The following is a 69,319-nucleotide window of genomic DNA, read 5'->3' as shown; positions in this document are numbered from 1 at the left end:
TTGCGGTCTAGTATAACACCCAGGTCTTTTACTGTAGTGGATAAAGTAACTGGACATCCTTCTTTATTAAAGTTGTATTGTAAGTGAGTTTGTGGGTAGTTTTTTGGACCAAGAAGTAATACCTCCGTTTTATCTGAATTTAGTAGCAGGAAATTACGCGTCATCCAGCATTTTATATCTTTGAGACACTCTGTCAAATTTGATAAGTTAGTGTTTTCATCTGGCCGTGATGAAATATATAATTGAGTGTCATCAGCATAACAGTGGAAATTAATTCCATGTTTTCTTATAATATTACCAAGTGGGAGCATATATATTGAGAATAGCAGAGGGCCTAACACCGATCCTTGCGGCACTCCATAGTCTACTGACGTTATCTTTGATTTTTCCCCATTTAAACAGACAAAATGATAACGGTCTGATAAGTACGATCTAAACCAGCTTAATGCCTGTCCCTGAACACCAGTGTAGTTTTGTAGTCGATCCAGGAGTATTTTATGATCGATAGTGTCGAACGCAGCGCTTAGATCGAGTAGAACTAGTATTGAGATACAGCCTTGGTCAGAAGCTAAAAGTAAATCATTTGTAATTTTAACTAGCGCAGTTTCTGTGCTATGATGCGGTCTGAATCCTGACTGGAATTTTTAATATATCTCATTTTCTTGCAAGAAAGAGCACAATTGAGCGGACACAACTTTTTCTAGTATTTTAGACATAAATGGAAGATTTGAAATGGGTCTGTAATTTGCTAGGTTATTTGGATCTAATTGCTGTTTCTTAATGAGAGGTTTTATTACTCCCAGCTTGAATATTCTTGGAACATGACTTAAAAATAAAGACGAGTTAATAATATTGAGAATAGGCTCTTCCACTACAGGTAAAACTTCTTTCAGTAGTTTAGTGGGTATTGGATCTAATAAACATGTTTTTGGTTTCGATGCAATGATAAGTTTATTTAGCTCTTCCTGTCCTATAGTTGTAAAGCGGTGTAGTTGTTCCAGAGGGGCGATAATTGAGGCTGAATCATAAGACACCATAAAAGAGTGTACATTTACAATTGTGTTACGGATGCTTTCTATTTTCTCATTAAAGTAGTTCATAAAATCATTACTACTATACTGTAACGGAATATTTTGCTCTGGTGATGTCTGTATATTTGTTAGTCTAGCCACGGTGTTAAATAAAAACCTTGGATTATTTTGGTTATTTTCTATTAGTTTGTGGAGATGCTCAGCCCTGGCTGCTTTTAGAGCCTTTTTATAACGTGACATACTGTCTTTCCACGCGATTCTAAAGACCTCTAAATTAGTTTGTTTCCATTTACTCTAAGTAAAACGCTCTAAGTTACGAGTTTCTCTCTTGATAACATGCGTAGCACTGTTGTACCAAGGTGCTTTAGTTTTCTCTCTAACCTTTTTTGATCTAATTGGTGCAACAATATCTAATGTACTAGAGAAAATGGTGCTCAAACTGCTAGTCATTTCCTCTAGTTCATCTGTTTGTTTGGGTTCACTGAGCAGCTGAGATAGATCAGGTAAGCTATTTGAGAATCTATCTATAGTGGTTGGAACGATTGTTCTGCCTGGTCTATAACGTGGCGCGACATGACAAATTTCAGCAGTACGTATTATACAAGTTACCATGTGATGATCAGTGAGATCGTCACTTTGCGGTATAATATCTATATCAGTTGGATTGGTTCCATATGATATAATTAAGTCTAGTGTATGATTTAGACGATGAGTGGGACCACTGACGCTTTGCTTGACCCCAAAAGAGTTTAATAAATCTGTAAACGCAGTCCCTAACGCATCATTTGTGTTATCTACGTGTATGTTAAAATCTCCAACAATTATTGCTTTATTGGTATTGACCAATAGATCTGAGAGAAACTCTGCAAACTCTTTTAGGAAATCAGCATAGGGCCCTGGAGGTCTATATACAGTAGCCAAGGCTAGAGATATTAGGGATTTCTTTCTTACATCTAAGAGCATAATATTTAGTACAAGTACTTCAAACGAATTAAACCTGTGACCTGTTTCCTGAGTAACATTAAGAATATCTCTATAGATTGTTGCAACACCGCCGCCACGACCGATCAGACGGGGCTCATGCTTATAACAGTATCCTGGTGGACTAGACTCATTTAGACCGAAATACTCATTTGGTTTAAGCCAGGTTTCAGTAAGGCAAAGTACATCGAAGCTATTATCTGTGACCATTTCATTTACAATAACCGCCTTAGGTGTGAGCGATCTAATGTTTAGAAGACCTAGTTTTAGAAATTGTTTTTGTTCACTGATATTTAGATTTTCCGGTTTAATTACAATAAGATTTTTCCTAGATCCTACAGTAGATTTATTATATGGCCTCACTAAACGAGGAATAGACACAGTTTCTATATAATGTTCTACACTACTTATTTCAATTAATTTGGCACAGCAAAGACTGTGATTTGGACTTTGATTTTCTAGTCATATGGTGTGTAACGTCTTGGAGATGTTGTCCGACAGAACAGCCGCTCCGATTCTGCTGGGGTGCAGGCCATCAGCACGGTAGAGCCTAGGTCGCTCCCAGAACAGATTCCAATTATTTACAAAGAGCAGTTTCTGTTCATTACACCATGACATTAACCATTCATTTAGTGCAAATAATCTACTGAACCTTTCCTGTCCTTGTCGGTACGTGGGAAGCGGTCCAGACACGATGATCGTTGCCTCAGGCGCTGTGCTGCGTACCGTCTCGATCAGGCTCTTGTAGTCCTTCTTCAGAATCTCCGTCTGCCGCAGCCTGATGTCATTCACTCCCGTATGCAGCACAACAGCTCCGACGCGCTCGTCACCGTTCAGGATCTCAGGAACCTGTGCGGCGACATCAAGAACACGAGCACCAGGAAAGCAGTGAGTGCGCACCGTACCCTTACCTGAGGTAGCGCGGACATGACAGACCATGGAACTGCCGATGATAACGGCGTCGTCGCGTTCCGGCTTGCGAAGGGGGGAGAAGCGGTTCCGGGTGGAGATCTCGAAGACCGGGAGGGGCGGTGAGGTTCTTGCTCTGGTCCTGGCCCGTGTCTTTCGCTGTGGGATCACCCAGGGTCCATGGTGTTGTGTCGGTGCCGGAGTGAATGATGCCAGAGATGATTGCGTCCTCCTGGGCAGAGAAACGCACGGAGTAGACGAAGTCAAAAAGTTACTAACCACTGACTTATGAGCATCGGCGCGTGACGTTTCAAGCGCTGATCGCCGATCCCGCAGCTCGGCTTGTTTCTCCAGCAGACCACGGATCTGTTTCTCCACCGATTCCAGCTCCAATTATACCGAAATCAGCTCGAATGTGTCCTCACCTGCACTCAGAGGTAACGTTAGACACACATCCGCTATGTTCGCCATTAAAACAGATGAACAGTAAATTAGTAGTGATATTACCAATATCACTACTAATTTAGGAGTGAAAGGCTGGATATAACCTGTATCCTTTCAGTGAAACGGGTGTAAAATAAGACGGTCGGTAGGCCCGAGGCCACGCGTGAAATGCTAACGGACTAAAGGCTAGTAGCCGAGATTCGCAAAGTTGGATCTAAGTAGCGATATCAAAGTAATCCGATTGTTTTTTATAAGGAATAGTAGCGAGGATAAGTTCCCATGATATAAAAATAGAAAGTGCTTGTTTATAAATGAGTTGAAAAGAAGAAAATCAAGGATTAATGAATCAATTCGACGGAGCTCCAAACACAAACCGCACGCGCATGCGCATATAACTTCGATAATAGATAAAATCACTACTGTCCAACTACTCCACAATGATGAATCATAAAACAAGCTAAAGCTGCATTGGCATAGCAATACCAGTGTTTGACAGGATTTTTGGTAAATGTGTGGTGGGTGGACCTCTGTTCCTTAAGGGGGGTTCAGGGGTTCACCCTATAGATAGTTTTGGGTAAAGGTCTTGTACCATGTGACTTTTCAGAATAGAATTTTTGCTGCATCAACATTCAAGGTCTTTTTACAGACTTCCAAAGTCACGTACACAGAGGAAATCAATATTAAGTTTATTTTTATGTGCAAGTGTAACTGGTTGTATATGGGCTCTGTTAAATTGCTGCATAAATGGGGAGAGCATCGTCTGTTGGCGTCATTTTCACATTGCGCCGTGGCGCTAAAAATAACGAATTCTGGGTAATCCACAGCAGAACTCTTGATAACTGCTGTGGGCTGTTTATGTCTCTATCTGTGATGTCGACATGCCTATCCTGATTCAGCTTGGTTTCCCCATGTGCAGATACAGCTCCACATACACAACACAGTGAGACTGATCCATAGAGGACCGTTACATTGGTGTCGTGACTGTGTCATTGAGTGAGTGGACGTCTGCTTGCCATTGACGGACCGCTGTAGCTGTGGCTTCGTTTGGACATCGTGGTCTCCTGAAGAGGACATCTCTGTTCTCTCTCTTACCCCTTTTCCACCAAAAAAGAACTGGTTCGGAACTGGTGCTGGTTCAAAGTTGGTTCGGAGTTGGTTCAACTTGCGAACCTTCTCAGAACCGGTTTGTTTTTCCACTGACTATAGCGCCCAGTGAACGACGTCGTTACGTCACTGTGTGCGTCGCCATACATCTTAGCTAGAAACGCTTGCAAACCTATAACATTACTTTTGTATTATCTCTAACTCATGAACCAAAAAGGCTTTAAAAACAATTGAAATATGTAAGTCTTTTAACGATTTCCTTTGATATGTAATCTTTTCTGATTAGTTATGTACCCCGGTCTTGTGTCTTTTTTTCTTTCCATTTATTTGTTGTATATTGTGACTGTTTTCTTCTTTGCTTACATAATGTTTTCAATAATAAAAACTAGAAACGCTTGCGCCAACTTCAAGCATAACAATTACAATGGCGGACTACATCGTGTTTCTGCAAATGTTTCTCCTGGCTTTGCGATCCTATATTATGGTCAGAAAACATGTTTAGAACACATCTCAACCCGCCCCCAGCCCCCAACGTAAGCATGACGTAGTAAAAGAATGGTTCTCTGGTTCTAGTCCAGCAAAGAGTTGGTGCCGCTTTGGAACCAGTTTTCCTGGCCGAGAACCGGTTCTTTGGCTGTCGAAACACAAAGAACTGGTTCGCGCGCAGGCACCGGCTCCGAACCGGCTCTCAAAATGCTTCGGTGGAAAAGGGGTATCTGTTATCCTTTGCATGTTGGAAAGGACTCAAACTCTGCTCTGATTTGTTTTGGTTTTTTGGGTCAGTTTTCTCGTTAGTGGATCTGTTTTTTTCTGCTCCTGTTGTTTTAGAGTGTAGTCATAATGAGCCACACTGAACTCGATTCGCCAGCTCGTACTCCAACTTCTGTTGGTAGGGGAGGGGTGTACTGCAGATACCTGCTTCCTTTCTTGGTAGTCATGTTGTTGGCAGTAACGTTGCATTAGGAGTGAATAGGGTTGGCTTTTCACAGATCCCCCTGACATAACTGATATGCGTAACCCAAACAGGCAACCAGTCACTAGTTCAACACCACACACTGAACATGTTGCCCCTGACTTGTTAGATCAAGTAGGCTCAATTGCTCAAATGATTGGAGAGCAGATAGCCGACAACCCACCTAGCCTGGGGTCAGACACACACAGCAACCTGCATACTGGCAGTACCTCTCTGACTCGACCTTCCAACACTGTAGATATATCCCAGGCGCACTTGGTCACACACAGGAACGTCAAAGAGCCTCCTTGCTTCAGAGGGGATGGCTAAACTTCAGAGGCTAAACAAAGCAGCAGATGTAGCCTCTGAATGCCTGAGGGAGCAAGGCAAATCGTTTGATAATCCAGGAACAGAGATTGCACACATGTTCATCTGCCATTGTCCCAGTAAAGATTTGACTCTGACCTTTCCATTCAAGTCCAATGACAAGTGGTCAGCCCATGAAGTGCAAGCTGTGTTAAATGCCCATAAATCAGAGTCCAGCTTCAAACCTGCTAGCTCGAAATATTGTGGTAGGACTGACAAGGCAAATGTTTGCAAAGTTGATGTTAATGCAGCCTCTGTCGCTTGCCATGACTCTGGATCACATTAGTGTAGATCTACAGACCAGGCTAATCTAGAGAGAGTGATCAACATGCTGGAGAATGTTTTAATGCACAATTCATGGGTACGACAGCCTAACTCAGGTTGACGCAATGGCAGACTCCCAAGAATTGATGGCTTAGATGCCTTACCTTGAGCTATCTGTAACGATGGAGCTCACTCTGCTCTCGTCCACTGCCGTGAGCATCGCCTGCGTTTTCAGTGCCTGCCACCCGGCCATTCCCGACGAAACTGTCCTGTGTCAGGGGCTACTCTACCTCCGTCTAAACAGAGAAACTAACAGATCTGCGTGAGGGGGAGGGCAGTGTAGATCTAATTAGTCAGCCTCCCATTTGTGATACTGAGGATTATGAGTCTGTATATGAGGTACATAAAAGTATTTCCCCTTCTGACAACACTGTTATTTTTTCAATGCCTACAGCACATTCCCATGACTGACAGCCTGTTCTATACCCCTGTGTCTGTCAAAAATGTCCCAATGCTGAAAGCACTGATTGACAGCGGCTCTATGACATGCACCATAAGCGAAGCAGCTGAAGCTAACCTGTTGAAAGCCAATCCTAACTTGATAAAGACTTCAACAGATAATGTCGTTGTTGGATGTGGAGGCCACAGAGTTACCCCCAAAGGGATATATGATGTCACAGTCTCTATTTATGGATGTAAAATGATGATCCCTGTTTTGGTTGTGCCAGGTCAGACAGAAGAACTGATTATTGGCAGCAATGCCATCAAATCACTGTTGACCTTACTGAGGACCACCATTGGCTACTGGAAGTTGATGACCATGCCAAGCGGAGATGGGATGGATGAATCCTTTCAGTTTTCGTCCTTACTCTCTAACACAGAGAGATGAAGAGGGGATATTGTGCCAGACAAAGTGGGTACAGCCAAACTTACAGGCAGTGTAACATTGCAGCCACAGAGTGAATATCTAGTTTGGGGTAAACTCCATAGCAAGGCCATGGTGTCTGTGAGTAGTACTGTAGTCATAGAGCCCACTCAGTCTAACTCCAGGCCTAAACAGATCTTGGTCGGCCGAGTCATCGCACCACTATTTGGTGATGGCTTAGTTCCAGTTAAACTATTTTACCCCACTAATTGCCCTGTGACACTGAGAAGGAATGCAAAAATCACTGATGTATCCCCATGCATTGCATTAGAGGATTTCCCAGAGGTTGAAATTGTCCAGTATAACGTCCAGTGAAGTGCCCAGTCCTGTCACATCCCGAGCAACCTCTACAGTCAGAAGAGGAGTTGACCAACATTCTGAGGGACCTGGGATTGAACGATTTAGACTTAAGTGCATGTGAAGTGTCTCTCGAGTGGAAGAACAAACTCCTCAACATCATCACAGCACATGAGACTATTTTCTCGGGGAACAAGATGGACTGTGGTCTGGCAAAATATTTTGTTCACAGGATCCCATCTAATTGACGACAAGCCATTTCGTCTACCTTATAGCAGGATACCACCAAGTCACTATGAGAAGCTACGGACAGCCCTGAATGACATGGACGAGAGTGGCATAATAAGAAAGTCTAACAGTGAGTATGCATCATCTTTAGTACTTGTGTGGACGAAAAATGGCGAACCCAGGATCTGTAATGATTTCAGATGGCTCAACGCCAGGAGAGTAAAAGCTGCTCATCCTCTCCCACATCAGTCGGATGCACTTGCTGCTCTAGGGGGAAATGCTTTCTTCTCTACCATGGACCTGACATCCGGTTTTACAATGTGCCACTACATGAGGAAGACAAAAAGTATACAGCATTCTCATCTCCATTCAGACTCCACAAATACAATCGCATGCCCCAAGGCCTCACAAACAGTCCCGCTACATTTATGTGGATGATGATGATGTCGATTTTCGGTGACAAGAACTTCACCAGTCTGTTGTGTTACCTTGATGATCTTTTGGTCTTTGCTCCAACAGAGCAGCTTGCACTTGACCAGCTGGAGATGGTGTTTTCCTGGTTGAAGACTCACAGTTTGAAGCTCTCACCAAAGAAATGTAATTTTCTGAGAAGATCTGTGAAATTCCTGGGCCTCATTGTAGGTGAAACCGGAGTCTGTACTGTCCCTGAGAAAGTTCAGGCCATCACTGATGTGCAGGTGTCTGATTTAATGGACTCCGATGCCATCACTCGTCACTCCTTTTCCTAAAAAAATCAGATCATTTTTGGGTATGGTTTTGTATTATCAACATTTTATTGAGAGGTGTTCAGCCAAGGCGAAGCCCCTCTTCAAGCTCATCTCCCAGCCAGACACACAGTGCTTCAAAAAGAGAAGGAGACATCCTAAAAAGAAAGTTGTAAATGTTAAACTCACACAATCAGACTGGACTGAAGAATGCAAATATGTATTTGAGACTTTAAAGCATGACTTGCTTACAAGTGTAACATTAGCTCACCCTGATTTTGAAGACCATTTCATATTGGCAGTGGATGGGTCTTTGGATGGGTTGGGAGCAGTACTCTCACAGATCCCCAGAGGCAGTGACATGGCGAGCTCAGTGGCTTTTGCGAGCAAGACGCTTTCACGCTCCCAGATGAACTACCCCGCGCACAGGCTTGAGTTTTTAGCTAGTATGTGACAAATTCCATTACTGGTTGAAAGGTTGTCATTTTACAGCTTGGACTGACAACAACCCGCTCACATACATACTCACCAAACCAAGACTCGATGCATGTGAACAGCGTTGGGTATAGAAGCTGGCATCCTATAGTTTCGATCTGAAGTATGTGCCAGGAGCTAAGAATGTAGTGGCAGATGCACTCAGCAGGGAGCCTTTTGTCCAGTCTAGTATGAGTCATCACCTTATGACAGAGCAATACTATGCTTTGTTAAATCAACTGAATGGCGTGATGGATGAAACAGTTCAAGATGCTTTCAGATACACAAACAACTGTCAACTTGTGAGCAAAGATGTTGAACCAAGCTCTGACCTCTCCTACCCAGTCTCCCAGGGCAAGTTAACATCTCAGGAAATCTTCTCCCTCTTGGATGCACACTGCTCTGGTTGAACAAGCCGTGTAATGGGGACGGGAGTCATCCCTCATCTGGAGAAAGAGGATTGTGCCACTACTCTGCCTAAAAGCACCCTTCTGACTATGCAGGAGCAGGACAGCACCGTGAGTAGAGTGGTTTACCATGTCCAGAGACACAAGAGACCTGACAAACGTGGTCGTACAAAGGAGCCTCTTAGTGTAATCAAGCTGCTCAAGCACTGGAACAAACTCAAACTGCAAGCTGGAATACTATTTAAAGTGAAAAGAGATCACAACATGAACAACAAGCTCTACCAGTTCATTGTACCAGGTTGCCTGAAACAAAAAGTGCTTCATGGCATACACGATGCCGCAGGTCACGAAGGACGGTCACGCACACTCTCACTGGCCAGACACAGGTTCTTTTGGACAGGCATGGCGCATGATATTGTGCATTATGTCATTATGCCAGCGTTGTATTGTTGGTAAGGCACCGGAGCCTCATGCTCGTGCTCCTCTGGAGAACATTCACACCACAGAGCCCATGGAATTGATTTGGATTAATTTCTGGACAGCAGAGCAGGGAGACAAGTCTGTTGATGTTCTCGTAGCGATGGTTCATTTCACCAAGATGGCCTTTCCTTTTCCTTGTAAGAACCAGTCACTCAAACAAGTGGCTCACCGCTTATGGGATGATATTTTCTGTATATATGTTCAGCAGTTATACAGGTCAGCTGAACAGGCTCGTCATGCCAAGCTTTACGACTGCAAGGTAAAAGGTTATCCATTGACGACAGGGTTTTGTTGGCAAACAGAGGTGAAAGAGGAAAACAGAGAGTCGCAGACAAATGGGAGTCAATTCCTTACAAAGTGTTGTCAGTAAGATTAGCAATCAATGTCTACCGTGTGAAGGACATAGTCACTGGCAAAGAAAAAACAGTTCACCGTAAACTACTACTTCCTGTCAGTTTCCTGTTGAGAGACGATGATGTTGACCTGTTGTCTGATTCCCTGTCAGTTGGTGCTGGAAGTGATCATGATGATGCTCTGCCTCATGACCTACATGACAGTGATGAAAAAAATGGATTTTGCAATCTGGAAAGAATGCTGGACCTGATGAAGTTGTTGTTGACTTTCCCAGTTCATCCAATGCAGTAGAGAAGACCCCTCAGCTGGATGGTGTCCCTGATGATGATGACAGTTCATTCAATGCAGTCGAGAATACTCCTCATGAGGATGATGTTGTCGACTACAATCATGTATGTACTGGCCGGAACAGTGATGTGAGTCAGTCATCATTCCTGGACGATCAGTCTGCCCACAGTCACCCCATACAGCTCCCCACAGAGCTGATGCACACTCACATGTTCCCAGTAGTGTAGACTCAATTGAGCCTGTAATTTGCACCCAGCCAAAGTGAGTATTCCCAGACATGACTAGGACTGGTAGGACCATTAAACCTCCAAAGAGATTAATATGTGAGCTGAATGACCAGGCTGTGGAAGATTCAAGGTCTTCAGTGGGTTCTTTTGTTACTTTTGTGAGAAATGTTTTTGCAGTGTAGCCTGAGACTTTATAATGTACATTTGAGTAATTCTGTTGCTGAGTGTAGACAGATACTGGAGTTTTTGAGCTGTGTCAATTAGGGGAGGTGTAAATGGCATCTCTAGCGTCTCTGTTAAGGTTTAGGTTTTGGTACCAGCCTACCCTTGCATATCTCTGTAGGAGTTTTGTAACTGATTATTACTCAGCAGTGCTCAATGTAATCCATTTTTTCCCCTTCGGTTTTCTGTTTATGGATGCGCTTTCCTGATTTAGCAGAAATTTAGGAGGGTGTATGTAACGGGTTGTATATGGGTTCTGATAAATTGCTGCATAAATGGGTCAGCACCATCTGCTGGCGTCACTTTAACTGCTGTGGACTGTTTATGTCTCTGTCTGTGATGTCGATATGCCTATCCGGATTCAGCTTGGTTTCCTCATGTGCAGATGCAGCTCCACAACACAGTGAGACTGATCCATTTCTATAAAAAAAGGGATGATGTCATGTATTACGTGTACATGTTGTAGTGTAATTATCTGAACGCTATGAGGCGCTATTGTGTCACCATCGATAATAGATAGACACACGAATAAAGCCAGTTCAGTTCAACCACTTGCAGTTTCCGGTCATCAATACATTACACGTTCTCTCAGCGTCTGTTTAACTGCTTCTGCACACACTCGTGCTCTCTCCCCACGGCCGCTCTACCATAGGTCCAGTGTCGCTGGCGAACTTAATCTCAAACACTCCAGCGTTCGACAGTTCCTTTTTCTGACACCATGTTATGTTTTGTCACTGGACAAAGACTCACTGTAACTTTTGATCATTTATTAAATGCACACATCTCTATAAGCTGGTGCCCTAGTAGCACTGTCCAGTCTGCAACAATACCGGAACCACAATTGTTATCAGACATAACAGCACAACTGTGACTGAATTGATGGATTCATTTGTACACACACACACACACACACACACACACACAAACACACAATCTGGAAAAATCTGTTTATTGCATCACATTTACACTGTATCAGGTGGTTGTGTAACTATGTGTGTAAGGATCTGGTAGAGAAATGTGTGAAAGCTCTGAAGTGTCAAGTTACACGACACACAGTCGGTCAGTTGTCGGTCTTGGCAGTCTTCAGGGACACACTCTCCATCAGCTCTCCACTCCTCTTCCTCAGACCCTTCATCTTGTGTGCGTGTATGTGTGTGGTCAGTTGTCGGTCTTGGCAGTCTTCGGGGACACTCTCTGCCGGCTCTCCTCTCCCTCTTCCTCAGACCCTTCATCTTTCGTGTGTGTGTGTGGTCAGTTGTCGGTCTTAGCAGTCTTCGGGGACACACTCTCGGCCGGCTCTCCTCTCCTCTTCCTCTTCCTCAGACCCTTCATCTTGCGTGTCTGCAGTTTGTCCAGGTTCTGCTTCTGCATGTGTAAGCGGCCAAACCTGGTGCCGAAGGCATCATGGGAAATGTTTTTCTTCTTCTTGGGCTGCAGGTGAAATGAAGAAGCACATGACTATCACATGAGCATGATCTGGAGCTTGTACTGTACACAGATCAACACACACATCCCATCAAACCCGTCTCAATAAGTTACATCTCAACTCTTCTGGATTCAGTTTCAATGGGCAAATTACATTATAGTCATCAAAAAACATGTCTAATTAACTGAATCATTAAAATTACACAATTTAACTTCAGATTATTGTAATTCTTGTCATTTATTATTCCTAATAAAATTATGAAAGTGATTAAAACTGAACAATTCCTTATATCTTTCAGCAAGTGCTGCACAACAGAGATTCACTGTTCAAATTAAAATGAGGAAAATGTGATATTATTCAGTAAAAATAATAAAATGAAAACTTTTTTTGAGAAGTACATTCTTCTGTACAATACTAATACATATATTTCGCACAGCCTGACATGTTCTGTGTGTTCACAAGTTGAAGCAGCTCAATAACTGTCCAGGTGAGGTGTGTGTGTAATCTATGGATGTGCACAGGTCTCTGAGAGGGTCTGCAATAGGGGTGTAAATCAGACAGTTCATCACGATACGATACCGATTCTCTCAGCCAGCGATACGATATTTGGCAATACCTTAAATGCATCCAAAAAAATATAACATGAGGGTTGAATTAAACTCTTTGAAAATTGCACACCCTCTCCCAATTGGGACATTTACAAGTTGTTTGTTAAAAGTTACAAGTAAAAAAAACATGATATATGAAAATGAACAAGAACGGAGTTATCTGTTTTTGCAAATGAACTCTATAACAGAAGAGTTCATTTGCAAAAACAGATAACTCCATTCTTGTTCATTTCATATATTGTGTTTTTTATTTTTATTGTGCATTTGAATATATATCAAACTGCAGCTGGGTTGTTTTGATTAAGTAATAATAGCAAAAAAATACAGGTAACTTATAACATTAAAATTCAATGAAAGTATTTTTTTATATAATTTTTTTTTGTGTGTGGCAAAAGCAGATAACTCCACATTTCATGTTTCAGAGTTAAACAAAGTCAAGTAATTGCTATTATACATAATAAAACACTTAATCTTTGTAACGTTAATCTCCTCAGCTGACAAAGACGCCTGTCAAATGTTGTTGTTTTGATTTACGTACATGCAATACAGAGAGATTTTCCCTCACCACTAACGTGCTGTTTTAGCAAGATTCCCTGAAAAAGTTTCAGCTTTTATTTTCCTTTTACGCCCCGAAGAAGATATCACAGGTTCATCAAGTTTGTTGAAATCCATCCTCGATCACTTTTAATCAGCTTTGATGAAACTCCTCTCAGCTGGCGTGTCTTTTCAAAGTGAATAGCTGTCTTGTCACCTGACCTGAACACTGCGCACTGATTCGCTAAAACAGACTTTTCGGATTGTGTTCACAAACAACAAGGGTGCTTGTCGTTTCTACTGTAAACCATTGAACTCGCGATGCCTTGACAGTGGAAAATACCGGCATTTGTGACAAAGGGTTTTAGACAATAGACAAAAATAGACAATCTTGTCAGGTGTCTATTTTAGCTGAGAAAGGTTACGTGAGGATGTGGAGAGTGTCAAAATAAAGGTACCGTATATCGATATTTTGTGGCATGTTAGACCTTTGATCGATGCATCGATCCATATCGATGTATTGTTACACCCCTAATAAACAGTCTTGTTATCATTATTAACTTATTCAAGAAAACACATGAATATCGCGGTTGCTGCAGTTATATCTCTGCGGTTAACCAGTCAGTAGCGCGTTACTACAATATTGCGGTTATCGCGACAGCCCTAATCCAATCACTATAAGTGAGCGAGACACACATGAATGATGAACTCTGCTGAACTGAAGACATCTTAAAAAGCAGGCGATGCCCAGCCCTACAGTTTGGCATCAGAGGTCGGGTTAGGACACAAGACAGAAAAGCAATGCAAGTCTATGAAATGACCTGATGATGAGAGAGAGAGTGTATGAGAGTGTATGTAGCACCTTTACTCCTTTGGGTTTTTTGTGGGCGGTTCTATACAGATCATCTGAGGCCATGTGACTTCTCCTCATGATGAAGTCGAAGGACGGGCCCATGTCCTCCAGCTGGACCCGGGGCGTCCGGCAGCCCGATCTCTTCAGCAGCACCCTGTGAAAACACTGCTGTCAGGAGAGTGTGTGTGTGTGTGTGGTGCTGTCAGGAGTATGTGTGTGTGGTGCTGTCTGGAGAGTGTGTGTGGTGCGGTGTGTGGTGTGTGGTGTGTGTGTGTGTGTGTGTGTGTGTGTGTGTGTGTGTGTGTGTGTGTGTGTGTGTGTGACCTGTAGCTGCGCATGTAAATCCTGCCCTCCAGCGCTGTGAAGTGAAGCACGTGCTCCAGTCCAGCCAGACGCACCGCAGACACTCGAGGACCACAGAAGAAATCTGACACACGCACGCACGCACACACACACACACACACACGCACACACACGCACACACACACGCACACACACACGCACACACACGCACACACACACACACACACACACACACACACACACAGAGAGAGAGATGAGGACGGTTACAGCCTCAACAACACACGTGTCCTGAGGAAACACTCAACCAAATCAACACAGCCTAAATCTTATAATTTAATCGCATGTGAAAAATGTTGCAATTAAACTTTACCTCATGTAAATAAACAGTAATATTTCAATCAAACTGCTGCAATTAAGATTGCAGAAAAATGTGTGGCATTTTTATCTGATCTGGCTTATAATTGACGAGTTAGATGTCTTTTTATGCTTTGTTGTTTACTTGTGTCTTTGTCCGTATTTTATTTAATGGTTTTCATTTTGTACAGAACATTGGTCAACAGCAGTTGTTTTTAATTGTGCTTTATAAATAAAACTAAATTTTTTTGCTGAGTTTCGGTTCATTAAGAACGCCCTCCTGCTTGTTTTCTGTATTTTACAAAAGCTTTAGAGTTTTGAATCATGTCCGTATGCCCACATATGACAGTGTAGCCGAACTCCTGTGATCGCTGTTAACAGAACAAACAGGTCCTTCTCAAAAAATTAGCATATTGTGATAAAGTTCATTATTTTCCATAATGTAATGATAAAAATTAAACTTTCATATATTTTAGATTCATTGCACACCAACTAAAATATTTCAGGTCTTTTATTGTTTTAATACTGATGATTTTGGCATACAGCTCATGAAAACCCAAAATTCCTATCTCAAAAAATTAGCATATCATGAAAAGGTTCTCTAAATGAGCTATTAACCTAATCATCTGAATCAACTAATTAACTCTAAACACCTGCAAAAGATTCCTGAGGCTTTTTAAAACTCCCAGCCTGTTTCATTACTCAAAACCCCAATCATGGGTAAGACTGCCGACCTGACTGCTGTCCAGAAGGCCATCATTGACACCCTCAAGCAAGAGGGTAAGACAAAGAAAGAAACTGTGGCGTGGCATGGAGGCAATCAGCCTGTGGCACTGCTGAGGTGTAATGGAGGCCCAGGATGCTTCGATAGCGTCCTTAAGCTCATCCAGAGTGTTGGGTCTTGCGTCTCTCAACTTTCTCTTCACAATATCCCACAGATTCTCTATGGGGTTCAGGTCAGGAGAGTTGGCAGGCCAATTGAGCACAGTAATACCATGGTCAGTAAACCATTTACCAGTGGTTTTGGCACTGTGAGCAGGTGCCAGGTCGTGCTGAAAAATTAAATCTTCATCTCCATAAAGCTTTTCAGCAGATGGAAGCATGAAGTGCTCCAAAATCTCCTGATAGCTAGCTGCATTGACCCTGCCCTTGATAAAACACAGTGGACCAACACCAGCAGCTGACATGGCACCCCAGACCATCACTGACTGTGGGTACTCCAGTGCTGCTTCTCTGTAGCCCAGGTCAGGCGCTTCTGCCGCTGTTTCTGGTTCAAAAGTGGCTTGACCTGGGGAATGCGGCACCTGTAGCCCATTTCCTGCACACGCCTGTGCACGGTGGCTCTAGATGTTTCTACTCCAGACTCAGTCCACTGCTTCCGCAGGTCCCCCAAGGTCTGGAATCGGTCCTTCTCCACAATCTTCCTCAGGGTCCGGTCACCTCTTCTCGTTGTGCAGTGTTTTTTGCCACACTTTTTCCTTCCCACAGACTTCCCACTGAGGTGCCTTGATACAGCACTCTGGGAACAGCCTATTTGTTCAGAAATTTCTTTCTGTGTCTTACCCTCTTGCTTGAGGGTGTCAATGATGGCCTTCTGGAAAGCAGTCAGGTCGGCAGTCTTACCCATGATTGCGGTTTTGAGTAATGAAACAGGCTGGGAGTTTTTAAAAGCCTCAGGAATCTTTTGCAGGTGTTTAGAGTTAATTAGTTGATTCAGATGATTAGGTTAATAGCTCGTTTAGAGAACCTTTTCACGATATGCTAATTTTTTGAGATAGGAATTTTTTGGTTTTCATGAGCTGTATGCCAAAATCATCAGTATTAAAACAATAAAAGACCTGAAATATTTCAGTTGGTGTGCAATGAATCTAAAATATATGAAAGTTAAATTTTTATCATTACATTATGGAAAATAATGAACTTTATCACAATATGCTAATTTTTTAGAAGGACCTGTATATTAACATCACAGTCTATTATTATATTAACATCACAGCCTGTTCATTATCAAAATAAAATGCAGTCAACCTAACATATAGAAAGTTGCACTACAAAATTTAAATAGTCTATAGTAAATCTGTGCAGTGTGAAGCCTCACTGCTGTTATTTTTATATATATATATATATATATATATATATATATATATATAAGTGTGTGTGTAGGAATGAGGTTTTACGTCGATCATGCGAGGTAAGTACAAAGCCTAGTTCACACAATTCATAATAGTTTAGCATCCAAATACATCGCGAAAATGGAAACATTTGGATTTGTGCCAAAGAGGTAGGCATCAGTTTCACTTTGTAGTAAATCGTTGTGGCTTGACATTTATATATCCTGAGTACTGTTAATTTTAGAGGGTTTGTGAGGGAACTAAAATAGCCTAGTTTTATAGTGTTTGTAATGATTGTAATCATTTTACTTTCTTTACTGGTATTTTACATTATTGCTGTACGCGACTTATCATTTTTACTCTCAAAAACGCAATTTTATACGAGTATGCATTTTTTTTTAACCACAGCAAACATTTTAAAATATATTGAAGAAATACTTTGATTTCTATCTTTAAACTTTCGTTTCGTTGAATAGGCTACATTTGGACAAAATCTTATAATATATGATGTTGTATTGCTATGACTAGATGGAAAACACAAGGAAACGGTAACAGAGAAGAAACCCATGAACAGAATTTTTTTTCCGTTTTTAAGCCCTGGTCTGAACACTGCCTCCTAATTGGCTGATAAAACCATTTACCGCACAGGAATTTGGATTATCGTGATAACGTGCATGAGGGATGAGTCCTACACAAGACTGCACAGATAACACAGTGTGTGTGACACGCACCTGTCAGGACGCTCCTCAGGCGCTGGTGCTCGCGGTCCGTGTCGAACAGCTCTCCGGCGAACACCAGCAGGGGTTTAGTTCCCACGGGACACGTGTCCTTCTGCACACACAGCTCATGTTACACTCCCATCTCTCTCTCACACACACACACAAACACACACTGCTGCTCACCTTCAGGGCCTTCAGAGACACACACCGCTCGACGCCCAGCTCAAACATGTCCAGCACGTGGAAGTCGAACATGCGTCCTGTGGAGGACACCAGCACACATTAACACACACACACACACACACACACACACACACACACACACGTGGAAGTCGAACATGCGTCCTGTGGAGGACACCAGCTCACATTAACACATACACACACACGTGGAAGTTGAACATGCGTCCTGTGGAGGACACCAGCACACATTAACACACACACGCACACACACACACACACACACACACACACACACACGTGGAAGTCAAACATGCGTCCTGTGGAGGACACTGCACACATTAACACACACGTGGAAGTCGAACACGCGACCTGTGGAGGACACCAGCACACATTAATACACACTCACGTGGAAGTCGAACATGCGTCCTGTGGAGGACACCAGCACACATTAACACACACCCACACACATTCACATGGAAGTCGAACATGCGTCCTGTGGAGGACACCAGCACACATTCACACATGGACGCACACACACACGCACCGAATATGAGGTTGTTGGGTCTCTTCTTGTTGTGTGAGCCGAACAGAAACAGGGAACAGTCTGACTTCTTGGAGAAGAACTCCTGAGGGAAGCAAACAGAGCACGGTTACACACAGGCCTCGACACACACACACACACACACACACACACACACACACACACAAGCGTGAAGCATGATCTCACCAGAGCAGTGGAGTCCTCGAAGGGCCGGACCATGTTCTTCCTGTCAGGACAACAACACACATCACCATCACACTAACACAAATTCAGCTACGCTAGTTCAGACGATCTTTCATGCAGTGTAATACAGCTGTTTGTGGATGTAAATGATCTGCAGTTTCACAGATAACTGGAGTGACTGTCTCCTAAAAGAAAAGTGATTCTGAACTGAAATGAATCGTCAGTAATCCAGTCTCACTTCCTGCTCGATTCCTGATTTGTAGGTTTGTAAGTAATTTGCGTAAAGCTGGTCTATTAGGGGTGTAGCGGTACACAAAGCTGATGGTTTTGTACAGCAGGTGTTTCTTTTATTTTTTATTATTATTATTAAACATTTGTTTACTTAACAAATTGTGTCTCTGTCTTTAAATGAATTCAGTTATAATTAAGTTTCTTTACAAAAAGAAATATCTGTGCTAATGCTGTAAACCAGAGGTCTTCAATCCTGCTCCTGGAGGGCCACTGTCCTGCAGAGTTTAGTTACAACCTGCTTCAGCACACCTGCCTTTTGTATATTCAAGCGATCCTGAAGAGCTTGATGAGCTGATTCAGGTGTGTTTGATTAGGGTTGGAACTAAACTCTGCAGGACACCGGCCCTCCAGGAGCAGGATTGAAGACCTCTGCTGTAAACACTATAGGAACTCTTAAGCTGCGTTCACACTACACGCGACCAAGCGACACGATACCATTAATTTTCAATGGTGAGCGGGCCACTTCCGGCGACACGCATGGTCGCGACCGTTGGCGACCGGATGGGGCGTGTCTGGCGACACGACAAAGTTGAGATCTGTTTAACTTGCAAATGCAAATGAAGAGCGACTTTCGGGAGCGACAACCAATAGGAGCGGAGCGCGCATGATCCTCCTCCACATCATTGGATGTCATTCATAAAGGCAACCAGTAGTGGAAACGCCCACTAGCGACCTCATCGCCAGCCACTGGCGACATGCAGCGACAAAGTCGCTTGTAGTGTGAACGGGGCTTTACTTTCACAATACTTTAATATTAAAGGTTAACAACAAAGCACATATTAGCCTAAATTAATTTTTAGATAGAATAATCAACAAATTGTATGCAAACATGTAAACTGCACATAAGGCACTTTTTGCATTAACTACTAAATGTGATTATATGTTTTTACTCCAATTTGTTGTTGAAATATAATCATTTACACAGTGGCTGTCATTTTCATGACAGATATTTTAAATATAAGATATTAAATAATCAAGACATCAGTGGCAGGTTAAGTAAAAAATAATGGATATATAGGCTAATATAGTGCATATATTTAGCGGGAGTTCATTTCTCTGGCTGACTAATGAGCTGTGATGCACCGAATGACTGTCCTGAGGTAACTGATGCTACGTGGGATATTGTTTACAAGCTGTTTTAACACTAACTGAGCGATTACACGAGTCCTGATATGGATTTCAGTAAGTTGTACTGTATCTTTCAACATACCTTTTGATGTTCACTAATGTTTATTATGAAGAGATGATCGCTTTCACTCGCGCTGCTGCTTAAACTGAGCCACCCATACAGCGATCTCTCACGCCACATTAAAGAGCGTCAAAATGCCATTTATTGATTGAATTTAGGGATAAAATGGACAGAATATTTAATATGTTTGTGTGGGAACTTAGATTTGAAGTATCTTCTACTACTGTATTGGTACACGTGCACCGTACCTAAAGTGCTGTACCGAAACGGTTCAGTGTGAATAAGTGTACAGTTACACCCCTGTAGCCTTTGGTCCTGATTGGCTGAGCAGCGTAACTTAGCTCCGCCCTCAAACCCTGTAGTTTATCTGAGACTGGAAGAGTTTGGATTGTGTTGTTCATGTTGAGAAGACGCTATTTTCTGCTGCCAAAGCAAATCCACTTTCATGAGATTTATACGGTAAAACCCACGCCATCGTTACTGTTCGTATCACTGTGTGACAAGAGCTGAGATTCAGATATGATAATGAGCGTTTGCTTTCTGACCAATCACAGCAGAGCAGCTCTCAGAGAGGTGGAGATTAGAGAGACTGAATCTGTATAGGGAATGTGAAGGTACGTCACGCAGTGTTGCATTATTGGACGTGGGCGCCATGTTTACAGGCACGATCTCTGTTTACCTTTTCACCAGGCCTTTGCTATGACATTTAATAGTGTGTGTGTTTGGGTGTGGGTAGGGGTGTAACGATATTCTAACCGAAGAACCGCCATACAGAACCCACGATTCGAATCGCGATACTCTCATGGCGAACCGAACACGCCCCGCCCCCTGCTACCCCGGCCCCGCCCGGCTCATTGGACCTGGAATGTGTACACAACGAATTCAGTTTTGTAGCCTAACCACCATTAACACCAAATAGCAAGCTCCGTGTTTTGTTACTTTCGATAATAAGCAAGGTGTAATCTTCAAATTCGGACTATTTGATCACGAAAAAAATCAAACAATAAATGCCGTTTTGGCGCTCTCTGATGTGGCGTGAGACCACTGTACTAGCTCCTCATTTCAAGCGGCAGCGCGAGTAAACGCGATCATCTCTTCCTCAGTTACAGAATAAGCATGAATGGACACCTGAAGGTATGTTGAAAAATACAGTATACTTACTGAAAGGCATCATAACTCGTGTAATCGCTCAATCAGTGTTTCAGCAGCGTAAAGACATCAATAAAACTGCATAGCTTCTCACTAGCATTATATTTACCTCAGCAGGCAAGTGATTCAGTGTCCACAACTTGTTGGTTCCTAGAGAAATGAACTCTTGCACTAAATAAATGCACTATATTATCCTATATATTATATTTTACTCAACCTGTTAATTATATCTTGATTATATAATGTACGTTTAAAATATCTTTCATGAAAATGACAGCAACTGTGTAAATTATTATATTTCAATAACAAATTAGAGTAAAGTTAATGCAAAAACTGCCTTATGTTCAGTTTACATGTTTTCATATAATGTGTTGGGTGTTGATTATTATATCTAAAAAATAAATAGCATCTTAATTTAGGCTCTGTTGTTAACCTTTAATGTTATAGTAATGTGCGGCTCCCTATATAGTTTACAGCATTAGCAGATTTTTAATCCTTGCAAAACGTTTAATTGTAATTGAATTAATTTAAAGACACCATTTTTTCATTAAACCACTGTTTAAATTTTTTTTTTTAGCTTTCTAAACCGAACCGAACCGAAACCGAGACGTCAAAACCGTGGGAAAACCGAACCGTCAGTTTTGTGTATCGTTACACCCCTAGGTGTGGGTGTGTTAATTACCTAGTTTTTGGATTGAGTGCGTACACTTTGCAGGAGTTTAAGAGCTATAAATCCCTTGAAGCTCTTAAACAGTTTTGCAGTGGCTGGGTAACGTTAAAAGACCTCCTCATTCACAGGCCGGCTAACTGCGAGAGCACAGTCGTACGCAAAGGTAAGATGGAACTTGTGTTTCTGGCCAAGTTATTAAAACAAACTAAAAGCTAAATTTGAAAGATTTTAGCATTATAAAAGTTGTGTTATTTATAGGTAATAGGTAAGTCATAAGGAGTGGGTCTGAGCAGTTGCATTTTCAATGAAAAAAAAGATTTGTTATAATCGTCAACATCGTCTAAAAACCCAGTTTTATTTTGCTTGTGGTGGGCAGGCTTATTTTTGTAACTCGTGGTTATGTTGATTAGAAATTAATGAATACATAATTCACAATCAATAGTTTACTAGGGGTGTCACGATTCGATTAAATTTTCGATTGTAAGGTCACGGTTCGATTCGATTCTCGACTTTTACATTTACTTTTTTAAAGCCGAAACCGGCCAATCAGGATGCTCTCTGTCTTACATGCGCTTCATGAGGCACACACGCAAGGTCTCTCGCTCTCTCCCTCTCTGCCGTGCGCGCGCTATATGGTTTGGAGCATAGTTTTTTCTGTCTCGCATGCGCGTTCTTGCTCGCTCACTCTAAATTCCGGGAGATTTTAACTAATTTGCGTGCATCAGGGAGCCGCTATCAATATGCGGGAGACTCTCGGAACTTCCGCGAGACTTGGGATGTCTGCAAACTGTGGCTTTTTTGAAGCGCAAACATTGTCAACATAACTCACTGGAAATCCAAAAAACGTCCAGACCTGCGACTTCAATGAAAGAGGAGGGGGTTCAAGTTCTGTCGATGGGTCTCCTGCATCTGCAGTTGCCATGCTATCTTTTGAGTGGCTGTAGCTAAGTTAGAGGAGGTTGACCATAGACTCGCAGCACTTCAACACTCGTTTTTTTGACATGGGGGCGTGGCAGCATCGACGATGTGACCTGCTATGGCAGTTCTTGATTAAGCAGCACTGACCAACCATATCGACGTTTATTAAAATCTTGACAGAAAAGCTAAATACAGCCTCCAACACACGAATTCAAATACAGCGGTGTAGAGCACAATCCTGTAAATATGGCGGCGGACCCATATTGCAACACACAGGGTTCCTGCACCCTTTTTAAAGTCAAATTTAAGTCTTTTCAAGAACTTTTTAAGACCTGAAGAAATCAAAATTAATACCATACATTAGGGGTGAGCAATATTGACAAAAATATTCCAGGGGCATTTTTACCTATATATGGACATTTTTTTCTAAACTTATTTAGAGTTATGCATCACCTTTTATGTCAAATACTAACATTCAAATTATTCAAATTAAATTATACAGTAATTATACTTATTTATACAGTAATAATTAATTACACAATTATACAGTACCACCGTTACCAGTCAAATTAAATCATTCAATCAAAATCCATCTTTGCAGTGCAGTCTAGAGGTGACAAGCAGCATCAGAAGTGGCATTAATATTTACTCTCCATGCTATGGTTTATTTTTTTTAAATCAATATTTAAATGATTTCTAATTTTAACGTTTTAATTAAAGGGTACTTTAAATATGAAACTAAACCCGCCAGTAGGCGGCGGCAAGTCACACTGTCTTAAGCGAGTTGAGGGAGTCATTCATTCATTCAACCGATTTGTTCAAACGGCTGATTCATTCGGGAAAGAAACAAGTGATTGTTAATTGAATCGTTAAAATGACTCATTCAAAACGCGGATTTCAGTCAAGAAATCATCGATGTCTGTTGCATTGAGACTCTGCTACTGTTTCACTTTGAAATTCTAGTCGGCAAAATAAAGGGAAAACAAACAATATTGACAATATGGTGTCTAAAAAGTAACTCACAATGTTAATTTATTTTTAATTTAACTATTGTATAACATAAATATCGCACTTGTGCACGGGAAAACGGCACTCACTGATGTGATATTCTAATATAAGAACATAATATGATGTAAATATAAGACAAAACCTAATTTGGGGACATACCTATAACTGCACACATCACGCAGTGAAAGCACGAGAGACAAATGCGATGTCAGCTCACAGTGCCTCATACATCGTTAAAACAATGATTACAATATCATAATAGACAATACACATCGCACACCCCTACGCACATAAAGAATGAACTTACGACTGAACTGACATTTGCCAACTTTCTTTTTTTCTCCTCTCTCGCGTGCAGGAGACAGATGTTATTCTGCCGCTAATGTGATGCGAATTGTCACGTGAACAAGCAAATCCACAAAGATAGAATAATAAAAAATAATACTACGCTAATTAGTTTTAATTTGGAAAACATTTAGATGTCTAAGTCGAAGTGTCATCTAAAATTTAAGACCTTTCATAAGTAAAAATAAGACTTTATAAGACTTTTTATGGCCTTATATTTTAAAAATCTAATTTAAGACTTTTTAAGGATCCGCGGGAACCCTGAACACAGCGTGACGTCACCTTTACATTCCCTATTGAAGCGTTTCAGACACAGAGAAAAGAGCTGATGCTGCTGTGAGTTTGAGAAAATAAAAGTGTTTTTGACTTTATATGCATGTGAACCTGTTGTAGGAGATGCCAAAACAACATTAGGGGCCTTTAAAACAGCGTAAAAGGGGACTTTATTACATCTGAAACTCTACCTGCAGTTGATGTCACACTTACTTCTTGTACAGCACAGCATTGGGTTTCTTCAGCGCGTACTGAAAACACACAGAGCGGATGAGGAACACACACACCCAGCTGATGATAATGATGATGAAGATCATAACTCACCACATCCTTCAGGGCCTGAGAGAGCGTCTCGCTGGTGTTCCCTCCTTTAATGATCATGCAGTTCTTCAGGCTCTCCGTCAGCTTCGGCTCGCGGCTCTGCAGGAACCGCTTAGCGCGCCTCGTCTTCGCCTTACTGGAGGAACACACACACACTGACTGTCATGTGTGTGTGTGTGTGTGTGTGTGTGTGTGCTCTTTACTGGCGGAACACACACACACACACACACACACACTGACTGTTGTGTGTGTGTGTGTGCATTGGCGGAAATCGTCCCATCCCCCATCAGGGTCACTGCCTGCTCCCCTTTAACCTCACCACCGATACACACACACACTGCCTGCTCCCCTTTAACCTCACCACCGACACACACACACACTGCCTGCTCCCCTTTAACCTCACCACCGACACACACACACACTGCCTGCTCCCCTTTAACCTCACCACCGACACACGCACACACTGCCTGCTCCCCTTTAACCTCACCACCGACACACGCACACACTGCCTGCTCCCCTTTAAACTCACCACCGACACACGCACACACTGCCTGCTCCCCTTTAACCTCACCACCGACACACGCACACACTGCCTGCTCCCCTTTAACCTCACCACCGACACACGCACACACTGCCTGCTCCCCTTTAACCTCACCACCGACACACGCACACACTGCCTGCTCCCCTTTAAACTCACCACCGACACACGCACACACTGCCTGCTCCCCTTTAACCTCACCACCGACACACGCACACACTGCCTGCTCCCCTTTAACCTCACCACCGACACACGCACACACTGCCTGCTCCCCTTTAACCTCACCACCGACACACGCACACACTGCCTGCTCCCCTTTAACCTCACCACCGACACACGCACACACTGCCTGCTCCCCTTTAACCTCACCACCGACACACGCAAACACTGCCTGCTCCCCTTTAACCTCACCACCGACACACGCACACACTGCCTGCTCCCCTTTAACCTCACCACCGACACACGCAAACACTGCCTGCTCCCCTTTAACCTCACCACCGACACACGCACACACTGCCTCCTCCCCTTTAAAGGGGTGGTAAAACACAATTTCACTTTTCTAACTTTAGTTAGTGTGTAATGTTACTGTTTGAGCATAAACAACATCTGCAAAGTTACAGCGCTCAAAGTTCAAAGCAAACGGAGATATTTGCTTTTAAAGAAATCAATTTCTAAGGACTACAGCAAACAGCCGGTAGGGACTACACGACATTCCTCCAGGGTTGCTGACGTCAGCAAACCCCAATAAACCCCTCCTCCGAGAATACGAAATAAGGGGGGCGAGGCCATTTTATATTGCTTTGGAGAAGAGTTATTGTGGTATAGGAGTGTTGTTGCCGCCGCAATGTCATCAAAACGCTGTTATTTTCATCAGTGCCCGGATTGCAGGTCCACTTTGTTCAGCCTTCCTAGGGTCGCGGGAGTTAGGGATCAATGGTTAATTATTACCCAATCTCACTCTCTGTGCTGCACATTTTAAGGAGGAAAGCTTCCACAATCTTGGCGATTGAGTTCAATGCAGGATTAGCACAACGGCTTGTGCTGAAAGATGGAGCAGTTCCTGCTTTAAGAACAGAAGCTGTTGTTTACGGGCCACAATCTGTAAGTATGATTTATTTTTCGTCGATGTGTTTTCCTGTAATAGTTTGTATTGTTGATTGTACGTTGTAGCAAGGAAGTAAACAACTGACACGTTACAAACTTTTTATAAATCTCAACAGCGAACTTGGAATTACTGTACGTTCACACCGCCGCTGGCGAGAGCGGCAAAATTTGCTCTCGCCGCCCTGCCAGCGACGCCGTGGAAAGTTAGGTGGACGCTCTGACGTAGATCAAACACGTGGTCTTTTTTACAACTGTATTTAAAGGGGCCACAAAGCAAACAAGCATGTCGATCGTTATTTTTGCAGAAAATTGATCGATGGAAAAAACTTAACAATTATAGTGACATGTTTGCTAATGAAATAAACAAATTAAAAGCCATTTATGTGGTGTGGCTTTTGTGTTCATGGTTAACCTGTTAACCGTTTCCAGAGCGTCGGCGCACTGAAGCGGTTTTTTTTTTATTTAGTTCAAATTTACTATCAGATTTAATGTTATACCTTGACAAACTATACATCATTAAAAATATATAATACTCAAGATTCAGTATTTGACCACTATTGTATTCTGAGAAACTTATAGTGACAGTTATGTCTTAATTTGTGTCAGGAGTTATGAAATGAAAAAATGAGTCGATACCTTTAAAATGAATTATGAGCGTCAGCTGGTCCATTCATAAAAAACACTCCGTGCTGTCGTCATGACAGCGATTCGCAAAACATCGTCCCTCAGGGCTTTAGCTCAAAAATGTGCAGACTTGGAGAAATATTGATATATTCTCATAGATTCACATCATATTTCTATAGACAGGAATAATATTTGTTGAATTTATACCCAAATGCGTCGATGTAATCATTATGATCGCTTCTTACTGAGATGTGCTGTGTTTTCAATTCATACCAATAGCCTGAGGGCGCTATATGCACAATAACAGTCCATATATGGATCACGAAGAAGACCCATAGTCATGTGACATTCCAGGACGTCACTGATACAGAAAGTAGCTGACAGAGATCGCTGTAACATGCAGATAAAGATGTTTTGAAGACAATAAACATGATTGCAATGATATTTGAGTTACCTGTGTTCTTCAAGCCATGCCAGGTATTTCATAATAATAGATTATATTTATAATGTAATGCTAATCGATATAGATTTCATCATCGTGCAGAACACTATAAATAATGCATTTTCTGTCGGATTTTTTTTTATCTGAAGCCAAATTAGGTCACAGAAGATTATTTAAAACACTCGACTTGCGTTATAAAGTAAGTTTGGAGCACAAACATGGTTTTAATCTCATAAATGGTCGTGTATTGATGGTGTGCTAAGCTAACATGCTAGCTAGCCCAGGTGCACCTGCCACCAGCAGTTATTGTTTTATGATTTTTTTCTAAATAGGAATGCTTACTGAAATGTTTCAGTGCATTTGATACCAGTTTCAAATATTTAGTGAGAACTTTGATAAAAGAAATTAGGGTTTGAAACCCTATGAATAGCCTGTGAATAGCCAGTCGTTAGTAGCTATAATGCAGACAAAAGAAATGCATATTTAGAGCCATAACCAGTCTGGAGAGGTGTAAATGTGTGCAGGGGAGACTGACTCTGAATGGGGCTCGTTTGCACCACAAAATAATAGAGACAATAGACTGATTAGATGACTCAGAAGATGACTAAACATCAGTTTGCATTTTAGAGTCTAATCAAAATAAAGTAATTTGACATGATCTTGAAAAACATTTAACTAAATACAGAGTTTTAGACTTATCATTTTCAGATTTTAAATATAAAAAGGTCACACATATGGCTTTAGCTGCAGTGCATTTCTAGATTCCTCCAGGGCCAACTTCAATTTTATTTTTATGAAGATGTTTCATAAAAGTAAATTTATAATAACTTTACAAAACTTTGAAGCTATTTAAACATTTTTTTTTCATTATGACAATAATTATTTCTACATTTACAATAAACTACTAGGTGTCAGCTTTCAAATGAGATCATACTTGTGCTTTTAGTGCAAAGGGTTCATGATCTGAATCTGTTTAAGTTTGGGTATGCCATTTCTGGGGATTTTTCAAAAGTGGCCTTGAAGGTTAACAGGTTAAGTGCCATTATAATTTGCATTCCCGCTGAAAAACAAGCGTTCTAGCGCGAAAATATTGCCTATAAATACTAGTGTTGCGTGCCTTTTCAAATTCAAATGATCAACCTCCTCAATTTTGCTTGGGAACTAATGTGGTCGGAACCAAAGTTTACAGGACTGCGTTCTCTGGACTCCTCTCAAACGGAGCACTTCTATATTCCGATTGGTTGCTGCCGGTTGCCGGCGAACCGCGTCATTGCTTATTACCATAAAGTTGACCTGACTTCAACTCGTCTCGCCGCTCTCACCGTCCAAGACGCGCCGCACCGCTCTCGCCGGAGCTCGCCGCCGGCTCTCATTGACAATGAATGACTTCCGGCCACTTTGACGCTCTCGCCGGCGGCGGTGTGAACGCACAGTTAGAGTAAATTATTCTTTGAAAAGTGCTTTTATGTAATGTTTATCACTTGTTTACCTACTTGCATGGTAAACATGGTTCTGTGTTTGATTTGGCTACTGTAGTAAATCCAATGTTTAGTGTTCGTTTGGGTTAATAGTTCTGTCGACAGATATTTGGCTACAATCGTTCTAAAAATACAAAAGTAACGGTGCCATACAGTCAGTAACGATCAATATACAGGTCCTTCTCAAAAAATTAGCATATTGTGATAAAGTTCATTATTTTCCATAATGTAATGATAAAAATTAAACTTTCATATATTTTAGATTCATTGCACACCAAATGAAATATTTCAGGTCTTTTATTGTTTTCTGATGATTTTGGCATACAGCTCATGAAAACCCAAAATTCCTATCTAAAAAAATTAGCATATCATGAAAAGGGTCTCTAAACCAGGGGTTCTTAACCTTTTTGATGTCGGGGCCCAAATTTTACAGTACAAAGTGGCCCAGGGCCCATTCAAATATTAGCACTGTATTGGTTTATTGATCTCACCATTGGTTTGATTTGTATTCAATAACTAAATGAAATCCACTTGCAGTTTAGCAGGTTATTGTGTATGTAAACCTGCACATAGGCTACAACAAGATGCAAAACACACAACAATTCATGGAACAAATCAATCTGCGTCAAGAACAAATATAAAGGCTCAAGTCAGGCATATTAGCCTAACTAGTGCTGCACGATTAATCGTATCGCAATCGTGATGTCAAGCCAATGCGATTATATGACGCAAAATGCTGCGATTTTATATGAAATAAACAAATAGGGCTATTAACGCAATTAACGCAGCATCTGTTATTTTTGTCATCCTTTGGCTAGTGTTACATGATCCCGCTCTTATTCGTGCCAATGCTTTTGAACCATTCATGCGCGACAAGACAAAAGAGAATTTGCTGAATCACTTGAATCACTGCCTGTGAATGTCACTGCCTGTGAAAATGTATATAAATAAAAATAAAAATAAAATGTGTTAGTAAAATAAATAAATTCATAATATTTTTCAAAATAAATAAGTTGTAAATTAAAATTTAAATAAAGTGCAAATGAAAAAATATAGCTTTATAATCTGCAAAATAATTTGATAATTGTTTCAGCAGTCTACATTTTTGCATGGGAGAACCTGAAGTTGCTCTTCATATCTGTTATAAATGAACAATAACAATCACAACAGTCCAATTTGAACAAGCTACAACTCCCTATTGATGTTCCCCTCTTAATGAGACACTTGGGCCTGCTTCACAGATATTATCAGATCCAGCCTGAGTGGAATGGGGGAAAGGCTCACTCTCAGAAGCCTCCAGTGTTGGCATTACTGCCACTAGTGGTGGGATGGTGCATTGTAACGGCTATTTCACACCGCAAGCGTGAGCGGCACTTGAGCAGTGCGTCAATTACATCGTAACTGCAGCTGCAGACACGCGAGAGTATTCACACTGGAAGCGTTTGTACAGTGTCAAAGTAGTGGCTCCAGAGCTACATATAAGCGAAAAATTATTTACAAAGACAACTATACATTTGATTTTAGAAGTTGGTAAACCATATAAATGTCAGTAAACAACAAAACAACCAAGAAAACAGCTCCAATCTTGTCGTTTCAGTCATAGCATATTTTCAATAGGTTTACAAGAATGCAAACTCCGCAGATAAAGCACACACACACAAAACCGCACACTCGGGTTTGATTTGGGTTGTGCTAGCCTATGTAGCTGTCTGTGTATTTCATAAACTATAAGAAAGTTTTATATAATATTTTCTGGCTATTTTACTTTAGTTTTTTATAATACACCATACTTTCACCCAAACTGAATTTGCCTATATTCCTTGCCTTTTTGGCCTACTCTAGTTCTTGTTAAAACTCACTAGACATGCTTATTCTGTGCATTTTGGGCACTTTTTGTGTGAAATCAAATTTATTTTGTCCATCAAAAGTGTGCTTTCACTTTAATGGAGCGTGAGCAGCACAGCAAAAATAGACTCGGCGCCGAATCCCCCGCTTCACTGCTGCTCACGCGACGCTCCTGCTTGACGCTCACGCGCTGCTCCTGCTCGCAGTGTGAATGCACTCATTGATTAACATGCAAGCCGAAAAAAATACGCGCTGCTCACGTGCCGCTGGCGCTTGCGGTGTAAAGCGGCCGTAACTGTCTCATGGATAACAGTGGTCATTCTGGTGTCTTCAATTGATAACTAGTTTGGTCCCGCGGCCCAGAGTGCTGTATCAAGGCACAGGCATGAAAACGATCAGGGGTGAAAAAGGTGAGAAGGATACTACCCATCTAGGGTGGTTCGGGGGCATGCTCCCCCGTTACGAAAATTCTATATATTCCATATTTAAAGCATCAATCTGATGCATTTTTAGATGCATTTTTTGCATACCAGCGCAATTTAAAAAAAAAAAATCTAATAGAATTTCTATAAATCTGTGTTGAACTGATAATCACTCTTTTGTGTGTTAAACACAATCTACTTAATACAGACAACTTCATTATAAAGAAAAACAACAAATAAAAAAAAATGATCATAACCTATTACAAAAATTATATTATAAACTACATTAGTGGATAACTCAGCAGTAAAATTTAGTCTAGAAAAATCACAAGTGTACAATAATTTTATAAAATCTGAACATTTAGTGAAAAAAACATTATTTAGTGGGGAACAAATAAGACACAATAAGTGTAGCACTAAATCCGGTAAAACGTTACACTTTGCTCTTTGTATTGTTGTAAAATACATTAATGAAAAACAAGATAAAAATCAGAAAGATCAATTATTTTATATATAGTCTAGGCTACTATAAAATTAAGTTTTTTGTTTAAATGTATATCACAGCTGTTTAATGATGCAGCAACATATGATAGATAGGACAGAACAAAAAAGGCTATTAATAATCTTTCATTGCGCAAAAGTATTATATGATTATGAAAGGATCCAACACAGTGCGGCACAAAGCGCTTATGCGCATCCCGAGCGCAGAATGATGCGCTTGAAACAACACAGAGTCACAGCGTCGTCGAGTCGCATTGATAAGTTCGAAGCACAAAGGAAAGACATATTGATACGTAGTGTATTATACAGTATCTATCTATGAAATAGTTTATTGAGCCTTTTCTTTTAACAGTTTTAAATATCAGTTACTGTGCGCGTGAATAACAATTATAGTGCTCTTCAGTTTTGTGATCTAACAGACACACGGTAGAAAGGAACATGATTAAGATACAGCAATAAAGTCCAGCAAGATAGTCATTTTATGCGAAACCATAGAGCTTTATCTACAGAGCATAATAATATTAACATTGAATCATCTTGGAGAGAGTTTCATCGTTGAATGTGTTGTAACCAAAGACTGTAAAGGTTGTAACCGAACGCGACGCGCTGTTTGATGCTGAATGGAGAATGACTGACAGCCGCAGCGGAGGGAAACGTTTTCGTGAACTTGAATTTAATGACTTAAATTTCTCTCTCACATCATAAGTATAGTATGGCTTCATATAGTATGACCTGGGCTACAGAGAAGCAGCACTGGACTGTTGCTCAGTGGTCCAAAGTACTTTTTTCTGATGAAAGCAAATTTTGCATGTCATTCGGAAATCAAGGTGCCAGAGTCTGGAGGAAGACTGGGGAGAAGGAAATGCCAAAATGCCTGAAGTCCAGTGTCAAGTACCCACAGTCAGTGATGGTCTGGGGTGCCATGTCAGCTGCTGGTGTTGGTCCACTGTGTTTTATCAAGGGCAGGGTCAATGCAGCTAGCTATCAGGAGATTTTGGAGCACTTCATGCTTCCATCTGCTGAAAAGCTTTATGGAGATGAAGATTTCATTTTTCAGCACGACCTGGCACCTGCTCACAGTGCCAAAACCACTGGTAAATGGTTTACTGACCATGGTATTACTGTGCTCAATTGGCCTGCCAGCTCTACTGACCTGAACCCCATAGAGAATCTGTGGGATATTGTGAAGAGAAAGTTGAGACGCAAGACCCAACACTCTGGATGAGCTTAAGGCCGCTATCGAAGCATCCTGGGCCTCCATAACACCTCAGCAGTGCCACAGGCTGATTGCCTCCATGCCACGCCGCACTGAAGCAATCATTTCTGCAAAAGGATTCCCGACCAAGTATTGAGTGCATAACTGAACATAATTATTTGAAGGTTGACTTTTTTTGTATTAAAAACACTTCTTTTATTGGTCGGATGAAATATGCTAATTTTTTTACATTTTTGGGGGGTTTTATGAGCTGTATGCCAAAATCATCAGTATTAAAACAATAAAAGACCTGAAATATTTCAGTTGGTGTGCAATGAATCTAAAATATATGAAAGTTTAATTTTTATCATTACATTATGGAAAATAATGAACTTTATCACAATATGCTAATTTTTTGAGAAGGACCTGTAGATCCGCAGTCTTTACTAAAAAAATTAGGTAAAGGTAAAATATATGAAAAATAATGCATTTTTTTTAAAAACGAAGCATGAACACATGTTACAGTGCACCCCACAAACACAATCAAGCCTTCGAAAAAATGTGTTTTACCACCCCTTTAACCTCACCACCGACACACACTGCCTGCTCCCCTTTAACCTCACCACCGACACACACACACACACACTGCCTGCTCCCCTTTAACCTCACCACCGACACACACACACACTGCCTGTTCCCCTTTAACCTCACCACCGACACACACACAGTCCAGTGAGAGAGAACAACGTTTTTGAGTAGTTTATTTTAACTTTAAACATCGGATGAAGTGATTATTTTCTCTTTAATATAGATAATGCTGAGTAATTAATGAATCATGTAAATATATGATTGTGTACCAATGTACTTTTGTCACGATGTAGTCTGCTATGTTAGCAATTAAAACGTTTACCCTTGTTTTATACGTATCCATTTACCTAGCATGTTTAATACCATAGTATATCCCTCACACACACACACACACACCCATAGAGTGTATGCATACACTACGTGATGTAGTCTTGTAGATTAGACTAGTGCGGGTGCGCATTCAGATTTTCACGCTTTCACTGTGATTTAGTCGGTTTATATAATTTAATATAGTTAATATTAAAGCTGGGATGGTATGGATTTTTTATATCCACGGTTGAAAAGCAAGAAATTCCTGCGGTATAGCAGTAAACCGCTTTGTTTTGGGTTTTTTTGCGGTGTTGACGGGACAAGCTCAGACCAAGGGGGTAATCAGCCAGCAAACTGAAGCCTCCCGGGGGCCGCCATTGTAGCAGACCATCACTTGCCATTGAGTCATGTGAGTCATTCCATTGACTCACATGAGGCAATTGGGGGGACATGGAGAAATAAAGTCAAGGGAGAAGCCCAAAGATAGAGAGTACATAAAAGCAACGAGACAAAATATTTCAACAACGTTTTTGAGGAATTAGAAATAATTCGGCATGTGGCACAGCTACTAGAAGATTTACAACTGTCAGAAAGGTTGCTCACGTCACATCTACGTCGTCAAGCTCAGTTTGAGCCTGCACAGTATGCTCAGCCATCAGGAAGTGAGTGCTTCTAATTGGGCTTCACGTTTCTCCGTTGAAATCAAGGGGGTCGCTGTGTCCATTTATTTTACTGTCTATGGCTCAGACCTACGTCAGGCGTCACGTGATCGCGGTATTGCGGTAATGCGGTAATCATCCCAGCCCTAGTTAATATAATACAATATCACACGAAGAGTGCAGTTTTTCACTGGTTATTAGCATAACAATTAATGTGATTTTGATTTTATACAAGTTTAATAAACAAGAAGTTAATATTACGTTAAGACACCATATTGCCTGCTTTAGCTCTATTTCGCCAACTAAAATAGTTGAAAACTAAGCCAACAGCACTGTATTTGCATTTCCTTACTGAATGAATCAGCTTTTTGAACGAATCATTTGAATCGCAATGGCTCACTCATTAACAGTGACTTGCTGCCACCTACTAGCGGTTTTAATTTCACATTTAAAATATATTTTCTTGTTTTAAATCATTTCAAATATAAATATGCAACATTTTATTTTTAAAACATCAAAATATTATTTATGTCTGTGTAAAAGCATCTAAATGCCACTTCAAATGCAGCTTCTGTGTTTCCTCTCCATTGCAAATATTTGTTGGTAACAGCCCTTTTGTGTCTTATTATAATTTAATTTGATTACATTTATGAAATTTACACAAAATATGGTGCATGGAATTAGGTTTAAAAATAAATTTATAAAAAGGTAAAAAATGCCCATAAAATGTAAAAATCAATTGAAACGTATAAGAAAAATTATTTCTGTCACTGCTGTGAACTGACCGCCACACAGAATATAAAGCTAAACCTGCCAACCAGGACAATAGCACACTCAGCAAAATATTGTCTAATTATTGTTATTGATAAAATCCCGGAAAATATAGAGAGATTAATTTTGTGTCAATATCCCACACCCCTAAAGTTAAGTGGCAGATCAGTGGGCTTGCTGCAGTTAAATATCTAACTAAGATCAGGGTTCCTGCACACTTTTTAAAGTCAAATTTAAGGCTTTTTAAGACCTTTTTAAGACTTGAAGAAATCAAAATTAAGACCGTACATTAGGGGTGTGCAATATTGACAAAAATATATCTCGATATTTTAAACGTTTTGTTGATAATAATTAGATGATATTTTACTGATTGTGTTTTTGTGCTGGTGCAATGGCTGGTTTAGGCCTGTTGTTGACAGCAGACTCACGAAGATATTCATATTTTTCATATTCTATGCAGTGGTCAGTTCACAGCAGTGACAGGAATGATTAATTAACGTGCAATATTTGCCACCATAAATTGATTTCCAGGGGCATTTTCACCTATATATGGACATTTTTTCTAAACTTATTTAGAGTTCTGCATCACCTTTTATGTCAAATACTAACATTCAAATTATTCAAATTAAATTATACAGTAATTATACCAATTTATACAATAATACTTAATTACACAATAATTATACAGTACCACCGTTACCAGTCAAATTAAATCATTCAATCAAAATCCATCTTTGCAGTGCAGAGGTGACAGAAGCGGCATCAGAAGAGGCATTAATATTTACACTCCATTTACAATTGCATAAATAAAGCTATGAAATTAGTTTTAAAAAAAATCCATATTCAATATTTAAATATGAAATGATTTCTAATTTTAACGTTTTAATTAAAGGGTACTTTAAATATGAAACTAAAACCGCCAGTAGGCGGCAGCAAGTCACCGTCTTAATACCGTAAGCGAGTTGAGGGAGTCATTCATTCATTCAACCGATTTGTTCAAACGGCTGATTCATTCGGGAAAGAAACAAGTGATTGTTCATTGAATCGTTAAAATGACTCGTTTAAAACGTGGATTTCAGTCAAGAAATCATCGGTGTCTGTTGCATTAGACTCTGCTACGGTTTCATTTTGAAATTCTCGTCAGCGAAATAAAGGGAAAACAAATAATATTGTCAATATGGTGTCTAAAAAGTAACTCACAATGTTAATTTATTTTTAATTTAACTATTGTATAACAAAATATCACACTTGTGCACGGGAAAACGGCACTCTTACTGATGTGATATTCTAATATAAGAACATAATATAAATATAAGACAAAAACTAATTTGGGGACATAGGCCTACCTATAACTGCACTGACACATCACGCAGTGAAAGCACGAGAGACAAATGCGATGTCAGCTCACAGTGCCTCGTACATCGTTAAAACAATGTCATAGTAGACAATACACATCGCACACCCCTACGCACAAAGAATGAACTTACTACTGAACTGACATTTGCCAACTTTCTTCTTCTCTCCTCTCTCGCGTGCAGGAGACAGACGTTATTCTGCCGGCCGCGAATGTGATGCGAATTGTCACGTGAACAAGCAAATCCACAAAGATAGAATAATATAAAATAATACTACGCTAATTAGATAGTTTTAATTTGGAAAACATTTAGATATGTCTAAGTCGAAGTGTCATCTAAAATTTAAGACCTTTCATAAGTAAAAATAAGACTTTATAAGACTTTTTATGGCCTTAAATTTTAAAAATCTAATTTAAGACTTTTTAAGACTTTTTAAGGATCCGCGGGAACCCTGAAGATACATCCTCTGTCCCAGACGAAACCTAAAATACTATGTGAAGGACGCAAGATAGTTTAATAATTATGATATTACTGCGTGGTGAACCTATGAACCTAACATATTTAAACAACTATTATTTTGTGTTGTTGGTCAGATAAAATGACAGAGAAAAGAAAAACGGACATAAGATCATTTTTCAGTGCACCAAAACGCCAAGTAAGTACAAAATTTAGGCAATTTGGCCTTAAGGCAAAACATCTTTATAAGAATGGGTGCTTATGGAAATACTAACGTCACAGTGTCACAGGCAAAGGATACAGAAAGTACCGAGTAGGCATGTGCCGGTATCAAATTTTCATGCTGCGATTAATTGATTGAGCTTTTATCACGGTATACGGTATTATCACGATATTTTAATTGCACAAGAGAAACAGACGGATTGGGGGTATCTAAAAAAAACTTGCATCACAATGTGTAATTGTGATTGTCAAAACATTAATTTTATTTTTTAGTGACAACATGTTATAATTAGTGCTGTGCGTTAAACGCGTTATTAACGGCGTTAACGCAAACACATTTTAACGGCGTCAATTTTTTTATCGCGAGATTAACGCTCTTTTTGGCCAAGCAAACTTTGTATTTTTTTTCAAATGCTGTTGCAACAACTAGTAACGTTAGAAAAACTACAACATCACACCGGATAGCTAGACCGGAAACAAAACAACAGGCACGCCGCACGTACTTTTGTTTGGGCTTGCGCGCCGGCCAAAGAGTAGTAGGCTAACGTTACGTTTTGAGTGGATGGCGCGAGCGAAAGACGCCGATCTAGAGACGTGCACTCTCAACGCAATAGAGTGCGGCGCGGGACTAGATTTGATGGCCGAGTGCGAGGGCGGGCTCGAGCGGTAATGCACTCACTCTGTGTGCGGATACGGGAGAATAAAAAGATTCGCGGGACTCCCGCAAACTAGAAATATCTATGAATAAAACATAAAAACTAATACATTTTTATTCATATGTTGCAGAAAAGCAACAAGAACAACTAAAACTAAATAGAAACAATTTACAGGCCAGAGTTTCTTTTTATAACATGTTTGCAGCGTTGAGGGATGTAGCCAATCACAGACATATGTGTTGATTTCTTGAACGCAATGGCCAATCAGAAGCATTTAAAATAGACTCCCCTCACCGCTCAAAACTGACTTTTTGTTCAGTGCTGAATTCTGTATGCTGGCAAATCCTCAAATTATAACAAACAAAGTGTATATATTATGAAAGATGCATTGTGCAGTCAGCTTCATTGATAATAACAGATGTGTGAGATTGCGATGAACTGATGTCAGCTTTTTAGGAATTATTAAGGGAGCACACTTTGCGCGCATTCAGTCATGCCAAACCATGCACTCAGTAGCCTGCTTGCTTTTATGTTATAACAGTGGTTTGTGTGTTAATGCTTTAATAACAAATAATTTATCAGGAGCATTTATGCTGATGTGTATGGTGGCGACACGTAGGCGAAAGTATTTGGAGGTAGCCTACAAAAAAAAGAGTCTTTTGCGGGCGGGAGCGGTACAAAAATGTTGCGGGCGGGAGAAAGTAACATAGAAAGTAGTTGAGAACGTCAGTTATAACGACCCACGTATTAAAAAAATGGACGGGTTTAAATCGGGCTTGGGCTCATAATTACAGTTTATGTGTCGGGCCGGGCTCGGACACAATGCGCACGGGCTCGGGTCGGGCTTGATTTTTTGGGCCCGATCTAAGCTCTACAATGGATGACTTCAGACAGAAGCACATGGATACCACAGCTAAGAACAAACTTACTGCTGATCCACTTTTCCATGTTGATAAGAGCATTAAAATTAGAAAAAATAATGAGACAAATAGAAATCAAGGGACATTTAGAATAGATAAAAATGTGCGATTAATCGCGAGTTAACTATGGCATTAATGCGATTAATCGCGATTAAATATTTTAATCGTTTGACAGCACTAGTTATAATGTTTACATGGTACAGTTACTGAGGCTACTGTTTGTATTATTGCTTAACACAATTTTCATGATTTCAATTAAATTCTTGGATTTAATTTCAATCTTGATTCAATATTGACTCATTTGGATAAATATTAGGTAGGCTACAGTAGATAGCCTGCATTTAATTTTTTCTCAAGAAAAAATATATCTCACATAATGCTGTAAACATACAGAGAGAAATTAAATATAATGCATACAATATAAATATAATAATAATATAAATATAAAAATGTAATATGCCGTAATTTTCATTATGATAACAATTATATAATGACAAGTAAACATATATTAAAATATGTAATATAGTGCACATATTTAGCAAAATACTCCTCTCGATAGCTATTTTCTTATAGTCAACTAACATTAAATGGCTTTCCTGAGGTAAATGTCACGTTCTGTGACATAATTGTTCTCCTGCAGTGTTATTGACCTCTTTCCGTGGTTGAAAAACACTGATTGATCGAAAGTACGTATTTCGGTGGGTTGTACTGTATCTTTAATAAAAAGTAACAGATGATCTGTTTACTTGAACTGAGGCGCGCGATCTGTCACGTCATTTACAAGCACCAAAACAGTATTTATTGTCTGAATTTCGTTATAAAACCTGAGAGCTGATATTTTTTTCATATCAAAAGTAACCTGCTCTGTCTAGTCTGTCGGTGTCAGTGTCCTCTTTGCTCCGCGATTTTTCTCTGCGTGAGAAAATGGATGTGTGGCGCGAGACCGTGTGAAAGTGTCAATTGCGTGAGTCTCAAGCTGCTAAATGCGTGAGAGTTGGCAGCCATGCGGGGGATAAATAGTCGGCAGCGTTCCTCCTTCCGCCGTGCTTCTTCTCCATGTGAGGATTGTTTACATTAGACTAGAGTGCACACTGCATTCACACAGTGCTTATACATGTGATGTGGGGATTGTTTACATCAAAGTGCGCATGTGTTTTGCGCAGCATATAGGCATTGTTTTTTTAAGCGGTTGATGGAAAATAAGCTGATGCGCGTTCTAAAAATCTAAATTCGGATCTATTATTTTTCACGGTATTTCGAAGTCCCCGCGATAACAATATCGTGCATATTCATTACCGCGATTTATCGCATTACCGAATACCGGCACATGTCTAGTACCGAGGGACAGGGAGACCAGGCACAGTCAGGTTTAGAGTCTCAGGGAAGTGTGTTGAGCTTTTGTTAATGTTCTTTGGATGTGTGGCTGTTCAGCAGATGTGTACCAATGGCTCTCCAATTTACAGTTTGATCAGCCAATTTAACAAGTAATGCAACAACATTGCTATTAAATGTGCTATATAAATAAATAAAAGTTGAAGTTAAGTTCAAATTCCATTGTATTTTGGTGGCTTGATTGTGTAAACGATTTAAAAAACATTGCAATAAAAAAATGTAAAGGTTTAGAAGAATTTTTTGGTCAATTTAGTCAGCTTTTCATTGAACCACAAAGAAACTTTGAGAAGGATAATGGAACCATCTCCATGCTACAATCTCCATGCTACATTAATAATAGTGGTAAGGCTTTCGTCTCTGTACATATCCTTGCAAGTATTTTGCCTGTATGATTGGTGTCCCCTTCAAAAATTGCTCGAGAAATGTTATGTTTGTTCACTGACTCTCGTGTGTGTTCATGGGGTCTTTACAGTCACTTCTACTGTCCCTCTAATCTCTCATTTGTATAATACATAACTTATATTATATATAAATACACATACACACACACTTTATATATTTATATATATACACATACATACATACATATATATATATATATGTATATATATATATATATATATATATATATATATGCATATACATAATAACAAAGTATATCCACATGAAACCGAGAGGGCATTGAACTGCATGTTATTTTCTCGTGTCTCCAGCGAAGAATCAAACTGAAACTGAACTCACACTTACAGTCAGCGACTAACTACCTTTCTAAACAACAGGTTCACTAAAGCGCCAAGAGAGATTGTGAAGTTTTGGTAAAGTTTACTTACACGATTCCGTCTAGATGCGTCATAGTTTAAGAGTCTGTCTGCAGTGATGGGAACACGTGAAACTGCACGATGAAGCCAGCGCAACAATACCGGTTTCCGGTGCAGCCGGAAGTTTCAAAATACAGGTCTCTCTCATTCTTCACAGCAAACACATAAGGCTTGTTCGACTTCAACCGGCGCTGCACAGACCGATCGGTTGATGACATCAAAGTACCGCGAGAGCGATTAGAGAGCAGACGGCTCCTTATGTTTTTGAATAGCTCTCGCGGTACTTTGATGTCATCAACCGATCGGTCTGTGCAGCAACGGTTCAAGTCGAACAAGCCTCTCGTGATGGGCAGATCGAGGCTTCGTGAAGCAATGAAACAGTCGAAGCAAATGTGCCATTTTGTTTCGAGGCTTCGAATCAATCCGAAACCCGTCTCCACGGTGACACCTAGTGGTCACTTGCAGGTGTTGATCTGAAACAACCTTTACAAAGAGCTAATAAAAAAATGTGTTGTTTTTTTTTTTTATTATTGTATTTTTGTAATATATGAAGCTTGTAACCTGTAGTCTCTTCACATTGCATAATGTGATTTTGGTCATGAAAAATGAATATTAATAAAAATAAATCAAACCACAATGTCTCCCTTTCTTATAGATTTTTATTCAAAAATATTAATTTCTCTGCTGTTGAAGGACTCAGCCTACTTCTTTTTTTACAGATAATTTCTCCAGCCTTTGAAAAAATTCTCTCACAAGGGACACTTGTTGCTGGCATACAAAGATATTTTTTAGCTAGGACATACAAATGAGGAAAGATTACTGCTCTCTCTTTCCAGTAAGTTAGAGGATCATGAGTTCTGGTCAAAAACGCGTCGCTGAGGTATTTTTTCACTTCCACTGTGGCATCAGCTGTATGATTGTGTATCATCTGGGTCTCACGGATACGATTGTCAAAATGTTCCCATAAACTGTCTTGTGTTTCAACTGGTGTTGACGATGATGGGCCTGATGTTGACATTTGTGGTTCTGAATTAAAAGAAAACGGCAATTAGTAACAAATCATAAACTGACAACACATATGAAGTATAAATTTCATGAATCACATTACATAAGATAACATAGACTGAAACTCACCAGGAGTTGTGTTTGAACGCATCAGTGAAGCACACTCCAGTGTGATGTGCTTTTCAGCATCCAGGGCTTTGGCAGGATTTCCAAAAGCCACATTTTTAAACCTTGGGTCCAGCAGTGTAGCCAGTGCCAAGGCTCTAAAAGTCTCGTACCCTCCACATCTGGAGTGCAGACCTTCTTGTAGATGTGAGCCTATGAGCCAACACAAGAGAAAACCATATTAAGTAAAATAATGACAACAATATGAGAGTTATGGCCAATTACACGTATGGTCATTGTGTCCTACCTAATTGTACAGTTGATTCCTGCGTTGCATTTCCTTTTTTCTGTGCAAGCTTGTGCTGCAACATCCTGTACAATGGTATGAGCTTTGAAGCAGACACTCTCTGTTCCTCTGACATCTCTGTTGTTGCTAGTTTGAATGGTTGAAGAAGTGTCAATGACTGTTGAATAATGTCATACTCAAGACTTGTCAGGGGAGCAGTATCACTGTTTAAATTGGCAAGTGCAGCACCCAGTGGCTCACGTTGCTCATACAAGCGTTGTAGCATGTCGAATGTGCTGTTCCATCTCGTTTCAACCTCCTGTATCATTTTCAGACTTGGTCTGCCCATCAAGCTCTGCATCTCCACAAGCTTGTCCTTTGCTTTGCAGCTGGATCTGAACAACCCCACTATCTTTCTGGCTTTCTGGCGAATTTCATTGATGACTGGGGTTTGATCCAGGGCCTTTTTCACTATCAAATTCAAATTATGAGCAAAACATGGGACATGGCGAAGGTTGAGTAGCTGAGCACTTAGGATCATGTTGGATGCATTGTCAGTCACCATGCAGTGAACTTTGGAGGTTATTCCCCACTCAGCCATTAGCAAGGCTTTAGCCTCCATGAGATGCTGGGCTGTGTGGGTTTGGTAAAACCTCCTTACACCCAGTAAAACAGTTGCCATTGTTGCCTCTGGTGTTATGTAATGGCATGTTACACCAAGATATCCATCCATATTAATGGAAGACCACATGTCAGCCGTAAGGCTAACAAATTCCGCCTTTTGTAGGTCCTCCATTGTCTTCTCCTTGGTTGTGTTGTACCTTTCGCTGACCATTGTTTTAAGCACCTTCCGGGATGGGAGGACATAGCTTGGATCAAGCTTGTTCACAAAGGCCCTGAAACCCTCATCCTCCACGATGGTGAAGGGCTGCAGATCCTTCACCACCATGTTCAGAAGAGCCTCATCCAATTCCCTCTGTCTGCCTTTTAAAAGAGAAGATAAAACATACTTTCAGACAAATATATTGGAAAAATAGTAGCCTACCGTGAAAGTAGTCTACTGGTTCATTTGGAAACCTTCCTAAACAAAGTTATGTTATGAATATTTATGCTCAGTGTGCAGAGAAAGATAAAGTGCATTATAGAAATACAACAATTACAAAAAAACAAAATGATGTCTTGGCTGTAGATTGGGTACTCATATGTAGACATATAAAATGTATATTCACAAAGTATAATATTATATTGACAACATTTGTTTTTAAAGTGATTGGCAGTTGTGATTGGGATGTTAGGCATGTCTTAGTCCATGGCCTTTCTAAACAATGGCCCAACACTTAGTTATTATATTTCACTTATAATTAGCCTATATTTCAAACAATGAATACCTTGCTTAGATGGCCCAGCAGTGTCAGTAGCAGGCCTTGGTACAGGGGGAACACTACCATCCTCTGCACCCTGCAGAATGGCAGGATGAATGCTCCTCAAATGGCGCATCATGGATGATGTATTGTTGCAGTAGGCTAGCTGCCGATCACAATACACACATCTCACTTTATTTGGGGTTTCCAAATGGAAATGCTCCCACACCACAGATGTACGGCATCTCTTCTGTGGAGCCTCCATTTCTATCTATCTATCTATCTATCTATCTATCTATCTATCTATCTATCTATCTATCTATCTATCTATCTATCTATCTATCTATTTTATATGTAGCCTATCTATCTAATAATCTATATGTATCTGTAATATATGTATCTATCTATTAATCTATATATATATATATATATATATATATTTCTATCAATGCATCTATTAATGTGTCACTATATGTACTCTGTGTGTCTCTAAGTCAATGTGTAAATGTAAATTAAATCCTAAATATAACTAAACAAATCGCACTATAAATGTCACTATATCACCAAAAATCCGCTATCTCAAAACCAAACTCCTCTCACAAAAACCCACGATATGAAAATGCGTTGACAAAACTTTTATACTGTGTGATTCTGTGATTTGTTCCCGAACCGACCAATCAATGAAACCCTGATTCGGAGGAGCACTCCACCTGATGAAACACTTAAGGCTTGTTCGACTTGAACCGGCGCTGCACAGACCGATCGGTTGATGACATCAAAGTACCGCGAGAGCGATTAGAGAGCAGACGGCTCCTTATGCTTTCGAATCGCTCTCGCGGTACTTTGATGTCATCAACCGATCGGTCTGTGCAGCGCCGGTTCAAGTCGAACAAGCCTTTAGACGCTTCATTTGCGTGATTTTTTTTCCCAAACCACTTCAGTGGAAATCCCGCCCTGCAGCCGATTTAAAAGTTTTCATTGGTCATGTCAATCACTGTACTGATTGCCTACACCAAACACTGATCCCTAAACCTACCCGTCACTGTAACCTAAACCAATGAAATCGGCTGCAGGGCGGGATTTCCGCTGAAGTGGTTTGGGGAAAAAAATCACGCGCTTCATTTAGCCGTTGTCACGTGACGTGGGTGTTTTGAATCACGCTTCGGATCAGTGTTTCGAATCATCTTTGCTTCGGGATCTCGCAAAGCTTCGGAACGTCTGTTTCGCGCCAGCCATCCTTACAAACACAACGACATTCCGACTCCGAAACCAAGTTTTGGCTGATATACGCAAGTCAAGTCACCTTTATTTATTTAGCGCTTTTTACAATACAGATTGTTTCAAATCTCTTTACAGAGATAACAGGAAACAGGAAAATAAAGTTGTAATAATATTGTTAATTAAATAAATAAAATTATAAAATTAAATGTCCCCAACTAAATGGTAAATGGACTGCATTTATATAGCGCTTTAACAGACCCAATGGCCACCAAAGTGCTTTACATTATTGCCTCACATTCACCCATTCACTCACTCATTCATACACTAACGGAGGTGTCAGCCATGCAAGGCGCCATCGAGGAGCTGGGGTTAGGTGTCTTGCTCATGGACACCTCGTCACTTGGTCAGGTGGAACCGGGGATCGAACCACCAACCTTTCGGTTTGTAGACAACCTACATTAACGACTGAGCCACTGCCGCCCTGAGCAAGCCAAAATTCACTGATTATCCTCTGGTCAACGAACGAACAGTGTATGATTATGATTCAGGCAGCATTTACAGGTCAGAGGTCAAATTGGATTGTAACATTATACTATGCAGTTCATCTGTTTGAAGACCGGAGTCATCATGCGTATGCATAGATATAAACGTGTTTATATCTATGACGTGTATGCAGACGAGTTTGTTGAGGATCAGTGCCGATTGCTGTCGTGTCGATGAGGCCTTCACAGGGGAGAGTCTAATTGACACAGTAGCTAGGTCTTTCTCAATGTCAAGGAAGGATCCTCGGAAGCCGTTATTTCGAGGATGCTACGTCATCGACATCCGTCGAAGGACTGTTCCAATGTCGAGGATCCTCAGAATTTCAACCAAGGACTGAGTCCTTCGTTCGATAAAATATCACATACACAGGAAAGGATGCATATGTGTAGCCTTCGCGCTCTCAAATCACCCACAATCCTATGCGCCAGCTTTGCTATCTTGTGCAAAAAATAAAAAATGTCAGACGTTAGCGGAGACGGAGCAATAACGGGGCAATATGCTTGTAAATGTAAGTGACCATACATTTGTTATAACCGTTGTACATATAAGTAAAGCTTAATGTTTAAATGCCAGTACAAATTACTACCGTATTAATATTACAAATTATACAAATATATACAAATTACGTTATTGATGGCTAACTGAACCAGACCTGTCATTTAGCATGGTTACCGTCACCGGCATTTCTTTTATAAATAACTAGTTAAGTTGTACAAAGTAATTTAACATGGTTAGCAGAAGAGAATTCTTTTAAAAGCATTTAAAATCGTACTGGCCCCAAACTTTTGAACGGTAGTGTACATCACAACTTTTTGATCTTTTTGAATTTTTGCAGCGCCAAAAGCGGACCTTTTCTCTGACGTAATGACGCAATGACGTGCACTTGCTAGCCTGTTCCATTTACGTGTTCTCCGAATGCTAAAAAGGAGCCTCGCCTAGCCTCTGAAGGAAATGACTTGGAAGGATCAATCCTGGCTGTGTCCCAATGTGAAGGCTTTGTCCTTCGAAGGCCGTATTTGAAGGCCGATTGCGTCACAGCGGCGCGACAAAGGATGTCCCAATTCAAAGGTTGCATCTTCTTTTTTTTATTCTTTTTTTTTATTGAAATTCAATTTTACAGACAAAATAGGTATTGAACAAACAATATTAACTTACAATTCTCAGAGGGCAGACATAATTGAAAAACACAATAAGTAACAGCGATGAGGTCTCAAATCAAATATACAATCAAGAAGACAAAAAAATTAAATAAAACAATAATAAAATATGTAAAATAAATGAATAACATTTATGTAAAAGTAAGTCTTTGCAAGGGGTAAAGGAGTTAAAGTGCACTTGACTCATTGATAAAACTGGCTACTGTAGAAGCTTTCTCATTTGAAAGGTTGCAAAGTGCAAAAGCTTTAAGTTCATTAGTAAAATGAAGAAAGGACGGAGGGGTTTCAACAATCTGCATTTGTGAATGAAGTATTTAGCAAGTTCAAAAAGATTATTAACCAAGTTGTGCTGTGAACAATCTTTCTTCAGTACGCCAAACTTGATTTGTTTGTATTCAAGGGGGTTTACACATGTAATAATACATGACGGTTTACTGAACAAGTGAGACCAAAACAGCTTTGAGTGATTACAATAATAAAAAATATGTTCTGTTTTTTCAATATCAGTGTCACAAAATTGACAAGAGTTTTCTTCGATATCAAATTTAGAATTCAGGAATTCTTTAGATGGGTATATGTCATTTATAATTTTAAAATTAATTTCTTTCACTTTAGGGAGACTTTGAAAGGTAAGATAATTCATTCTCAATTCCTTCACCTCCTTTGAAAATATAGTAACGTTTAATTCTGTTTGGATGAAGTCTATCAAATAAAAACCCTTCTAATATATTCGTTGTTGTAATTATGATCTCTAATAGATAATTCACCCAGAGAAGGAGAGGGGGGGGAGAATGTTACAGAATAGTGAGAAAGAATCCCCTTTTTACCAGTAACACCATGTTTTTTTGGTATGGCATTTACAATCGTGTAAAATTCTTTAGGGTGACAAACAAATCCATGTTTCAAACAAAAATCATTGTAATTGCGAACATTACCATAGTTGTCTTTCATGTCCAACAGAGAAAAAATGTTATATTGAATCCAATTTTCATAAAATAAAGATTTGTTATGGTGTAAAATAAAGCGATTCCAAATACAAGTTTTGTGTGGACTGAAATTGTGGCAAAATGCTAACTTCCAATAAAGGAGAAATTGTTGATGGAATGGGGACAATTTAAGAGGTAATTTGTGCAACTCAAAATCACATCTAATCAGAAATTCCAAACCACCTACTTTCTCAAATATTGAAGAAGAAACAGTAAACCATAATCCATTTATATTACAAAGAAAAGATTTTAACCACTGGGTTTTCAAAACACTATTCATTATTTCTAAGTCAATAACATTTAATCCTCCTCCTTCGTAACTGTGAACTAAATAATTTTTGTTAATATAGTGATGCTTATTTTTCCAAATAAAGTTAAATATTGCAATGTTACATTCTTTTAGTAAGTGAGCTGGGATAGCTAGCGAGGAGGCTGGGTAAACAAACCTAGAGAGCAGTTCCATTTTGGTTAACAAAACTCTTCCAAAAATTGAGATATCTCTTTGTATCCAGTTGTTGAGAATAATTTTAGCTTTTGAAAGATTTTTAACAAAAATTTCTTGGACGCTTTGATTGCTATCTCTAGTAATAGTTATTTCCCTGTATTCTACAGATGTTTTTATCGGTATATTACATAAAGAGTTTTATTAGAGAATTAAATTCACATTTAATTAAGTGTAGGCCCGATGCTTTGAAGAACAGATTAATAAATTGGATGGCTTTTAGAAATTTGGTATTGGTCCTTTAAAAAGATCACTGTATCATCAGCTAATTGACTAATACCAATTTGTCTCCCAAATACATTAAATTTGCTGTTTTTATCTATCAAGATAGCAAGCATTTCTACCTCTAAGATAAATAGGAAAGGGGAAATGGGACATCCTTGTCTTATTCCTCGTGAAATGTTAAATCTTTGGGATGTTCCAAACGATAGTGAGATGGAACTATTGATGTCTATATATAACATTTTTATAAAATAAATAAATGTATTGCCAAAACCAAACTTTTCGAGGGAGTTATATGGAAGTAATATAATGTCAAATGTTTTTGAAATAAAAAGCCCGTTGAATTGCACTACTTGGGAAAAAAAATAGGCATTGCATTAACCATGCTTGCATTTTAATGCATTGTATTTTTAGGGTTTGCATTTTTATGGGCTGAAATTCAACATGGTTGAATATTTAAGCTGTGAATATTTCAATTAAAAACATTTCAAACACATTTTCATTATTAAAAATTCAATAATCCATATTCACCCTTCATATTTCACTTCCAAAATATTCTAACTGTTTAAAAATACAACCTATAATATTCAACAGGCAATTTTCGGTCCATTTTATTTCGCTTTGCAAATTCGCTTCTACAAATTCAGTGGTTCAAATTCGACAGTAAATTCAACATTGACGTCCAGGAACTGCAGGAAAAGCAGTAGATTGGCGAGCATACTCTCCATCTGCTGTTAGTCGACCTCACCATCAGATGGTGCAAAAGCGCTTGTTGTTGACGAAGACCAGCAAAATTAGAGCAAGTCATTCATCCATAAAACTCATTTACAGCAATGTAAGTTTATTTGTGATTATTGTGACGGCTGTTTTTGTTAAATTCGGTGCCTTCACGGTTACTTTTCCTGTGTAGCCTACATGCATATTTCTCTACCGTGAACGAGATCTTAATGTTATTCCCCGATGCGGATATACAGATCCAATGTTACATTTTTGAGGTTGACATATATTTCTCTTGGTTGTTTAGTTGCCTTAACTTTATATTGTGGCGATGTGCTGCATGCAGACTATTAGGGTTTCCCTCAATACTTCAGGATTCCCCTGCTGGACCTGTACAACGCTTAGGACTAGTGATGTAAAAGTCCAAACTCACAGGCAAGCAGAAGGACTCAGAATAACGCGCACAGCTGAGCGTTTCCCAGTGATAGACTGGCATAAAGATGGCTTGATGTTGGACATTCGCACATTTAGGGACCGTCTCTAAAGTTTATACGACTTTGGTACACACGTTTCTAACTTCAATAGCATTTGAATAGAACGACTTACAGTCATAAAACCAACTGTAAAGTGTTCATGTAGTGTCAGGCATAATGTGGACCCTTTGGATTTTTGATATTTATTCAAATAAATTTAGGTTTGCTGTTGAAGTTAGAAACGTACATGCCAATGTTGTATGCAACTTTAGAGACGGTCCCTAAATGTGCGAATGTCCAATGTCAAGCCAATTTTACATTTAATCATTTAGCAGACGCTTTTATCCAAAGCGATTTACAGTTAAACTAACAATATATATATATATATATATATATATATAGAGAGAGAGAGAGAGAGAGAGAGAGAGATAGAGAGAGAGAGAGAGAGAGAGAGAGAGAGAGAGAGAGAGAGAGAGAGGGAATAGAATAGAAAGTGTTAGTATTAATTGATCAAGTGTTGATTTTATGCCAGTATATCACGAAACGCTCAGCATGAAACTTTGCGCGTAAAGTTTACAATCTGAGTCCATCTTCTTGCCTGTAACCTATATAGCCTTACAGCCTACATCCCCAATAAGGTGCAAGAGTGGTCTTTCATATCACTGTATGTGTTAAGCGTTTGTCCCAACGGAAAGGGAATCCTTGAGTATGAGGTATTGAGGGAAACCGCTTATCCTGTTCATGGTAGAGAAAGCCGATGACATGTAGAATACACAGGGAAAGTAACAATGAAGTTATTGAATGAAACGTAAACACAGCTTTTGTGTGTTTATCATCTTTTCCGCATATACTGTCACAGATAATCATTTCCATTTTATGAATGAATGTCTTCGTCAACAACAAGCACTTTTGCACCATCTGATGGTGAGGTCGACTAACAGCAGATGGAGAGTATGCTCGCCAATCTACTGCTTTTCCTGCAGTTCCTGGACGTCAATGTTGAATTTACTGTCGAATTTGAACCACTGAATTTGTGGAAGCGAATTTGCAAAGCGAAATAAAATGGACCGAAAATTGCCTGTTGAATATTATGGGTTGTATTTTTAAACTGTTTGAATATTTTGGAAATGAAATATGAAGGGTGACTATGGATTTTTGAATTTTTTAATAATGAAAATGTGTTTGAAATGTTTTTAATTGAAATATTCACAGCTTAAATATTCAACCATGTTGAATTTCAGCCCATTAAAAATGCAAGCCCTAAAAATGCAATACATTAAAATGCAAGCATGGTTAATGCAATGCCTATTTTTTTCAAGTAGTGCAATTCAACAGGCTTTTTATTTCAAAAACATTTGACATTATTTTACTTCCATAGAGTTAAATATGAAATTATGTTCAATCGTATCAAATGCTTTCCTGAAATCTAAAAAAAAAGTATATATCCGTCACCCTCAATCCATTTGCTATAATCCAAAATGTCTAAGATTAATCTGATGTTGTTATGTATTGATCTGCCTTTTATAAAACCAGACTGTGATTCACTAATTATGTGATTCAAGTTTTTCTTGAGCCTATTGGAAAATATATGAGCTAGAATTTTATAATCACAGTTCAGTAGAGTGATAGGACAAAGGTTATCTATATGTTGTGCGTCTTTACCTGGTTTGGGGATGAGAGTGATTAAACCCTGTTTCATAGTCGAAGATAGGGAGTTATTTTGGATACACTCGAGAAAGGCTTGAAATAATAGTTCTCTCAAATCTTCCCTAAAGAATTTATAAAATTCTGAAGAGAGGCCATCAGGGCCTGGGGATTTCCCTGCAGATAATTTATCTATTGCTTTATCTAATTCCTCTATTATAATGTCAGCCTCGCATAAGTCTCTAAATTCCTGGTCTAGCTGCTGTATGCTAGTATGTATATTGTCAAAGAGAGTATTATAGTCTGATGCAGAGAATGATGAGCTATATAAGGAACTATAGAACTGAAAAATCTCTGAGGAAATCATTTTAGGCCAGGTATTTTCAACTCCATTCACATAAAGAGAATGTATGGCGTTTTTCTCCTGTCGCCTTTTTTCAAGTCTACAAAAATAATTATTACTTTTTTCCCCTTTCTCTATCCATTTTGCTCTAAATCTTACATATGCTCCTTTAGCTTTTTGAATATATAAATGATCATTTTTGGATTGCAAGGATAGAATTTGTGATTTGGTTTCATTGTCCATTTCACTTTTATTACATAAATTGTTTATTTCTATTGTCAATTCTAACTCCAATTGTGTTCTGGCCTTACTTAAATTTTTACTGAATTGTATAGAAAATTCTCGAATCTTGCATTTTAAATATTCCCATTTACTTATGAATGAGGTAAGGTCCTTAAACTATGCTACATCATTAATTATAGATTTAATTTGCGAGCAAAATTTTTTCAATAAATCGGTATTGAATTTCCAGTAACCCTTGTTACATGATTCTCTTTTGCCCGAGTAGAAGGATATAAAGATGCAAAAGTGATCGGTCAAAGCCGCAGATATTGAGATATCTTTGATAAAGCCAGATAGGTTAGATGAGGTTAACCAATAATCTATTCTCGATTTGGAAGTCCCATTGGCTTTGAACCAGGAAAATTCCTTAAGATTTGGATTCCCATCCCTCCAAGCATCTACTACATTATTATTCAAACAAAAATTAAGAAGGTAAGGATTTGGGTGAGAAGTGTTAAATTTGGGCGGAAAACGATCTAATGCTTCATCCATAACCATGTTGAAATCTCCTCCTATTATAATATTATCAGTTAGATACACACGTTTGAATTCAACCAAAGAGTCAGAACTTTCAGATAGTAATTTGTTGTTTAGGGGAACACTATTGTAGCCATATACATTGAATAAAATAAACCAAACCTCATTAATGTTCAAAACAATTGAAGCCCAGTGGCCATTTGAATCTGTCTTAACCTTTATAATTTTGCCTGGTAGGTTGTTGAATAGTATTGCCACTCCTGCAGAATGAGTAGAAGCATGGCTGAAGATGATTTTGTCCCCCAATTGACTTGTCCAGAACTTCACGTCATCAGGGTTGGAGTGTGTTTCTTGCAAAAATATACAGTTTGAGTTTTTGTTTTTGCAAAAAAGAAAGAAAGCTTTTCTTTTGATAGAGTTACGGAGACCCCTTGCGTTTAGAGAAATACAGGAAAATTGTGATTTCACTGAGAACATCTAAAGGAACAAGAAAATAAATAAGAAAAAAAGAAATAAGAAAAGGCAACCAGTCAAATGAGTAGTGTAACGTTCTCTATAGAACACAAAACGTATCCCCCTTAACACCTCTTGCACGCGCAAGGGAAGATGAATTGGAAAGTTATTGAAATCAACTGTCCGTAACAATCCGGCTACCCTCTATGTAACCATAGGGACCACAGTATGCTTTCTTCCCAGCAGCTCTTGCCTCACTAATCCTCGGTCACAGTGCAGCGCGGGCTTCTCGATCTCCTTTGGATAAATCTTCGGTGAACTTTATTCCCCTGAACTTACAGACGAGACTTTGGTGGAGCGCCAGAACTCGTCTCTGTATTTTCGCATACAGAACTGAATGATCACCTGCCTGGATTTATCCTTAATTTTGGGACCAACACGGTGGACTGTATCCATGGCACGATGTCTTCAAGTTTGTGCTGCATGTGTGGAGCAATTTCGGCTAACAATGAGACGACTTCTTTTCGGATATCTTCACCTGCTATTTCTTTCATTCTGATAACTCTGAGGTTCCATCTTCTTTTGTAGCGTTCAAGCTCCGACATGCGGCTTATCAGATCTGCATGTGATGTGATAATAGAGGTGAGTTGCTTGTCAAACAAGTAGATTCTAGTTTTACAGTCCTTTATTTCCGCCAAGTTGAATTCCACAGCTTTTGTCAGGTTAACGAACATTAGACTGTTCTCAGTAATCTTCTGCTCAATGTTGCTCAGCTTCCCGTCTTGTAGGTCAAATCTGGCAACCAAGGTTTCCAAAAGCGCGGAGTTTGAAATTTCGGGGATCTCTTCACCTTTTTGTTTCTTGGCTGAGGCTTTAGTTGGGGTGTTCTTTAAGGAGGAAGATTCTTTGCATTTCTCTTTGTGATCAAGGTGGTCGACTTCCTTGACGTATTCGTGTTCAGCTAGAGCACCCGAGGTTTTTACAGCTTTCTGTCCTCCTGGGATAACTATCTTTGGGTGGTTGGATGTCTTTTTTGCTGACATAGTCTATACTCACTGATACACAACAATTGGGATGGTAAAAGGTTGAAAATTATCATAAGATTCCAAATTTGCTGGAGAGCCGAGATAACCACATGTGCTTAGCCCGCCATCTTGTCGTTCAGGCAGCATCTTTGAATGCCGCATTTGAAGGACGATTGCGTCACCACGGCGCGATCATAGACAGTAAATGAAATGGACACAGCTACCCCATTGATTTCAACGGAGAATACTGAAGCCCGATTATTGCACTTCCTGTCTGATGGCTGAGCGACTGCGCAGGCTCAAACTGAGCTTGACGACAGTCTGAACGTTGTAAATCTTCTAGTAGCTGTGGCAAGTGAAATCTGAGTCACCTAATTCCTCAAAAACAATGTTGAAATATTTTGTCCCGTTGTTTTCATGGACTCTCTATCTATGGGATTCTCCCTTGACTTTATGCCTCTATGCCCCCCCGATTGCCTCATAGACCGTAAAACATTGCCTGCGAGCTTCTCCTCCTGTCTATACGGTAATGTCTCTATTGTGCGACATAAAGTCGCGTGGTTATGACGCAATCGTTAGCCTGTTTTTAACAAAAACGGCTTCTACGGGGCCATAACGTAAGATACTAAGTAATGGAGCCTTTTATACATTGTCGTGTTTCTTTAGAAAAAAATAATGGACAAATTAAGTCTTTGGACGCCTCAGATGTAAAGTTATTCGCTGTCAAAGTGACGCCAAAATGAATGGGAGTCAATGGAATGCTAACAGCAGGTGAAGTTCTGCTACAATGGCGGCTCCCGCGAGGCTTCAGTTTCCGTCTGATGGATTACCCCCTTGGGTGCGATGAAGGCTGTCCCAATTCAATTCTCCACCCTCCGAAGGCCGGTTGCGTCATCGCGGCGCAACGAAGGCTACCCTGATTCAAAAGCGACGCCAAATACACCCTTCGTTTCCCCATGAAAGGAACATAGAGAGTAAAAGAAATGGACACAGCGACCCCCTTGATTTCAACGGAGAAAACTGAAGCCCGATTAAAGCACTCACTTCCTGATGGCTGAGAGTTCTGCGCAGGCTCAAACTGGGCTTGACAACAGTCTGACAGTTGTAAATCTTCTAGTAGCTGTGCGAAGACAAATCTGAATCACCCAGAGCCATAGAGAGAAAGAGTTGCGACACTAAAATAAAACACACACCCAAGTACTTTTTAAGCTGTTATTGCATTATTGCATTTTGTTAATGTCAGTTTTGCATTTGGAGAAGCAGGGTGACAACAAAATACTGTATATTACTTAAATAAGTTTTAGGCTATATTTTTGGAGGGAAACGCTTAGTGTTCATGTTCGCATGGGGAGTAGCACTGGCTTTAGCGGCTCTAACTTAACTTTTCCATATCATTCATCTGATGATGGACGTCTCATGATATTTATTTTAGCACAACTGGGCTGTATTAGGCTATGGATTCCCGTGATTTTGCTTATAAATTCCGATTCAGCCATTAGCCTACCTTCATGATCACGCAAAGAGGTCAGCCGTGGCAGAATTAAGTACAGCCAACACGTTACATAATGAAAAGTTAGTATATCCCAAAAAAATTTAATTAAATAAAAGTTGCAATAAAGGTGGTAGCGATTCATTACCGAACTCTTATTGTCACAGCTGACGAAGTCACGCTAGCTAACTAGCTAGCAGTCAGTGCTTGAAAATTGGTTGAAACAACCAACATAAATTATAAATAATTATGCTGTGCATGTACAAATGAAGACCAGTATAAGCATCGCAAACGGCCTCTGATACAATATAGACAGTTGACAATTCAAAAGAGGTTGATATTTCAGAAACTTACGTTACCTCTGGAACAACTCGACGCACAGCATTCACCACTCAAAACTCAGCCAACACGTCACATAATGAAAAGTTAGTATATCCCAAAAATTAAATTAAATAAAAGTTGCTATAAAGGTGGTTGCGATTTATTAACAAACTAATTAGATGCTACCTTCACAGTTGGCAAAGTCGCACTAGCTAACTAGCAAGCAGGCAATGGTAGAAAATTTGTTAAAACAACCAAGATAAAATATAAATAATTACGCTGTGCATATACAAATGAAGACAAGTATAAGCATCGCAAAGGGCCTCTGATACAATATAGACAGTTGATAATTCAAAAGAGGTCGATATTTCAGCAACTTACCTCTGGAACAACTCGACGCGCAGCAATGTAAGTGAATGGAGTCCAACGCACAAAATACAGTGTTTGGAACTAATCCGATCTTCAAATCCCGGAAGTAGGCGGTTAAAAGCGCCGCCATTTTTCACAACGGAGGTCTATGGGAGTGTCGCAACTCTTTCTCTCTAAGGCTCTGGAATCACCTAATTCCTCAAAATCTTTGTTGAAATATTTTGTCATGTTGCTTTTATGGACTCTCTATCTATGGGCTTCTCCCTTGACTTTATGCCTATATGTCCCCCCGATTGCCTCATAGACAGTAAAAGATTGCCTGGGAGCTTCTCCTCCAGTCTATATGGTAATTTCTCTATTGTGCGACAGAAAGTCGCGTGGTTATGACACAATCGTTAGCCTATTTTTTCAAAAACAGCTTCTACGGGGCCATAACGTAAGATACAAAGTAATGGAGCCTTTTATACATTGTCGTGTTTCTTTAGAAATAAATAATGGACAAAAGAAGTCTTTGGACGCCTCAGATGTAAAATTATTCGCTGTCAAAATGACGCCAAAATGAATGGGAGTCAATGGAATGCTGACAGCAGGTGAAGTTCTGCTACAATGGCGGCCCCCGCGAGGCTTTAGTTTCCGGCTGATGGATTACCCCCTTGGAAAGGAAGGATACATAAATTGATCCTTAGCGGCCTATCCTACCCCATAAGTCATTGCGCGCCAGTGACGACAGCATTTTTTTTTTTTTTTTTAAACGACGGATGATTTTTCTTGTCGCCTAGCAACTGTGACAGCTACCGATGACTAGCGGGAGTAACATTTGAACTGTCCTTTTTTTGATATTCAACTGGGTTTTATATTCATGTATTACGGAGCCCGGTTATGGTGCTTTTACACTGCATGGTACGGTACGGCATGGTTCGGTACGGCACGCTTTGGCGCTTTTCCACTGCATGGTACGGTACGGCTCGGCTGGGTACGGCTCACTTGTGGCGCTTTTCCACTGCATGGTACGGTACAGTATGGCTTGCTTCGGCTCGCTTTAAAAGGTACCACCTCTGTTGAGGTTCCAAGCGTACCGTACCGATACTAAAATGTGACGTGAAAACAGTGCAGATCACTGATTGGTCAGAATCGACAGAATCGTAACTACCAGCGCCATTGTATTTGCGAGACATCAAACCCGCTAGATTTAAATAGTCAGTAACAGCCACCGCTTTAGGCAGGTTTTAAAACTACTTCCTTGAAGAAAAAAAACTTCCAAAAAAGAAATGGCTGAATCGTGGTCATTGGACAATAAATGCAGACGTTCCTCTCGTTGTTTACCGAGGAACGGATAAACTAACGATCAGTCATAATCCCACCGACTTTGAAGCGGCACTAACTGCAGTGGAACTCCCTCAGTTTAACAAATCGTGCCCACTGATCTGCGCTCTCAGATTTGTAAACCGTGCCTTCAGTTTTTGCAATCTGTACCCACAAATTCATAAACCGTGCACGCTTTCGCAATCCGCTCCCAGGGGTTTGTAAAACTCGCACAAGATTTTGACGCATATCCAAGTATTTGTGCGAAGTGCGCACTGCATGGCACGGAGTCTTGCATTTTCCTATCAACAGTGGAAACAACTTAAAATACTCTATCATTTCTGTTCATACAGAAAAGAATAATACATCATTCGCAACTAATTATATCTGTCCAAACTCACAATAATAACAAAATGTGCTTTTGTAAAGTAAAAGAAAACCCTCTAACCTCGCCGTGAACTGGAGTGCGTCTCATAAATGAACTGAAACAAAATATAGCTTACTTCTTTTAACTTTATTCAAGACATAAATGTCCATAGAGACAACACAGTACAGATATATAGATGTAAAAAACAATACAAAACAATTAAGAAAGGTGTCGGATGAGGCATCATTAGTGACAGGCTTCAGGTCCAATGTTTCCAAAAACAAGATGTATACCTTGTGTCACTCTTAGAAACATCAGCTGTGGACACAATGATCATATTCTTAGACCCTGTCAGTCTGCACATGAATCTATACATAAAATGTCCTAAAACAGCATTAAAAGTGGGCACATAAATTAGACACAAACATTTTACTGGCACTACCTCACCTAGGAATTTTAAGCACAATTCTCAGTGCATCATTATAAGCCACCTCAAGTTTTTTCATTTTCAACTCACTAAAATTACACCACAGGTGGGCAGTATACAATGGAGTGCAATATGTTTTGAACAGAGAGATTTTAACATCAGGAGTGCACATGTGGAATTTGCGTCCCAGCATGTTTGCCTGCCCATACAGTTTTCCACACTGACGCTGCACATCATCATCATCATCATCATCATCACAGAGGTCATCTCTTATCACATGTCCCAGATATTTAACTTTCTTTACAACCTCTAGTGGTTCACCTGCCAATAAGAACAATGGATAGACACAATTCATATCCTCCTTGGTTCTGGCGATCAGTACCACACTCTTCATTGAGTTAAATTTTAAATCAAATATTAGTCCATATTGGGAGCATATTCTAAGAAGTTGCTGCAGACAAGCACTGGAGGGAGACAGTACCACCAAATCATCAGCATAAAGCATATGATTAATGAGACTATCCCCCACCAAAGCAGCCAGTTCTACAGCCCTTTAACTCTCTAGATAAGTTATCCATGTACAGATTGAATAGTAGCGGAGACAGAATTCCGCCCTGCCGCACTCCATTGGAGACATAGAAAGGTGTTGACAAACTCTTCCTCCACCTGACTTGCATAGTTTGGTGAGAGTACCAAAACTGCAGTATCCTGATTAGGTAAGTGGGGACACCACGCTCATGCAGTTTGCCAAACAGTTTCCCATGATTGATACGATCAAAAGCCTTTGACGCATCCAGGAAACGCATAAAGACTGTTCTATTGCGTGATCTGTACCTATGCACAGTTTCTTTAAGTGCATAAATTCACAGATCAGTTCCATGCTTGTTCTTAAAACCAAACTGATTATCTGTTGACACTTTGTATTCTGCAAGCCTATTAATAAGGATCCCTTCTAGTACCTTAGATAGTGTACTAGCAAGTGCAATAGGTCTATAGTTATCTATATACTAGTTATTTTACCAGTCTTATTTTTAACTACAGGTAGTAACAAGATAGATAACATAGATCCAGGAAGTATGCCATGCTTCATTAACCCAGAGAAACATAGAGCAAGTAAAACTGAGATACTTTGACTAGCGTATTTCAGATGTTCTGCTGTTATTTTATCCCGCCCACAGGCTTTGTTCATATTAAGTTTGTCAGTAGCATAACATACTTCCTCTGGCCTGATAACTACACCATCACTGTGTAACTACACCATCACCAACTACACCTTCACAGCTCTGCAATGTTTTCAGGTTCAGTAATACCATCAATACTATTAAGGCAGTGGCATTTTGCTGTTGTTAACCACTTTCACCTCCTTCCAGAACTCATAAACATTATTAGTTTGCAATTTTTCGTACACAACAACATACACAAATATGACCCACAGACAAGGTATATCTTTAAAACTATTGTTTCATAACAGTCCTTTCTTCTAAATTATATTTTTAATCTCCATGGCGTCTCCATGGCTGTACTGGACGTAGATCCTGCTGTTTTTAAAGGTAAGTCATGTGTTTGCATGAATACTCTCCAAAACGGGCATTTATACATAATGCTGTGTATTTGTCCATTCAGACGCGAAAGAGAGCTCAATTCAGTCCTTGCGATATTCTCACAACTGTATGTTCTGTAAAGACATAACTGTAAAAGAGAATGTCCCAAGGCTACAACTATTTAACTGTATAGATTAGTTAGTTATAAATAAACACATTCTCCCCCCTCACTATCTTCCTCTCTCTAGCATCCTGCAAGACGTATTTTGAAACTGTTAGAAGGGGTTACAGGATGGCCCAAGATGAGAACAAAGACAAGATGGAGGACAGCAGGATCATTGTGCGCATGAGACAAAGAAAAAGAAGAGTAAGTGTAAATAAATATAAATCTCAGTAAAAGACTCAGCCTGGGAGAGGCTCCCATCCCAACCAATTTGATATTTTCAGTGGTTTAATTACTTTTTTCCCTCCTATTTTGCAGCTGCTGAGCAGCAGGACTGCCGTTCTCCAGACAAGAGGAAGAGGCAGCTATCTGGAAGACTACAACAGTTGACCACATGTCTGAAGAGGAGGATGCTATCTTGGATGGAAAGTCAGTGTGGGTTGTTCGGCCTCCAACCCGCAGTACAGTTTTGTCTGCGCTGTGTGGGGTGCTACAAAAAAGACTGGAAGCAGACCAGAAGTACTTGGGAACTCATCATGCACGAGTTGGTGCAGATCGAGTCGCGGTGGAGACCACAGAAGCTGGCCTGTGAATTATTTTAGTATTACGCATCTAAATATTATTCTATAGTATAATTTGAATATTCTGTTGTTTTTTTTATATATAGTATTATTTATATTATAAAGTATTATTTATAGATTGTATTATATATAATTCTATATAGTTTTCTATATATATATATACTGCATTTATATATTCTATACAATTCCATATTGTTATCTATTTATAAATTGTATTATTTATATATTGTACTATTTATATATTCTAAAGTATTTGTATGTTATATTGTTTTCTATATATTATACACAGACCTTATATATTATATGGGGTTATATATTGTATGACTAATAGTAAAGTGTATTCTGTGCTAATGTATTTTTATTTATAGAATTTTGAATGTGTGTGTATATATATGTCATGCGCCCAGTGTCATTTACAAATAATAAAAATAACAAACTCAACTTTGTCTATCTGATTGTCTTGACATTATAACCATGAACACCAATGATAATAAATATTAATAATGAGTAATAATAAACCCAAATGAGGCCATAAACTGGACCAATAGTGTGGGGGTTTAGAGGAGGGAAAAAGCATTGAGCAGCCAATCCTATGTAAGACCTCTGACCAATTGAAGGAGGCCACTGCCTTGTGTCCCAAAGGTGTGAAATGCTAATATTCCCTTGCATTGACCCCGACCGGGGGATTATTCACCATGGTAACTGATGGCCCTTAGTGGCTCCCTGCTGTGCCCCAAACTTGGTACATATCCAGGAGTATTCGGGATTGTGTGACGGGACAGCAAACTCCCGTACACACACGTTTATTTGTGGAGTACACAGGAGTACTCAGGAGTTTTACATGCCCGATTACAGCTCTTTTCACGCAGTGTAAACAGTTCACAATTCTATCATACATTACACATAGGTCATTATTGTAACTTACATTCTTACAGCTGCTATCCACACACATAATTGCATCAACAGGTAACTCAATACTTCTCAAGTGCACATCAGTCAATAACTTGTAATATTGCAAGTCGTTTTCTGTGAGCCTTGTCCAGTCCAGTATCTCACCTGATTTATGGCTGTCACTATAGACAAGCTCAGGTAGACCCTTAATATTTATTAGCATAGAGACAGGAATATGGTCTGCTGTGGCAAGATAAAGCATATAAGATCTCAGCCTCCTTTATACAATCATGTGCATCAGCTGTAGATATACAATGGTCCAACCAGGATGTAGTATGCCACGCTTCACCCACATGTGTAGCTATCAGCTGGCAGTAATTCCTTAGTGGACAACATAACCATGTTATCTTTGCAGAATTGTGTCAAGTGTTGACCAAAAAGTGAATTAGTATCTGATATATCAGCATTCAGATCCCCCAAGACAAATATGGATGTATATTCACTTTCCCTTATGTAAGACCCTCTATAGCAGCAAGCTTATTCAATTACTAATTTTCACGTTGCTTGTGCTGGCCATGCTTTAATACACGGCTCCATGCAGGGGACATCGCCACCTCAATCCCCCCACCAGCTGTCTCCTCAATGAAGGGCAACGCCGAGGGTCCGGGTGCAGGCTCCCTGTTACTTGGTCCATGAAGCTGGGCCTCCTCACTGGCCATGATTGTAGCTGCATTCCCCTTGCTGGCACTGGGTTGCTCAATCACACTCAGTCATTTGCTAATGTCTGTAGTTATTCCACGAAGGTTCTCACATTCAGTCGACTGCTTAGTCACAGTATTTTTCATGGAAACCAACTCTACACTTAGGCGTTCAATCTTACTAACCAGGCAAGAGACATCAAGGCTATTAAAAGTCACTGATGGTAAATCATCCAAGTGACAGGACACAAAGCAAGGAACATTCTCACCAACCTCATTCAATAGTTTTAGACAATTCGTAACATTCTTGACATCTTTCAGTTGCCCTTTGTGAGCTACACAACGTTGCCCCGTGCCAGGACACAGTTCAAACAGGACCTTCTTGGAGTTTTCAATGCACTCTGATCCAAAATGATTTACAGCCATCAGGATGTCATCCTGAGGCATAGTCTTCAATTTGGCAGAAAGGAAGCTTAACAGTTCATCTTCCACTATAGTTTTGCCATCAATAGTGGTGGTAATCTCAGGTTTAATTCTTTTTTTATATAACATGCTGTGCCGCTCTATCATCAGCGGCCATCTTGGAATGGGCGGATTTCAACCTATATAAAGCTTGAAATGTCCACTTTTAAACGAACAATTAAAATGCCTCGTTATTTTTTCAGACACATTTATTATCATTAGCCTATAAGTCAGCTCTATGTATGGTTCCAGGCTATTCTCATTCAGCACTGCTGGGGAAAATATAATTTCCAGGTTCTAATTTGGCCTTAGAAAACCAGTAAAATCAAAAAAATGTCCACATTAATTTTGTGAATATTTTAAACGTTTAACCCTCTGGGGACGGATTGGGCGGTACCGCCGAAAATGGCATACTTTTACAAATGTGTAATTATCTTAAAAACTATTAATGATAGAGAGGTGCGGTCTTTTTTGCCGTCTTCCTCAGATTCAGCTGAAACAGTGATAACAAACTTACCCGGCTTGTATACACACTTCCTTGTTGTGCAATACCACTACGTCAAAGGCCAATGAAATTGATGTTGTTTGGCAGATACACGAGCAACAACCAATAAAAAAATTGCCGATGGAGGATTATTTTCTTACCCAATCAGAGGAAGGTTACCATGACGTATTCTATCAAATCGGAGGACTCTGTAGCCTTGCAAGGGGTGGTACTGTATACTATTACGCAAACAGCGTTGAGTGGCAGAGAAGACAGAAAGCGAACTGACTCGTCGAGTATAAACAAGGCTTTACGGAGCGAGAGCGCAAAGAGATATGAGAGAGAGACAGAACAATTATTATATATATATGTATATATACACACATACAATTATAGCATTATTTATTGTTTTAGCACTTTTATGATCGCAAGCAGTAAACGATTTAAGGTGGAACAAGCTCTGGAACAATTACTGGAGAGTGACGAGGAGAAAGCATTGCTTAGAAAATTCTAAGCATTCCTAAGAAAAACGCCTGGGACTATTTGTAAATAAAGTTAAATTTTTCATTGTTCTTTACACATTTTATTTAACAATTACACATGTCTGTCAAGCAAAGGCTTTGACAAATATATTTTTTGTTCAAAAACTGTTCACTATTGTTGTGTGATGTGTGATTTTCAGAAATAAATGCCAAAAATCGAATTTCCGTTTTTGAAATTCTCTAGTTTATTGTACATTTTCTCTCATACTTCCTTTATAAACATATTACATGCATGCTTATGTTAGCTTAGGGTCTTCTGAATCCATAGATACCAAATACATGGTGTTCCATCTCCATTACATATAGTTTATAAGCCCAAATGTAAAAATAGAGAATCCGGACCAAAAAAAGCTTAGTCCCCAGAGGGTTAATAAAGGGGCAAAAAGTCATAAACAAAAATCTGAAAATATGTCAATTTTTTTTTTCCCAGCATTTGGTGTGTAGCCTACATGCCAACACACACCAAACCACATGGGAATCATGTGTTACAGTTTTTTCGTTTCCCTACATGGAAAAAGCATGAAGGAAAGCATGTCTCCGATGTGACAAGGAGACGTCAGATTTCTTGGGTGGCTGCAATTAGAAGAAAGGACATTACTTTTTGATTGTCACTGTTTGCTGTGCCTTGGCAAATATGTGCAAAAGTGTTGTCTGAGTGCAGACTTTGTTTTGTTTAAAATAAAGTGTAATCTAATCTACTATGAAATGACTGTAAATTTGAAATAAATTCTTGAAACAACTTTATATGACTTAACAGTATTTATTGAGAACTCACAATGACCAGTGTATTAATATGTTTTCACAATATGCTCTAAAGAAATCACAATGAAAAGTGCATTAATGTAATGTGCACCCAGCCGCAGCATAATGTCTCGTAGCTTTCCAAGGATTTCAGGCTCTTGAATTCTAGCATAGTGTAATAACTGATGCCAAAAACCAAGTAATTAACTATTTCAATATAAGTGCAAGGTGGTAAAGACTCTAGGTCTCTGTGCCATTCAACTGCAGGCAGCTCATATGGGTGGACGTTTTTAATATCAGCCAGCTTCTCTAAATACCTCTGTTTGGCACTGGTAGTAAGTTTCTCCCTGTAAGGACCCTTTTCTTTTGCCGCATTCTTCTCCATTTCTTCTTAATTTTCTTGTAATTTCTATTATAATTCCTCGAGCCATCTTTCCTGCTCCGTCTCTGTATCGCTCTTACACTGTTGCCCCAGGCAACCGATAACATAGGATCCTAAAATGTTGGTAAGCTACCATGACGTATGTCCTCATTCTCAATAGAAGTACCACGAGGCGAAACTCAATAGAACATTACATTGCGACAAACGCACCCATGCACAAAGCTGCAGTTCCGCCATCTTGGACTGAACACAACACATCTGTCATAGAATTGAATGATACCGGTCCCAATTCAAAAGCGGTTAATGGAACTAAATAGTAGTTTCTAGTTCCCTTTTGAACGGTCACTTCGTATTGCATTAAATGCACATCCAATCGCGCGGGTGCCTCTGACAGGTGCGCCAATGAGCTAGCATTACGTCATACATGTCAGAGCCCGTCAAGGGGCGCAGGCTTAGCCTATATTTGTCCCCGAAAAGCGCCATTGTGGCAGATTTCAATCCTTCAGCGACAACATCACGTGTCTGAAACCTCTGAAAGCCTTCGCCATTGTACAAACCCTTTCAGCCTGACCGAGCAGCACTCATGGACCACGCCTTCACCCGAAGTCGTTTTCTCCTGTTCACCTGTGGTTATATGGCGTATCCTTTTTCACTGCTAAGAGCGCAAAGCGTTGTTTCAAATGCCTCGCTCCTCTTGTGACACGTGCGGATGCTACCTGCACGAGGCCAATGGACACACAAGCTACATCTCATGCCTGGGAGTTCACCACGCAGAAGCTGCACTCTCTGCCGGCGGCTGCTCTGCCTGTGAGAGCATGCCCATCTCTGTGCTGCAGCCGCGGCTAGCTCTCTCACGAGACGGCGACACCGCTCCCGCTCTTCCTTACCCGGCTCTACTTCGGCCGAGGAAGAAGAAACGCCGCAGCCAAAGGCAGCCTGAGAGCCACGTCCCCGCATGCCTTATTTTCTCCTGCTCGAACGCCCTCTCCGGTCGTTTTCGCAGGAGATCAGCGCCCCCCCACCCACGTGGCGGGCCTTGTCTCCTTCGGCGGATCCGTCGAGGGAAACAACGACAGCCTCTCCACCGCCGCATCTGAGGAGGACTGGCCGGGCTCTCTCGACCCCACCACTGCTTCTCAGTCTGGCACCAGCGTCCCAGCCACTAGGAATAACTCTGACGCAGAGATGCTTCGGATCCTTACAAAGGCCGTCTCGGACCTCGAGCTCGAGTTGGCCTCGTCCGAGGAGCCTCCTCGAAGCCGGCTGGATGGCTGGTTCTTGACGGGTCGCCAGCAGGCCCCTCATCACAGACCGGCGCCGTTCTTTCCTGAGGTGCACGCGCCGAAATTCAGAATCTCTTAGCAAAGGGGGCGATAGAGCTAGTTCCCCCCCGCGCTAAAAGACACCCCGTACATTCACGAAGTGCATGGATGCAGCGCTCTCCCTCCTGAGACATCAGGGAGTGTGCGTGCTATTGATGCACATTGATACATTGATGACTGGCAGGTACTGGCACAGTCGAGGACCAAATTACTCTCACACAGGGATTTGATTCTCGGCCATTTGGAATGTCTGGGTCTCAAAATCAATGTCACGAAGAGCAAACTGATACCCAGCCAGAGTGTGGTCTTTCTGGGTAGGGCTGCACGATTCATGCTAAAATGTTAATCACAATTTTTCTCCATGGGAATTGAAATCACGATTCTCTTACACGATTCTCATTTTTTCAACCAAAATTTACTGCACTCAAGTACAAAAAAACAAAAACAAAAAAACACAGGACATTCAGTATAATAAAGTGCAGGATTTACAAAATATTGTCTCTTTTCCCCTTAAAGTGAATAATTTTAAAGCTTTATGTTGTTGAACATAAGATAACATTAACATCTACAATAATAAATAAAAATAACTAAACAGAAGCTGTGCTTTTTGTTCCAATTGGCACAGAACCTTAAAGGTTCTTGGCCAGGAACACTAACCTACCAACATTTTGAGGTTTCAGGGAGGAACGCAGGCATGTTACAATGTTCCCCCCTGTGCTAAAAACCCTTTCTGATGGGGGACTTGTAACAGTGATAGAGAGGTATTTCCTTGCCAGCACAGACAGTTTTGGATATTGCTTTTATAGAAGTTTGTTTCGTCTAGCCGCTGGTACTTTGTGATTTAGCAGTTTTGTTTTTAACCATCTCATACTGTAGTTTAGGATAAGCTTTTAATTGAGATTATTTTTGTAATATAACTTTGCTTTTCATTTATTACTTAAAGCTCACTTGAAGTTTTTCGATACCTACATTAAAAACTAATAGCCTAACTGATAAAGTTCACTCATTATTTAAAACAAGTGAACAGTCATTAATAAAATAAGAACAAATACACAAATTACAAGCAGAGATGAATACTAAATAACAAAGTTTACAAAGTCTAACAGTAGTATTCAGGTACAGAAATTAAACCTAAATGTAAAATAACACTATTTGTTCACTGTATAAATTAAATATAGTTTCATCTTTGTTAAAGCTGTATTTTGTTGTTTTATTAATATCAATCACAGAAAACAGTTTATGTATATATATTAAGTGTGTGCTGTCACTTTAAGACCGACTGCACAGACTGGAAAAAAATGACAAACATCCATTTCTTTCTCAACTGTTCACTTATGACATAAACGAGAGAATAGTTGAGACATCCATTTAGACAGATATTTTGACAATTTTGTGTTTATGTGTCCGATAAACAAGGGCAAGGAAACGCGAAAGATGAATCAATTCTGTATTCGAGCGCTGTCTGACCCGCGCCTCTCTCTCTCTCTCTCTGTGCGCTTCGAGTGTGTGTGGCTGGGGGCTGTGCGCACAGATAACGCGCGAGTCCCGGTTTTCGTCTCATCTTCTGCGATTAAAATTGTTTGAATGTGTAAATTTGCAAGACAATACACGTCCAAATGATAAACTTTCACTCTATGATGGTTATATTTAGCAGTTAATCCGCGATTCACATGCGTGCCGAACCGCAGAACCGAAATGCGATCCATTCCACCTTTAGTGTGTTATCTCGTTGAATATCAGTGGCAGAATCGTAGAAATGCAGGATTAAGATCGCATGGGGGGTTGAATCGAGATTGCGATATTTTAACGATTAATCGTGCAGCCCTAATTCTGGGCACAGTTATCGACTCTATAACGATGACAGCGCGCCTCACACGAGAGTGCGCACTCTCTGTGCGGACACTAGCAGCCTCATTCAAGGCGGGCGAGCACACACCTCTAAAGAAATTTCAGAAACTTCTCGGTCTCATGGCAGCAGCATCATCAGTACTTCGTATGGGATTACTGCGCATGCGCCCGCTGCAGCACTGGCTCAAATGCCGCGTGCCAACCCATGCATGGCAGTCAGGCAGCCTGCGCATCATGGTGAATCACGGTTGTTTACGGACCCTGATTTCCTGGCGGGCTCAGGGCTGGTGCCATGAGGGTGTCACCATGGGAGTAGTTTCCAGGAGGAAAGTGTTTTTTACAGACCTAGGTTCCCCAAACTAGGTTGGGGAGCGTTGCACGAGGGCAAGCCTGCCTCCGGCCTCTGGTCAAGCACGGAGCAGAGCTTACATATAAACTGTCTGGGAATGAAAGCAATTTGTTTGGCCCTCAAAGCATTTCTGTCAAACCTCAAAGGTCAAGACGTTTTAGACCGCACGGACAACACGTTGTCAGTGGTGGCCTACATAAATCGCCAGGGCGGCATCAGGTCGGGCAACCAGTACGTTATAGCGAGAGACCTCATTTTGTGGGCACAGACCAATCTGAGTTCTCTGAGGGCAGCGCATATCCTCGGCATTCAGAATCTGGGTGCGGATATGCTCTCACGGGGCAACACTCCCCTAGGCAAGTGGTCCCTGAACTCACAGATGGTCAGACTGATATGGGGTGTGTTCGGCGGGGCCGAAGTCGACCTTTTCACCTCAAGAACCAACAATCACTGCGCGGTGTTCTTCTCAAAGAACATGGACGCGCTGGCCCATCCCTGGCCCAGCCGCCCCCTTTATGCGTGTCCCCCCGTTTCAATGGCTCCCCAGGTCATCAAATGGGTCAGGGAGAGCGGATGCCCAGTCCTCCTAGTGACTCCCCTCTGGGTTTTCAGACCGTGGTTTCCAGAGCTAGTTCAGCTATTGGACAGAGTCCTCTGGCCTGTTCCGCTGAGGAAAGACCTCCTCACACAGGCCAACGGGACAATATGGCATCCGCATCCCGACTTATGGGCCCTCCATGCCTGGCCCCTAAACGGGTACCCAGGGACCTTCCTGAGAAGGTCTTAAACACTATCACTGAGGCAAGGGCCCCATCTACCAGGCGCCTTAATGCTCTGAAGTGGTCATGGTTTTCCAGCTGGTGCTCTAAAAAACTCGTTGATCCGGGGTCATGTGAGGTATCTGTGATACTCTCCTTCCTACAGGAGTTGTTGGATGGGGGCCGTTCCCCGTCCACGCTCAAAGTGTATGTGGCAGCCATTACAGCTCATCATGCTCTAAAAGCTGGCCAACCACTAGGAAGAAACGACCTGGTGGTACGGTTTCTGAAAGGAGCGAGGAGGATGAACCCCTCCAGACCTCCTTCTGTGCCGTCTTAGGACCTTTCCACGGTTCTTGGGGCTCTAAAAGGTCCACCTTTTGAACCGCTCCAGTCAGTTGATCCCAAAGTGCTCTCAACACCGTTTAGAGCACAGGTTATCACATTATTAGCCCTTCCCCCTTCTGCTGAGGATGGGGAGGCTAATCTACTCTGCCCTGTCAGAGCTCTGAGAATCTATCTGGATCGTTG

At 40.3% G+C, this 69,319-nt stretch overlaps 2 protein-coding genes across 2 annotated transcripts; both read right to left on the bottom strand.

The window, feature by feature from the left end:
• Positions 1-11,611: 11,611 nt before the first annotated feature.
• On the bottom strand, positions 11,612-41,061 carry rpf2 (ribosome production factor 2 homolog). The gene is made up of 10 exons (XM_077220595.1): positions 40,962-41,061; positions 24,658-24,790; positions 24,547-24,584; positions 18,494-18,533; positions 18,311-18,392; positions 17,770-17,846; positions 17,599-17,698; positions 14,424-14,526; positions 14,109-14,253; positions 11,612-12,109 (listed from the first exon to the last, which is right to left on the bottom strand). The coding sequence occupies exons 1-10, from the start codon at positions 40,982-40,984 to the stop codon at positions 11,930-11,932; spliced, it is 921 nt and encodes a 306-aa protein (XP_077076710.1). The 5' UTR covers positions 40,985-41,061; the 3' UTR covers positions 11,612-11,929.
• Positions 41,062-41,598: 537 nt separating this feature from the next.
• On the bottom strand, positions 41,599-53,769 carry LOC143729385 (E3 SUMO-protein ligase ZBED1-like). Its single transcript, XM_077220614.1, has 4 exons — positions 53,265-53,769; positions 42,367-43,329; positions 42,084-42,272; positions 41,599-41,975 (listed from the first exon to the last, which is right to left on the bottom strand). The coding sequence occupies exons 1-4, from the start codon at positions 53,767-53,769 to the stop codon at positions 41,599-41,601; spliced, it is 2,034 nt and encodes a 677-aa protein (XP_077076729.1).
• Between the last annotated feature and the right edge of the window lie 15,550 nt (positions 53,770-69,319).

Source organism: Siphateles boraxobius, unplaced genomic scaffold, assembly GCF_051911475.1.
Source record: "Siphateles boraxobius isolate OS27281-9 unplaced genomic scaffold, OSU_SipBor_1 8, whole genome shotgun sequence".
In the NCBI taxonomy this organism is placed as follows: Eukaryota; Metazoa; Chordata; class Actinopteri; order Cypriniformes; family Leuciscidae; genus Siphateles; species Siphateles boraxobius.
Note: the sequence above shows the minus strand (reverse complement) of the source record. Positions and strands in the feature narration are given on the sequence as shown.

Coding starts and splice junctions, on each gene's coding strand:
- rpf2 (XM_077220595.1), bottom strand. CDS start 40,984: ATGACGCATCTAGACGGAATCGT. Junction 17,847..18,310: donor ACCCAACAACCTCATATTCG/GTGCGTGTGTGT, acceptor TGTCCTCCACAG/GACGCATGTTCGACTTCCAC. Junction 14,254..14,423: donor ATTTACATGCGCAGCTACAG/GTCACACACACA, acceptor GTGTTTTCACAG/GGTGCTGCTGAAGAGATCGG.
- LOC143729385 (XM_077220614.1), bottom strand. CDS start 53,769: ATGTCAGCAAAAAAGACATCCAACCACCCAAAGATAGTTATCCCAGGA. Junction 43,330..53,264: donor CAGAATGAAAGAAATAGCAG/GTGAAGATATCC, acceptor CTCTTTTAAAAG/GCAGACAGAGGGAATTGGAT. Junction 41,976..42,083: donor GCGTTCAAACACAACTCCTG/GTGAGTTTCAGT, acceptor CTTTTAATTCAG/AACCACAAATGTCAACATCA.